General features: G+C 35.4%; 2 protein-coding genes and 1 long non-coding RNA gene across 3 annotated transcripts; all 3 read right to left on the reverse strand.

The window, feature by feature from the left end:
• Window positions 1-20,480: 20,480 nt before the first annotated feature.
• On the reverse strand, window positions 20,481-22,036 carry LOC128219368 (uncharacterized). Its single transcript, XM_052927176.1, has 2 exons — window positions 21,015-22,036; window positions 20,481-20,502 (listed from the first exon to the last, which is right to left on the reverse strand). The coding sequence occupies exons 1-2, from the start codon at window positions 22,034-22,036 to the stop codon at window positions 20,481-20,483; spliced, it is 1,044 nt and encodes a 347-aa protein (XP_052783136.1).
• A 21,576-nt stretch (window positions 22,037-43,612) lies between these two features.
• On the reverse strand, window positions 43,613-44,110 carry LOC128219727 (uncharacterized). Its single transcript, XR_008258640.1, has 3 exons — window positions 44,074-44,110; window positions 43,875-43,952; window positions 43,613-43,699 (listed from the first exon to the last, which is right to left on the reverse strand). It is a non-coding gene; the product is annotated as an uncharacterized LOC128219727 (long non-coding RNA).
• A 13,438-nt stretch (window positions 44,111-57,548) lies between these two features.
• LOC128219369 (uncharacterized) lies at window positions 57,549-59,237 on the reverse strand. The gene has a single exon (XM_052927177.1). It carries the CDS (start codon window positions 59,235-59,237, stop codon window positions 57,549-57,551), a length of 1,689 nt encoding a protein of 562 aa, XP_052783137.1.
• Between the last annotated feature and the right edge of the window lie 1,711 nt (window positions 59,238-60,948).

The raw sequence follows: 60,948 nt of genomic DNA on the forward strand, positions 1-60,948 counted from the left end.
TAACATTTAGAACTTTTCACAATAATTCTTCACTCTTCAACATTTGAAGTTTGGTTTGTTCCCATGCGTTTGTACTTGTAGTGTCTGCACAGATGAAAATTACTCAATGCTGAGTCAATGCTGATTTAACAGGTCTTTACCCATCTAGAATGTTTAGTGCTGTAAAAGAAAAAAAAGTACTTTCTAACTTATTTGTATAGATAATAATACTGCCATACATATACAAAATAAAATATAAACAGTTTAATATTTCTCAACATTATTTAAAAACAACAACAATAAGCTGATACATACATGTATATAATATAAAGAAAATTACTAAATTTATCAATAAAATTCATCATCACCACCACCATCACCACCACCACAACCACTGGATTATTGAAAACAGTGAGTTTATAAAACAACAAACACCAACTCAAATATGTTTTATATGAAATACTCACATCATCTCTATCAGATGTGGATAGACATGGATGTCAAATCTGTCTCAATGATCCAACAAAGTATTTAATGCAGGCTGGAATTCTTCATATAATAGTAATATTCAGTCCTTTTCCTGCCTGAAAGAAATTAGACTTCTGATTATCAACCAACAGAAACTACAACCGTAAAATACAAATGCACATGTATTAATTATACATTCTGCACTAATATCCGTTTTAGCCAAGAGTAAGGGTTGGTAGGCACAAATGTGTAGATGTTGTGCATATAATTGATAATGATTCACAACAGTACGGCGTTCAACGAGACCTACACCAAGCAAATGAATGTCGCTTGTGTCCAAGCTGTTGTGGCTTCCAGCCCGAAACCATGTACATCTTTTAATACAGGTTTATTTTGAAAATATGCAGTTTGTAAACAAATAATGGGTATTTTTAAGTCTAATATTTTTCTAAGATAACACAATCAAATAAAAGATTACATACTCATATCATATACATAAATGATGTACATAAGTACATTTAAAAATATGTAACATGTACATAATGCACCAGTCAATTGTAACCACGGCCCTCCAGGTCTGGGGATATGCCGGGGAAATGGGCTGTGTTTTTAACTTTCAGGTGGCCTCGCAGTGCCGGGTGAATACGGTGGTTTTGTCTTTGAGCCAGATATATCAGGGAATATGCCTTACCTAGGGGTCCTGGGGTACGGGGCATATGGCGAGGATTTGACCATCAGTTCGTCCCCGCAGGACGAGGATTTTACCCGGGGTTGGCTGGACAGAAAGTCAAAGTCCCAGCTATTCCTCGGACCTGGTGGGGCTTTGGTTACAATTGACTGGTGCATTATAAGTAGATGTAAAGTATGTAACATGTATATTTATAGTACATGTAGAAATATTAAAACGCTGTCTTAACGTTTAGCAAATAAAAATGATTTAAGAAGTCCAAAGAAATTAAAAAACAAACATTTTTGAACACATAAACTTACACAACTACTCAAGGATACTTACATGAATAGCCCTTTGATAGGAATATCCCAATTCCATGCTGATTGTTGAAATTAGTTTTTTCGACAGAAAATCTTCTCTTACGCGTATAATTCACTTATAATCCATATTTTACTGTAATGACTCAAATTGTTAGATGTATCGTAATCAACTGTCAGTGTGCACTTTTAGTGTTTACTTATTTTAAACGTATATTCATGACAAAACCGATTTATTAATCGACGATGTAGAAATTCCATTATTGACCTATGAATAGCGGGGAAATACCTTCTGGTTCTTAAAATAGCAACATCCGGATATGTGTAGTGTTCTAAAAATAAAACAAATCGGGGGCAATCGTAATACAAATTTACTAATGTCACCTTCAACACATTAAAAAATAAAGTAGGTGAACATTTAATCCAATATCGATTAAATTAAAGAAAACAGCTTACCTCATTGTTTATTAATGCAATAAACATAACAAAACAACATAAAACATAAGTATTCCCATTCACATAATTACCGGTCCACACATTTTACATTTCATTCGGAACTCCTCCGAATATTTACATTTCCGGCACATGATATTGCAGTTAACCAATCGGAAAACGTAAACGAAACGGGAACAGTTATTAAACTTATTTGTCGTTCTTCAAATATAATGTTTTGAAGATAAATTGAAGACAATCTATTCAACACAAATAGCATTTTTAACACCCATGCAATCGCCATCCAATTGCATTTTTTAATCATAATAAAATAACAGTAAAACCCAACTGTCAATCAACTTAAAAACCGCTCCTACCACTAATTAAAATAAATTCCCATTCCATAATAGGCGCGCTCTTCAGAGCGGCGCCAATAATTTAAATATATACGAGCATATGCAACTAATAACAATCTTAAATACACCATGTCAAGTCCCTGTAAGTCATATCAAATGTTTTAACTTTCAAACCCTGCAAGTTAAGTGCCTTACTGAAACATATGTATAATGATCAAAAATTGGACAAGAGCTTTTTTAGAAGTTTATTTATTCCGATTTACCAAACCTCTCCTATCTCGAGTATAAAACATTAAATGTCGAGTCATTTTGTAGAACGTTTATGTCTAGTGGCGTGATCGTAAGGAATTTCCCTATTTGTTCCATAACAGCGAGTTTATACCTGCAATATTCTTCTACAGAATATCTGACAACGTTGGTATTGACTGAATGAAGAGTTTATTGAACAAAAGCATTGTAAATATTTGTTTTGTTGCCATCTGAGTGTCAATTTGGTACCAAAGTGTATAATGCATTATATTTTTTTTTCCTATTCATATACCACGAGCATTTTGTATCACGAGCATATAAACCATTTTGATCATATCATAGCCAAATAGAGCCTCATACCATTACATTTGTTGTGTACATATAACGTTTTTTGTCATCAGTTAAAGCTAGTCAAGCAATTGTCTAGATCGTTGTCGGCAGCATCAACAGTGTGTTGGAGTACGAAACATTCAAGATATCCAAATTTAACTTGGTACACATATTACCTGAGATAATATGTAAAATAAAAAAGACCATAAATCTGGTTTTAATAATTGTTGACTTATGCCCTTTTTTGATTGAAAAACAATATACGAGTGTTTGCGTTAGCTCTGCAGTGATGATCCGTCTGAAATATTCCTGCATCCGTCATCAATATCTTGGTTTTGTGTACGCTCATTTCTTGCTGTACTTTAAGTATTACTAAGGTTTATTTTTACTTATAACAATGAGTTTATATGTTTATGTGTTCTTTATAAAGGTATAATCATGTACAAATTATGATTCATTGTTTTGTGCCATACTTGCTACATATTCCTTAGTCCTCAAGTTATGTATCATGTCTTGTTTCATATATCAAAATGTTTTGAATTCACGTTAAGTGTAATTTACCTAAGTGACTATTTAGAGTCTTTGTGATTTATAATGATAATACATAGCTTTACTTGCATCTAACCGAGAATTCCAGCATAATCCTGAAAACTATGCTGATAAACATGATGTATCAACATTACTTTGATTGAGGTGCTTAAAGTTGCTGTTTCGTTAGAATGTTAGAAAAATATACAATCATTTATGTAAATACGGGTTCCAATAACCAAGAATTCTCAGGAAAGTAATGCAATTTGCTAGAAAAAGTATAAAAGTATTAAAAATGTTAAAGCTGCACTCTCACAGATTTACCTTTTTCCAACTTTTTTTATTTTTTGTCTTGGAATTAGCAAATGTTTGCGTACATATCTGCAAACCAGAGATGAAAGACTGCTGACAAAAGATCAGATCGCAGATTCTCATATTTCCATTCCAAATTTAATGTTTTATGGCTTAAACCGTTACTTACGGTTTAAGAAATGCATAAAACATCAATTTTGAAGAGGAAATCTGGAAATCTGCGATATGATCTTTTGTCATCAGTCTTTTATCACTGGTATTAAGATATTTACGCAAAAAAACTGCTCGTTCCAAGACAAAAATTAAAAATAATTGTCAAAACGTTCAATCTGTAAGAGTGCAGCTTTAATACTATACTAGTATCTTTTTACCAATGATAAGAGTGTTCTGAAATTCCTTTGTTTGCTGCTTAATTTGAGAATGTTTATGCTTATTGAGAGCCATAGTTATTTATAACAAATTGTGTAAGATAATACATTTGTGTATATAAGTTGAAAGTTGACACTTGAAGTTTGTTACAGGTGTTAAAGTTTATTATTGTCTAGACATGTTTTGAATTTTAATGGCTTTAACATGTTGTTTTATAGAGCTCTTTCAAAGGAAACAAAACACGAAATCTATAAAAGGCATATTGATTCTGTTTAAAACCATTATGCTTCATATTTTAATATCTCACATTGTGTGAAGTAAATTGTGTAAATAGCTGTGTCGAGCAACAATTTTAATCTTCAAATGCAATACAGGCATTGCAGTTACCCTTTTTTCTACCCTTCATAATTCTTTCTTGTTAATAAGTGGTAAAATATTGAGCGTTTACACATATCATATAGTAAAACACACTTTGTATTTAAATATGTTTGTATTTCAGTATTGTTGTATGAAACCAAGGATAATGTAATTATGTTCCTTATAGATTGTTTACCATTGAACTATCTTTTCTTAAAAGGTAATTAAGGTATTGAAAAGGTATTCATAGTGTGCCCTATACCATTAAGGAAGTGAAATAAGGTTGAATTGTGGAAGAAAATATCAGACAAACAACCTTAATGATATATCATTCGATATGCCACTGAATAATGCTTACGTGCAATACTGAAAGGCAAATAAAGGCAATTGAAATATCATCAGCTTGTCAAACCCTGTAACTAAGAGCTATAAATATTTACTCCGTGTCTTGTCGATATGGAAAAAATGTTTTACCCTTTTAAAATAGAAACCATGCTTTAAAGATACACTATCAGACATAAACTGTTTTGACCTATGTTCTTGTCTAAGAATCAGCTCATTTTGGCATCAGTGCCTTCAATTTAGTCAAATACGATAACTTACATTTGGTATTTGCCCTACATTGTCAGCCAATCAGGTGCGCTAGATTTTTAAAAAGTTCAGTTTATTATTTGTGTCAGAAAAATCGTTACTTATTGCTGGAGACAACTCTTCATGAATAAGTAAATTGCTATAACTGCGCATGCGCATATATTCACGCCTACTGTTTGCATGTGCAAAGGCGCGATTTCAGCGTCAACGCTGATTTAAATGACGTCACACTATCTTGCAGTGATTGACAGGTCTTTTTGACAGGCGCATGGATTTAGTTTAAAGCTGATGCAATTTGGGAGGCGCTTACACTAAGTCGGTTAGAATTTATTAAGCTTCCCTAGGTTAATTACTCACGAAGAAAATTCTTAACAAACTCTAACCTATACATAGACCAGATCATTATTCTTAAAGCTATTAACGCTTTGAGCCATTCCAAGACAAACAATAAAAAAAGTTGTCGAAACAATCAATCTGTGAGAGTGCAGCTTTAATCGTGACCATGTGATAAATTATAATCTTTACAGATGAATTGAAACCAATTGCATTATCATTGAGATTGATTTTACTGATTTTAAAAGATGTAAATAATGTGTGGTAACCATTGGTCATATGAAGCGAAATTTTCAACAACATTTAGTCCTAATTCAAGTGTATACATACCTTATTGGTAATCAGTATACAGCAGTAGAACGCCCTGTCTTAATAATGCTCTCGTATCTGGTATAAATATGCATGTTTTATATTTAACAAAATATTTTGGTGTTGTTGTGAATGGGTTAAAATTAAAATATCATGCCATATTGTTTTGTTAATAATAAGGTTAAAATTATAAATGCACTGTATATTAGTACATTGAAAGAGAAAGAACGACATCATTATCAGTAAAATTGCTTAAATAGCCCTATCTATTTCATTGAGGAAGTAATTTGATATGCTAACAATCTGTAGTGAACTAGGCATTCATTATGTACTATTGAAAGGAATGTAAAGGGGGTTCCCCACAAAGAGATGAGCTTCTGAAAAGAGCTGATTCAATTTGAAAAAACATATATCCCATGCTATAACAAGGTGTTATATCAAAATTTCAATGTTTGAATACCTTATCAATGGATTTAAAGGCGATTTTTTTTGGTATTTGTTTGGCATGAAATAAGCTCTTTATGAAAAAGACATGAAGAAACTGATTGCTATCAAGCTATTCTTTGTCCCTTATATAATATATATATGTGTGTATGTGTGTTTTACAGCCTCTGTCAAATATATAATAAATATCCATTACACGTTGCGTTGTACGTTGAGCCTTTTACTTCTTTTAAGTGTATAGTTCCTGTTTTAATTATTTTATCAATATAAAAGTACTAGAGCTTTTTTTATAATGACTGTAGCTTTGGGTGGTACCATTTTTGTGTTCATAGAAACATAGTAACATGAATCAGTGTCCTTACGCAATATGTTTGTTTAATCACGTTTTCAGAGACATAGAAACGTGGCGGAATCTGATATAACGCATTGGTTGATTAAGAATCAAATGTTTGAATTTAAAGTTACAAAATGCACATTTGTAAAACTCTGCCTAAGGTTTAATTTGCTGATTTAAAACATTATTATCATTTAATTGTCTGCTCATGTGTTCAACAAATGTTTAGTTTTAAAAAAGATGTGTATGTACGTTTTTTTTTTTGGCAATTCAAAGTTTGTATATTGCATATGCATCTATATATCAAAGTGTTGGTTTTTGCTTAATTGAATTATTCAAAGTAAGGTTAGATTTTAAAACCAAAAGTGGCTCGTATGTCACGTTGACGTGTACAGGTGAGAAGTGGCTCATATGTTATGTTGACGTGTACAGGTGAGAAGTGGCTCATATGGTATGTTGACGTGCACAGTTGAGAAGTGGCTCATATGTTATGTTGACGTGTACACGTGAGAAGTGGTTCATATGTTATGTTGACGTGTACACGTGAGAAGTGGCTCATATGTTATGTTGACGTGTATAGGTGAGAAGTGGCTCATATGTTATGTTGACGTGTACATGTGAGAAGTGGTTCATATGTTATGTTGACGTGTACACGTGAGAAGTGGCTCATATGTTATGTTGACGTGAACAGGTGAGAAGTGGCTCATATGGTATGTTGACGTGTACAGGTCAGAAGTGGCTCATATGTTATGTTGACGTGTACACGTGAGATGTGGCTCATATGTTATGTTGACGTATACACGTTCACCAGTGCAATTAGCAGAAGATGCACAGCAAGGGATTATCACACCAAACATTCCTTAAACTATGTATTTAAGGTGCTTGAAAACTTGAAACTTGTTATATCTATAAGATGATAAATTAATGCGTTTTTTAGCCAAACATGAGTTTGCGAGGTACACAAATTAAAAATTTTATGATTGTTTTTTTAGATAAAACGGAAGCAGAATCAATGAAACTTTGCAATGTTTAAGAGATAATATTCAACGGTTGATTTTATAAAAGAATAAATATGTAACTAGCTACACTTATAATTACTTGCTTTCATCTTAACCTTGGATACCATGACAAACGGTGTTTATTATTTTGTTTCAATATTTATTCTCGGTCATAAAAATATTAGTGAAATGTGAAACTATAAATTCAGAGTGCACTGTCGTTCCAACATTTATGCGTTTCGAGACGAAGGTCTTTCAAATATAAAGGTACTAAACAATGCAATAGCAAACTGTATGGACATTTTATATACGTACATCTTTCACCTGAGAGTAAAGGTAAAGCAAAGGTTCGTGTACTGTTGCCACTCTAAAAATACCCTTGTGTAGACGTATAAGAACTATAAAACAGTGTTTTACTGCAGGACAGAGAACTTACCTAGTGATCTGATAGGCTATATAAAAGAATGCTTGTTTAAAGCAACCACTGAGTATTTACTCATATGAGACCATCGTACCCTTTCGCCCGAGAAGAACACAATCGCATTTTGGGTGATTTTTGCAATCATCGTTCATTTGCACGACATATATTTTTTTCTTTTCAAAACTATAGTCAATCTATCTTTGATCAATAAGTGTGTCAGATAGCTTGAGATATCGCATACTCTAATATCATACCTGTAACCGTTTGTCGACTTATAGCTATCTCAATGGGAATTATTTCAGCAGAGGGTGTTTGTCTTAGACCATAGGTGGAAGTATCGATCAGAGATGAGCGATAAGAAACATTGTAATCATATGTACATAATGCATATAGTGTTGTATTGAGTTTAAAAACAATAATCTTATGTAATAAACTACTTGCAAGTATTTGTTAATAGATTTCGTTTATACTTTAGGACTAATGAGCATGAAGTGAAAACGATCTCGGAGCCTTTCTTATTTTTAATATAAAAGTGTTTCTGACCGATACTGTTACCTATGTCCAATACTACGTTGTGAGGAAATCCTCCGATTTGTGGAGTCATTACAAAAAGTGTACATGTATATCTGACGGTTAATATTGTCGCGGGCATAAACTAGTGTAACTTCTTTTGTCTATTGTTGCATTTATATGCCCAGCTGTGCAATATATCAGTGTTTTAACGTCTTTATGTAGTGGCGATTAATAAGAATGAATGATTTTAATTGAACGCCAATCAATAGTTCGTATAAAGGAAGTACATTTGACACAATCACATTGATGAAACTTTCGTTTTGGAAAAATGATAAAGGAATGTTTGTGCCTATCGAAATAAATATTGCAATGCTGTTACAAAACATTACTTCATAACTTTACTAGTTCAGAGTTGTTTCATTTTAAAACAAAAGATTCAATAATGTATATAAATGATACCGTCAAATGTACCAGCTGAAAGAAGGAGTACGATAACTTTAATGAAATGCTTTTAAAGTTTTAGCACTTCATTTTGATAGGATATGATTCAATGTTGCAATTCAATTTTTATCACATGAAATACCCACGGGAGAATTTTTCCCCGACCCATGAATGGTATACACCCTAGCAGGAGGGTCAATACGCACATCAGCAAAGTTTCATCAACCATAAGCGTGCAACTTTTGTCTGATCGAAAAGGGAAACGTTGTAGAACCAATGGGAGGTGGAATGATGCGGTGGTGCTGTTTGTAATTCAGCGTGTACACCGCCATTTTACCTTTGAATCTTGGGTAATCCTGAGATAGTTTTTGACCTTTCAAGATTTCAAAACTTGACAAGTTATTCTTACTTGAGCGTTTGAATCATGTCGTTCCACAAGGTGATAATGTCTCTTAGTTAATAATCCATTATTCACATGAAATGCACTGATAATTTATTGTTGTAATCCAGTGTGATGCTTTAAATCCTTTTTCGGAAACTTCACGGTCATTTGACAGTTCGTCCGCCATCTTGAATATTTACAATGGCTGTCAGCCATCGGGTCATTGACCCGATTCTGGGTCATTTTCGGTCAGGTCAATTTGGGTCAGGTCATTTTTGACCGAGATTTTCGGGTCATTTAACCATAGGAGTATATAAGGCCGTGAATTTTCAGTCTCAGGACAGTCGAATTTGGATCATTGAACAAGCTGCTATATTATTCTTAAAAGGTTAAAATCAACCTGAATATTTAAATAGACAATAAATAAGTAAATAAAACTTACAAGTAAAAATTAACAGGCATCGATTTTATATGAGTTTGTAAAACAACTTTATACTGATAATAATATTTACTGTCTTACTTCGACGTGCTTGCCAACGTTCATATAAGCCAAACATAACATATGAGCCACTTCTCACGTGTACACGTCAACATAACACATGAACCACTTCTCACGTGTGCACGTCAACATTACATATGAGCCACTTCTCACGTGTACACACCAACATAATATATGATAATTTTTCACGTGTACACGCTTACATAACATATGAGCCACTTCTCACGTGTGCACGTCAACATAACATATGAGCCACTTCTCACCTGTAGACGTCCACATAACATACCAGCTACTTTTTACGTGTACGCGTCAGCATAACATATGAGCCACTTCTAACGTGTACGCGTCAAAATCAGAAATGATCCACTTCTCACCTGTACACGTCAACATACCATATGAGCCACTTGTCACGTTTACACGTCAACATAACATATGAGCCAATTCTCACGTGTAAACGTCAACATTACATATGAGCCACTTCTCATGTGTACATGTCAACATAACATATGAGCCACTTCTCATGTGTACATGTCAACATAACATATACGCCACTTCTCGCGTGTACACGTCAACATAACATATGAGCCACTTCTAACGTGTACACGTCAACATAACATATACGCCACTTCTCACGTGTAAACGTCAGCATAACATATGAGCCACTCCTCACGTGTACACGTCAGCATAATATATGAGCCACTCCTCACGTGTACACGTCAGCATACTATACGAGCTACTCTTCACGTGTACACGTCCATATAACATATGAGCCACTTCTCACGTGTACACGTCAACATAACATACGAGCAACATATCACGTGTACAGGTCAACATAACATATGAGCCAATTCTCACCTGTACACGTCAACAAATCATATGAGCCACTTCTCACCTGTACACGTCCACATAGCAAATGAGCCACTCGTCACGTGTACACGTCCATATATCATATGAGCCACTTCTCACGTGTACTCGTTAGCATAACATATGAGCCACTTCTCAACTGTACACGTCAACATAACATATGAGCCACTTCTCAACTGTACACGTCAACATAACATATGAGCCACTTCTCACGTGTACACGTCAACATAACATTTGAGCCACTTCTCACCTGTACACGTCCACATAACAAATGAGAAACTTCTTGCGTGTACACGTCAACATATCATTTGAGGCACGTCTCACCTGTACACGTTAACATAATATATCAGCCACTTCTCACCTGTACACGTCAACATAACATATGAGCCACTTCTCACCTGTACAAGTCCACATAACAAATGAGCTACTTCTCGCGTTTCAACTTCAACATATCATTTGAGCCACTTCTCACCTGTACACGTCAACATAACATATGAGCCACTTCTCACGTGTACATGTCCACATAACATATGAGCCACTTCTCACCTGTACACGTCAACATAACATATGAGCCACTCCTCACGTGTACACGTCAACATAACATATGAGCCACTTCTCGCGTGTACATGTCCACATAACTTATGAGCCACTTCTCACCTGTATACGTCAACATAACATATGAGCCACTTCTCACCTGTACACGTCAACATAACATATGAGCCACTTCTCACGTGTACATGTCCACATAACATATGAGCCACTTCTCACCTGTACACGTCAACATAACATATGAGCCACTCCTCACCTGTACACGTCAACATAACAAATGAGCCACTCGTCACGTGTACATGTCCACATAACATATGAGCCACATCTCACATGTACACGTCAACATAACATACGAGCCACTCCTCACATGTACACGTCAACATAACATACGAGCCACTTCTCGCGTGTACACGTCAACATAACATATGAGCCACTTCTCACGTGTACACGTCAACATAACATATGAGCCACTTCTCGCGTGTACACGCCCACATAACATTTGAGGAACATCTTACGTGTACACGTCAGCATAACATATGATACACTTCTCACGTGTATACGGCAACATAACATATGCTCCACTTCTCAAGTGTACACGTCAACATAATATATGAGCCACTTCCTTACGTATAAACGTCAACATTACATATACGCCACTTCTTACGTATACACGTCAACATAATATATAAGCCACTTCTCACGTATACACGTAAACATAACATATGAGCCACTTCTCACGTGTTAACGCAAACATAACATATGAGCCATTACTCGAGTGTAGACGCTAATATAACATTATTTATTTAAAAATCTAACCTAACCTCGAACAATCATATTAAGCAGTAACCAACACTTTAATATATAGATACATATGCAATATACAAACGTTACATTGCCAAAACATACAAATCGTTTAAAAAGTTAACATTGGTTGAACACATGAGCAGACAATTAGATGATAATAATGTCATAAATTAGAAAATTACATACATGTTTCTATGTCTCTGAGAACGTCGTTAAACAAACATAGTACGTAAGGACACAGATACATGTTTCTATGGCGCAATGAACACAAACATAACAGCACCCAAAACTATATTCATTATAATAAAAAGCTCTAGTGCTTTGATTGATGAAAGTAATTAAATCAGGAACTATACTCTTAACCGAAGTAAAAGGCTCAACGTACAGCGCAACGTGTAATGAATATGTATATACATTTGACAGAGACTGTAAAACACACGCACATACATATGTATTTTATATAATGGGCAAAGAATACCTTGTTTGAAATCTGTGTCATCATGTTTTTTTTATATAAAGAGCTTATTAATTGCCGAACAAATACCAAAACGATCACCTCTATAAATCACTGATAAGGTATTCAAACATTGAATTTTGATATAACACCTTGTTATAGCATGGGGTATAAATTGTTCAAATTAAATGAGCTCTTCTCAGAAGCTCATTTCTTTGTGGGGAACCCCCTTTACATTCCTTTCAATAGTACATAATAAATGCGTAGTTGACTACAGATTGTTAGCATATCAAATTACTTCCTCAATGAAATAGAAAGGGTAATTTAAGCAATTTTACTGATAATGATGTCGTTCTTTCTCTTTCAATGCATACAATGAATTAGTAAACATAACCTTATATTTAACAGAACAATATGGCATGATATTTGAATTTTAACCCATTCACAACAACACTAAAATTGGTTAAATATAAGACATGAATATTTATACCAGATATGAGAGCATTATTAAGAGCGTTCTATTGATGTATACTGATTACCAATGAGGTATGTATTCACTTGAATTATGACTAAATGTTGTTGAAAATTTCGCTTCATTTGACCATAATGGTTACCACACATTATTTACATCTTTTAAAATCAGTAAAATCAATCTGAAAGATAATTCTATTGGTTTCAATTCATCTGTCAAAGATTATAATTTATTACATGGTCACAATTAAAGCTGCACTCTCACAGATTGATTGTTTCGACAACTCTTTTATTGTTTGTCTTGGAATAGCTCAAAGCGTCAATAGCTTTAAGAAAAATGATTTTTTTCGGCAGTTCACCAAACAATCGAGATCTGTTCTATGTATAGGTTAAAGTTTGTTAAGTAATTTCTTCGTATATAATTAACCTAGGGAAGCTTAATAATTATAACCGACTTAGTGTAAGCCCCTCATGAATTGCATCAGCTTTAAAATTAATCCGTGCGCCAGTCAAAAAGACATGTCAATCACTGCAAGATAGTGTGACGTAATTTAAATCAGCGTTGACGCTGAAATCGCGCCTTTGCACATGAAAACAGTAGGCGTGAATATATGCGCATGCGCAGTTATAGCAATTTACTTATTCATGAAGAGTTGTCTTCAGCAATAAGTAACGATTCTTCTGACACAAATAATAAACTTAACTTTTTAAAAATCTAGCGACCCTGTTTGGCTGACAATGTAGGGCAAATACCAATGTAAGTTATCGTATTTGACTGAATTGAAGGCACTGATGCCAACATGAGCTGATTTTTAGAAAAGAAAATTGGTCAAAACAGTTTATTTGTGAGAGTGTATCTTTAAAACATGGTTTCTATTTTAAAAGGGTAAAACATTTTTTTTCCATATCGACAAGATACTGAGTAAATATTTATAGCTCTTAGATTTAGGGTTTGACAAGCTGAAGATATTTCAATTGCCTTTATTTGCCTTTCAGTATTGCACGTAAGCATTATTCAGTGACATATCGAATGACATATCATTTAGGTTTTTTGTCTGATATTTTCTTTCACAATTCAACCTTATTTCACTTCCTTAATGGTATAGGGCACACTATGAATACCTTTCCAATACCTTAATTACCTTTTAAGAAAAGATAGTTCAATGGTAAACAATGTATAAGGAACATAATTACATTATCCTTTGCTTCATACAACAATATTGAAATACAAACATATTTAAATACAAAGTGTGTTTTACTATATGATATGTGCAAACGCTCAATAATTTACCACTTATTAACAAGAAAGAATCATGAAAGGTAGAAAAAAGGGTAACTGCAATGCCTGTATTGCATTTGAAGATTAAACTTGTTGCTTGACACAGCTGTTCACAAAAGATTCAACTTTATCTATGATATACATTATACTTCACATAATGTGATATATTAAAATATGAAGCATAATGGTTTTACTCAGAATCAATATGCCATTTATAAATTTTGTGTTTTGTTTCCTTTGAAAGAGCTCTATAAAACAACATGTTAAAGCCATTAAAACATTCAAAACATGTCTAGACAATAATAAACTTTAACACCTGTAACAAACTTCAAGTGTCAACTTTCAACTTATAAACACAAATGTATTATCTTACACAATTTGTTATACATAACTATGGCTCTCAATAAGCACAAACATTCTCAAAATAAGGAGCACACAAATGAATTTCCGAACACTGTAATCATTGGTAAAAATATACTAGTATAGTATGAACACTCTTAATGCTTTTATACTTTCTCTAGCAAATTACATTACTTTCCTTAAATTTCTTGGTTATTGAAACCCGTATTTACATAAATGTTTGTATATATTTCTAACATTCTAACGATACAGCAACTTTAAGAAACTCAATCAAAGTAATGTTGATACATCATGTTTATCAACATAGTGTTTAGGAATATGCTCGAATTCTCGGTTAGATGCAAGTAAAGCTATGTATTATCATTATAAATCACAAAGACTCTAAATAGTCACTTAAGTACAGTACAATTAACGTGAATTCAAAACATTTTGATATATGGAACAAGACATGATTCATAACTTGAGAACTAAAGCATATGTAGCAAGTATGGAACAAAACAATGAATCATAATTTGTACATGATTATACCTTTATAAAGAACACATACGCATATAACATAGTTACAAGTAAAAATAAACCTTAGTAATACTTAAAGTACAGCAAGAAATGAGCGTACACAAAAACAAGATATTGATGACGGATGCAGGAATATTTCAGACGGATCAACACTGCAGAGCTAACGCAAACACTCGTATATTGTTTTTCAATCAAATAGGGGAATAACTCAACAATTATTAAAACCAGATTTATGGTCTTTGCTTTTATTTTACCTATTATCTCAGGTAATATGTGTACCAAGTTACATTTGGATATCTTGAATGTTTCGTACTCCAACACACTGTTGATGCTGCTGACAACGATCCAATGCTAGACAATTGCTTGACTAGCTTTAACTGATGACAAAAACATTCTATGTCCACAACAGATGTAATGGTATGAGGCTCTATTTGGCTATAAGATGATCAAAATGGTTTATATGCTCATCATACTAAATGCTCATGGTATATGCATAAGAAAAAGTATATACTGCTTTAAACACTTGGTACCAAATTGACACTAAGATGGCAACAAAACAAATATTTTCAATGCTTTTGTTCAACAAACTCTTCATTCAGTCAATACCAACCTTGTCAGATATTCTGTAGAGGAATATTGCAGATATAAACTCGCTGTTATGGAACAAATAGGGGAATTCCTTACGATCACGCCACTAGACATAAACGTTCTACAAGATAGGAGAGGTTTGGTAAATCAGAATAAATAAACTGCTAAACAAACTATTGTCCAATTTTTGATCATTATACATATGTTTCAGAAAGGCACTTATCTTGCAGGGTTTGAAAGTTAAAACATTTGACATGACTTACAGAGACTTGACCTGGTGTATTTAAGATTGCTAATAGTTGCATATGCTCGTATATATTTAAATTATCATTCAATTTACAAACTCTTTCTTTACAAATAACACTAGTTTGTGAATTATGCTTTATCTCTTGTAGTATCTTAAATACAAATAAAAAATATGCAGGGTCATGAGGATACAATTACATATGATTTTATGCACATTCATGATTTAATCACTGAATACCTCTGTTCTAAATTGAACAGCCCATCCGGATGATAATATTATTGTCCATCTGAAACTGTTTTTTAATGTAAAAAATCCATTTTTAAATTCGCAACTTTCAAAATAGTCAGCTACATTTCTTTGACTTTTCTATTTAAGCATTTATTCAAGTCAGATTAAATAAGACTATCTCAATGAAATATGTTTTCAATTTTCAAGACTATTTTTGCAGCAAGTAAGAACCATGTCACTACGAACTAGTTTTGTCCCTTTTGTCACTTCCACAATCAATTCATTATCACCATTGCCCGTCTCCTTTTTCATCTTCTTATTCCTTTACTTCACCTCGGCATCTTCTCTCTTGTTGACAACAGCTGTGCACTGAAACATGTGAACTATTTAAATTCTAGCTGTCTAAATTATGCAACAACTATGTATGATGTCTTACACATCATCATACAAGGTTTAAACTTAACTAGTATAAACATAAAACAAATCAACTTATATCATGTATATTTACAACTAAACGTTAATTGAGATTTAGTGGTTTCATTTTAAGCAGATGAAGCGGCATAATTAAATAGTTAAGTTGAAGTTTTCACTATTCAATGTTGACCACTTACAATGTAAACAAGGGCTGGCATTGTAAATGGAAAGTTTTCACTTTATTGGTAAACCACTTAAAAACTAAAGATTTTCAGAATGTTCTTACACAAAATATATAGTTATATACATGCGACTGTGTCATATCGACCCATTTATTCTAAAAACAGTACATTCTACCAATCTTTAACCATATTTATGCGAAAAGCTACAGAAACAAGCTCAGTAGCAAAAAGTTTTAACATACTAGTAAACCCGGTTTAATGGCACTGGGTAAACGCCAAGGACATAAAACATAAAATCACAAACAAGAAACTTGGAATTAAAGTACTTCCGTTTGGAAGAACATGATTTTTGTTTTAATATAAACAATTTTACTTTAACTCTCATCTGCAGAACCTCACAACGTGAAGCCTGAAGCGTGACAAGGACGTGTCATAAAGGTTATTGCAGACGGTCACATTAACGCTAATAACTGAAGAGGCACCTCTGTGAAATCTGTGAAGTTTTGGAAGTAGACCAGCAGATCTCCAGGCGATGTCCAAGCACACTGCCGGGGGGTAAAAGGGGTATACTGTATCATACAAATATATTCATAGACCAGTACTGCACCAATGTGATACCATAGTCAACGGTCTGGCGCAGAAGAAACAGAGGTATACCACTTATAATGGCGAGGTGTTCTCGAGATCATTCTCAACTAGAGACAAACTGGCCAATTATCACGAATTCAATCATGGATTGTGATGGATTTAACCATGCTTAACCTTAAAGCAAGCTGTAGTATTGACTAAACTTGACCTAAAATCATCAATTAACTAAAATCAATCACAACTCTAATATGCCATTGCATAGAATTGTATTTAATCATATTTCTCCATGGGACTGTGTGCGTTAGCATGTGTGTGCGTTAGCGTATATGTGCGTAAGCGTGTGCGTGCGTTAGCATGTGCGTGCGTTAGCGTGTGTGTATGTGTGTGTGTGTGTGTCTGTGTGTGTGTGTGTGTGTGTGTGTGTGTACGTGTGCGTGTCTTTGTGTGTGTTTGTTTGTGGGGTTGGGAGTTGGTGTGTGCGTGCGTACTTGCGTGATTGTGTGTGTTTGTGCGTGTGTTTGCGAGGGTGCGCGGCGCGGGCCTGTGTGAGTTCTTGTGGATTTGAGTGTGCATGAGTGTGTTGTTCTTTATTGCAGCCTATACTTCACCTCAGCGCACCTTGCATTAAAGAAAAATCACGCGGGCGCAAAACACTAGAACCCCTAGCAAGCCATGCCAGCATATTAATTCCTGTCTAGCTATGCTATGGTTATAATCAGACGATATTCACGTTAAATACTGTCAGATGAGAAGTTTTACCGCTTTTCATGACTGAATATTTTATTGAAATAAAACTTAAGTTTACAATTGACCATGCTGTTTTGATACACTAAGGATATAAGTATTTCGATTTTTTCTATCTCTGTATCTCCATTGATTATCTTTATTTATAGAATTCATTTACTATGATTAATTTCACAAAACGAACATAAGATTTATTGACAACAGTAGCTAATTGGACTTTATGTGACACTTGAAACTCTTCTAAATTCAAAATCGAAAAACCACTGACGCTTAGCACAATAATATTCAACGAACTCATCCTTAATTGATTACTCCAACACTGACCAACTTCCTCACCTTATATAAGCAATCAATCTGGTCTAAAATTCACGATTACAACCACTTCCACACGTTCAATGAAAAATCAGTTTAACATTTGTTCTCTTAAATAATGCATGAGGTAGTTTTACAACAAGCATGACGCTTATGGGAGCCATATTCCCCACGTCAAATGTCATAGGTCATTTATCAGAGGTAGCTATCGTATTCAATTAGTTTGTGCGATCTTTTGCTATATGAACTATAGAAATGTAGAGCGAGTGTATAGTTTAAATCCCGATGGTTGAAGGTGACGTAAATGTTTTGCTCCATATTGTCAAGGACAACGTTAAATAAATAGCGATCGCTATAAATAAGTAGCGTTGTAATGTATCCAAAGTTATAAAACGGAATCCACTTGCTAACGTTCCGATATGAAGGTTCATGTGTGGTTAAAAACAAAGAAAACACTCATAAACTTACAGATATCATTATCGACTAAAAAGCTTATTTATTTTAATTATTATTAAAATGCGACGTAAACACAATTAAAAACCCTAAACATGTTTGATCAAATATTTTTATCAATTAACTAAAGGGATATGTATGAAACTAAAAATCTTTGGGAAAAACAACAACACATATTCCGACAAAAACTGTAATATATGAATGCAAGCAAGATAATAAGCATAGTGTTGGGCAAATACAGACCAAACGCTATGTTCTCATGGGATCTAAACACCAAATCGACTTTATGTGAAAATGATACGCGCTAAAAAATGATTTTTTTTTACCTTTTATTCTGAATAGAAAACAGGATGTACTCGTACATAAGTTGCATGTAGACATTGTTAATGTTTACGAAGTATACAGTTTATAAACCTCTTATACAATTGTTTGAATTCGAAAATAGAAACCAAATCTATATCAAGTTTCAAGATCGTAGTGATACCAGCTTCAATTGTAGGTGCCTTAAATACGTCGATTAGATAATGCGTTTATAAAGTGCTTAAATAACATTTATAATTTTTGAGCGATTGCATTATACAAAGGTACAAAAACTGAAAGTTTAAGAAAGACTTACCGACACTTAAATGTAACATATAACAGTTATAGATATAACATATAGCAGTTGTAAATGAACATATTAATCTTATATGTATAATAGATGGAGCTCCAGATAACTAAGACGTGCAAGATTCAAACTGTTGATTAACCTTATAATGTGTTAGGGTGACATTATTATTTTTGTTAATCGATGAAGTTCCGTGCCAAAACAATACGGTGATAACAAATACACTATGGGTAATAATAATACTGGAAAAATAGTGATAGTTTTGACCATAAAAGATAACAAAGTCAGTCATGCAGCTAGTTTACACAATTACATTTGACCCATATATATACACATTGACATTAACGTTGTACAGTACTTGTTGGGTTTACACCGAGGTTTTCGACATGCAACACCCTACATTTACATACATTGATATGGTCTATGTTTTTTTATACATTTAAAACCTAACAAGTTACCCATAACATATTCAATAAGAAGCATGAGCGTATCTATTATACAAATATGCTTGAACTTTCAACCAGTACGAAACTTAGTACTTGTACCCAACAACTCGACACTAGAATTTACAAAAAAATATATGATTCCAGGTGTCCGTGTAGGATACAGGAATCGACGTTAGAGGGTGGTAACGTGGGGGGTGCAATATTTTGGTTTGCGTCCCTCTCTCAAAACCGTAATTTATTCGGTTTAAAGTGTTGGCAAGGGGATGGGGCGTTCCCCAAAGAAAATATTAACAATTACTAGTCCGAAATGGTGGGTTTGAGGTGCATGTTAGTACTGTTTTCTCCCGTATTGAAATTAAAAGTAAACTTGGACGATTGTAGCGGGTGGGGCGGCGCCGGGTGCGCTTCCTGGATCCGCTAGAGGTTACATCCAGTACGATAACTAACTACATGTACTAAATAACACGACACGTGTTTACTTTACCTCTGCTCATTAGAGATAAAGCACATTGATTTCAGATATCAAGAAAGTTAATGACCATACGATCCTTGATCGATACAGGCTAAAACAAGTCAACTTTTTTTCTTTATCAATGCAGAATATCAATATTTTATATTTATTTTAATTGGTACACTTGTAGTGTTCTTTGTCCATTCAAGATGTTCGACACAACAAGCTTTTGACCGTCCTTGGACACAGCAACTGCCCGTGGAAATTCCAAGTCAACCTTACATGAACCAATCACTCTCCCTGTAGGAGACAGCTGCACAATAGAGTCAGTATCCTCACTACACACAAACACACAGTTCCCGGGACCTACACAAAGTCCACGAGGAGATTTGATGCAATCATCTTTCACAACTGTGGTAACACAGAGCGTACCGCTAACGTCATGGAAAGATACAGAGTTGTCCAGTGCGTCACTTACAACTACGATTTGACGGTTAGGAATGTAAGTGGTGGCGCTTCCAAATTCCTCAAATTTATAGTTTTTTTGCTGGCAGTTTGGGTTCAAATTCTTTCGCTTCAGATGCTGAGACTATGCAGGCTGGATACCTGTCGTCATATGTCGATACACAGAAACGTTCGTCAGATATGTTCGATATCGAAACCATGTTGCACGAATATTTCTTAGTTTGTATTGTCTTAACTGTATTAGTTCTGCTTATTTCATAAAAGTTGATGTGCATAGCACTTGTACAAGCAATATTGTCATGATTGAAACATGCAACATCATAGCATCGTTCTGTTTCTTTCATTGCTAATATATCTAACCTGTCGCCGCAAATCAGAAGTTTCATATTGATATTGTCTACTGCAACAATCCTGCCATCAGGAAGAAAGTCAAGTCCAGAGATGGAAGGGTTCTTATCATTATCCCCATACTGCTTCATATCTGTTGACACCAACAGACGTAACTTTACGAGACGTACAAACGACCCGGCTGTTGCCTTGGTGAACGTCTTCTCCAAGTGGAGTGAACCGATGGCATCTCCGTTGTGTACGACAGAAAGCAATGACTTGTTGATTTCGAAAATGATATCCAGAACATATTGGTCGGACTCCTGTTTGGAAATCGTATTTTTGTGTTGTCTTATTTTTTTGGTAAACAGATGCATTCTACAGGAATCATCACTGTATGTAGCTAATGTTGTATCAGTATCTTTAGTAATGGCCGTTCGATTTATTTTCGCGTCAGCTATTTTCTTTGATTCAATCTTGACTGCATCACGGGTACTCTGAACAACGTTGCACTTGAAATCATCAAACAGTTTATCTATTTCATTCTTCATGATGTCAATTTGTTCGGGAATGACCTTAACCTGGCTGTGGTAATCTTGGATTCGTTTTTCATCACCTTTTTCAATATTTTCACACAATCCACGAATATTTGAAAGCGACAATTTCCCACCTGATTTGATATCTGTGACTTCAGTGCACTGCTTATGGTACATTACACCACAGAGTCCACAGCACATTTCATCGTGGTCTACACAGTATATGTTTACATCCTGCTTGTGTTTGATGCATATTTTACTTTGGCCTTCTTCCAAACCTTGTAGATCGTGTCCAACCATTATGTCATTCAAGGAGTGGTTCATTGTGCACTCCTCACACTGGTGTTGTTGGCAGGTTTTACACAGCACCACCGCATCATTCCACCTCCCGTTGGTTCTACATGGATCACAACGTTTCCCCTTCCGACCGGGAACGTTATCGTCGGCACACGTTTGATCCGAGTCTGGAGACCTTCCGCCAACTTGGTCGTGTACATTTGTTTGGAAGCCTTCAGCCATGTCTTTACAAAAAAATGTTTTTGACAAGAAACATATTTAACTTATAAACGGATGATGTGTTCATCGCAATCCCGAAAGCATTAATGTTTAACAATATCAAACTCTTAAGTAATATTTGTCCTTCTTATCACAAAGTAAAGGCATGCGCAAATCAATATTGAGTTAAGAAATTGGTTCACAGCCAGCAAACTTTTATGAAAGAGGCATGCATAACACGCTTGGTTGTCTACATTTTCGTATCACCTGTTATGCAAGCAATACATACAGACAACTTTTGCCTAAAGTGACGTTACAGTTATTATGACATTCAAAACGTAAATATGATTATGAAGACGCACAAAATCGCCCTATATGAACATTATCTCCCATATGTTATTCAACTTTTCTTGCCATTTTGAAACTTTTTTCCAATATAACTTTTACAATTATTGGTGTATTGCATATCATTTTATTACATTTGTATTACATCTTTACTCAGATCAACGTATTATAAAAGCGCGGATGATTTTTTTCCGTTATTGCAAAACAGGGATTAGTGTTGATTCGGGTTCCGGAGGAATGTTGTATTTTACTAAATATGTATAGATTGTGTCATTCATTATATACTTGATTGAGCACTCCACACACTGGTGTTGTCGACATGTGTTACACAGCACCACCGCTTCTTTCCACCTCCCATTGGTTTTACAACGTTTTCCTTTTCGATCAGGAACGTTGTCGTCGGCAAAAGTTGCACGCTTATGGTGGATAAAAATTTGCTGATGTGCATCTTGACCTTACTGCTAGGGTGTATACCATTCTAATATTGTTATAAATTATGCAGAATATAATAAAAAAAACAACTGATTTGGACGCACAACGCCGTTATTATCAGTGTATCAGGGGTCGGGGAAAATTCCCCCGTGGGTATTTCATGTGATAAAAATGCAATCATATCCTATAAAAATGCAATGCTAAAATATTTCATTAAAGCTATCGTACTCCTTTCAGCTGGTACATTTGAAGGTATCATTTATACACATTATTGAATCTTTTGTTTTAGAATGAAACAACTCTGAACTAATACAGTTTAAATGTTTTGTAACAGAATTAAGATATTTATTTCGATAGTCACAAACATTTCTTTATCATTTTTCCAAAACGAAAGTTTTATCAATGTGATTGTGTCAAATGTACTTCCTTTATACAAACTATTGGCGTTCAATTAAAGTCATTAATTCTTACTAATCGCCGCTACATAAAGACGTTCAAAAATACCCCAGGGGTAATTTGCCAACACTGATATATTTGCAAATCTGGGCAAATTATCAGCATATAAATGCAACAATAGACAAAAGAAGTTCCGATAGTTTATGCCCGCGACAATGTTAAACCGTCAGATATACATGTTCACTTTTTGTAAATCTCGGAGGATTTCCTCACAACGTAGTATTGGACATAGGTAACAGTATCGGTCAGAAACACTTCTATATTAAAAATAAGAAAGGCTCCGAGATCGTTTTCACTTCATGCTCATTAGTCCTAAAGTATAAACGAAATCTTTTAATAAATACTTGCAAGTAGTTTATTATATAAGATTATTGTTTTTATACTCAATACAATACTATATGCATTATGTACATATGATAACAATGTTTCTTTTCGCTCATCTCTGATCGATACTTCCACCTTTGGTCTAAGACAAACACACTCTGCTGAAATAATTCCCACTGAGATAGCTATTAGTCGACAAACGGTTACAGGTATGATACTAGAGTATGCGATATCTCAAGCTGTCTGACACACTTATTGATCAAAGATAGATTGACTATAGTTTTGAAAAGAAAAAAATATATGTCGTGCAAATGAACGATGATTGCAAAAATCACCCAAAATGCGATTGTGTTCTTCTCGGGCGAAAGGGTACGATGGTCTCATATGAGTAAATACTCAGTGGTTGCTTTAAACAAACATTCTTTTTACATAGCCTATCAGATCACTAGGTAAGTTCTCTGTCCTGCAGTAAAACACTGTTTTATAGTTCTTATACGTCTACGCAAGGGTATTTTTAGAGTGGCAACAGTACACGAACCTTTGCTTTACCTTTACTCCCAGGTAAAAGATGTACGTATATAAACTGTCCATACAGTTTGCTATTGCATTGTTTAGTACCTCTATTTTGGAAGAGTTTCGTCTCGAAACGCTTAAATGTTGGAACGCCAGTGCTCTCTGAAGTTATAGTTTCACATTTCACTAACTTTTTTATGATCGAGTATAAATATTGAAACAAAATAATAAACACCGTTTGTCATGGTATACAAGGTTAAGATGAAAGCAAGTAATTATAAGTGTGCCTAGTTACATATTTATTCTTTTATAAAATCCGTTGAATATTATCTCTTAAACATTGCAAAGTTTCATTGATTCTGCTTCCGTTTTATCTAAAAAAACAATCATAAAATATTTAATTCGTGTACCTCGCAAACTCATGTTAGGCTAAAAAACGCATTAATTTATCATCTTATAGATATAACAAGTTTCAAGTTTTCAAGCACCTTAAATACATAGTTTTAGGAATGTTTGGTGTGATAATCCACTGCTGTGCATCTTTTGCTAATTGCACTGGTGTAGGGGTCAATTTCCTGTATATTGGTTTACTGGCTTACGGCCATTCAGGGTCAAATATTATAATGAAACCTCCAAAACTGCACAGCAGGATACTCAGGTTGGAGATCTGATAAGAGGGATCAATGCAAGTAGATTTAGGTCAATACACAGAGGTTGTGAACTATGTCCCGATTTGGGGTGGGGGTGGGGGTGGGGGGTGGGGGTCACCTATAGAAGTCTTATACTAGGCCTTTAAGCTATACGATTATCGTAAATTAATCGTAGACCCCTCTAAACGTATCGTCAACTACATGAAAACGTCGGAATTTAGGGTTAGAGCGAAAACTCCTATACATTAAAGTAATGTAAAGGGTTTCTCTCACGCAATCGTAAGAACTTTTTTGCAGATAAGTAAGAAGTCTAAATAACAAATTTCATTTTTTTTCTGAAAAGTTATGTTTTCAAGTATTGACTAACTGTAAAGAAGCGAACACACAACATTGTCTGTCATACTTATAAGGGAAATAAAAATCCTTTAAAGAACACAGCGTGAACTCATGTCAACATGAGATATGTGCCACTTATCACCTATACAATCAACATATTAAATAAACCACTTCTCAGGTGTACATGCAAACATAACATATGAGCCACTTCTCACCTGTACACGTAAACATAACATATGAGCCACTTCTAAGTGTACACGTCAAGATAGCATATGAGCCACTTCTCACCTGTACATGTCAACATAACATATGAGCCACTTCTAAGTGTACACGTCAAGATATCATATGAGCCACTTATCACCTGTACATGTCAACATAACATATGAGCCACTTCTCACGTGTACACGTCAACATAACATATGAGCCACTTCTCACCTGTACACGTCAATATAACATATAAACCACTTCTCACCTGTACACGTCAACATAACATATGAGCCACTTCTCACGTGTACATCTCTATATAACATATGAGACACTTCTCACGTGTACACGTCAACATAACATATGAGCCACTTCTCACCTGTACACGTCAATATAACATATGAGCCACTTCTCACCTGTACACGTCAACATAACATATGAGACACTTCCCACCTGTACACGTCCACATAACGAATGAGCCACTTCTCACCTGTACACGTCAACATAACATATGAGACACTTCTCACCTGTACACGTCAAGATATCATACAAGCCAATTCTCACCTGTACACGTCAAAATAACATATAAGCCACTTCTCACGTTTACACGTCAACATGACATACGAGCAACTTCTCACGTGTACAGGTCAACATAACAAATGAGCCACTTCTCCCGTGTACACGTCAACATAACATATGAGCCATTTCTCAACTGTACACGTCAAAATAACATATGAGCCACTTCTCACGTGTACACGTTAACATAACATATCAGCGAATTATCACCTGTACACGTCAAAATAACATATAAGCCACTTCTCACGTGTACACGTCAACATGACATACGAGAAACTTTTCACGTGTACACGTCAACATAACATATGAGCCACTTCTCACCTGTACACGTCAACATAACATATGAGCCACTTCTCAACTGTACACGTCAACATAACATATGAGACACTTCTCACATGTACACGTCCATATAACAAATGAGCCACTCCTCAGGTGTACACGTCAACATAACATATGAGACACTACTCACCTGTACACGTCCACATAACATATGAGCCACTACTCACGTGTACATGTTCACATAACATATGAGCCACTACTCACGTGTACACGTCAACATATCATATGAGCAACTTCTCACGTGTACAAGTTCACAAAACATATGAGCCACTATTCACGTGTACACTTCAACATAACATATGAGCCACTACTCACGTGTACACGTCAACATAACATATGAGCCACTTCTAACCTGTACATGTTAAAATATCATATAAGCCACTTCACACCTGTACACGTCAACATAACATATGAGCCACTACCCACGTGTACACGTCAACATAACATATGAGACACTTCTCATCTGTATATGTTCACATAATATATGAGCCACTACTCACGTGTACACGTCAATATATCATATGAGCAACTTCTCACGTGTACAAGTTCACAAAACATATGAGCCACTATTCACGTGTACACGTCAACATAACATATGAGCCAACACACAGCGTGAACTCATGTCAACATGAGATATGTGCCAATTATCACCTATACAATCAACATATTAAATGAACCACTTCTCACGTGTACATGCAAACATAACATATGAGCCACTTCTCACATGTACACGTCCACATAACAAATGAGCCACTTCTCACCTGTACACGTAAACATAACATATGAGCCACTTCTCAGTGTACATGTCAAGATATCATATGAGCCACTTCTCACCTGTACACGTCAACATAACATATGATCCACTTCTAACCTGTACATGTCAAAATATCATATAAGCCACTTCACACCTGTACACGTCAACATAACATATGAGCCAATACTCACGTGTACACGTCAACATTACATATGAGCCACTTTTCACGTGTACACATCTACATAACATATGAGCCACTTCTCACGTGTACACGTCAACATAACATATGAGCCACTTCTCACCTCTAGACGTCAACATAACATATGAGCCACTTCTCATGTGTACACGTCAACATAACATATAAGCCACTTCTCACCAGTACACGTCCACATAATAAATGAGCCACTCGTCACGTGTACACGTCAATATATCATATGAGCCACTTCTCATAATATATGAGTCACTTCTCACGTGAACACGTCAGCATAACATATGTGCCACTTCTCAACTGTACACGTCAACATAACATATGAGCAATTTCTCACGTGTACACGTCAACATAACATATGAGCCACTTCTCACCTGTACACGTCCACATAAAAAATGAGCTACTTCTTGCTTGTACACGTCAACATAACATATGAGCCACTTCTCACGTGTACACGTCAACATATCATTTGAGCCACTTCTCACGTGTACACGTCCGCATAACAAATGAGCTACTTCTCGCGTGTCAACGTCAACATATCATTTGAGCCACTTCTCACTTGTACACGTCAACATAACATTTGAGCCACTTCTCACGTGTACACGTCCACATAATATATGAGCCACATCTCACGTGTACACGACAACATAACAAATGAGCTACTTCTCGCGTGTCAACGTCAACATATCATTTGAGCCACTTCTCACTTGTACACGTCAACATAACATTTGAGCCACTTCTCACGTGTACACGTCCACATAATATATGAGCCACTTCCCACGTGTACACGTCCACATAACAAATGAGCCACTTCTCGCGTGTCAACGTCAACATATCATTTGAGCCACTTCTCACCTGTAGACGTCAACATAACATATGAGCCACTTCTCACGTGTACACGTCCACATAATATATGAGCCACATCTCACGTGTACACGTCAACATATCATTTGAGCCACTTCTCAGGTGTACACGTCCAAATAACAAATGAGCTACTTCTCGCGTGTCAACGTCAACATATCATTTGAGCCACTTCTCACGTGTACACTTAAACATAACATTTGAGCCACTTCTCACGTGTACACGTCCACATCACAAATGAACTACTTCTCGCGTGTCAACGTCAACATATCATTTGAGCCACTTCTCACTTGTACACGTCAACATAACATAAGAGCCACTTCTCACGTGTACACGTCCAAATAATATATGAGCCACATCTCACGTGTACACGTCCACATAACATATGAGCCACTTCTCATGTGTACACGTCAACATATCATATGAGCAACTTCTCACGTGTACACGTCCAAATAACATATGAGCTTCTTCTCACCTGTACACATCAACATATCATATGAGCCAATTCTCATGTGTACACGTCAACATAACATATGAGCAAAAACGCAACTGTACACGTCCACATAACATATGAGCCACTTCTCACCTGTTCACGTCAACATAACATATGAGCCACTTCTCACCTGTACACGTCAACATAACATATGAGCCACTTCTCACGTGTACACGTCAACATAACATATGAGCCACTCCTCACCTGTACACGTCAGCATAACATATGAGACACTTCTCACGTGTACACGTCAACATAACATATGAGCCACTTCTCACGTGTACACATCAACATAACATATGAGCCACTTCTCACCTGTTCACGTCCACATAACAAATGAGCCACTCCTCAGGTGTACACGTCAACATCACATATGAACCACATCTCACGTGTACACGTCAACATAACATATGAGCCACTTCTCACGTGTACACGTCCACATAACATATGAGCCACCTCTCACGTGTAAACGTGTACACGTCAACATAACATACGAGTCACTTCCCACGAGTACACGTCAACATAACATATGAGCCACTTCTCACGTGTACATTTCAACATCACATATGAGCCACTTCTCACGTGTACAGATCCACATAACAAATGAGCAACATATCACGTGTACACGTCAACATAACATATGAGCTACCTCTCACGTGTACACGTCAACATAACATATGAGCCACTTCTCACGTGTACACGTCCACATAACATATGAGCCACTTATCTCGTGTGCACGTCAACATAACATAAGAGCAACTTCTCATCTGTACACGTAAACATAATATATGATAATTTCTCACGTGTACACGCAAACATAAAATAAAACCACCTCCTCACGTGTATACGTCAACATAACATATATGCCACTTCTCACCTGTACACGTCAAAATAACATATGAGCCACTTTTCACGTGTACACGACAGCATAACATATGAGCCACTTCTCACGAGTACACGTCAACATAACATATAAGCAACTTCTCATGTGTACACGTCAACATTACATATGAGCCACTTTTCACGTGTACACATCTACATAACATATGAGCCACTTCTCACGTGTACACGTCAACATAACACATGAGCCACTTCTCACGTGTGCACGTCAACATTACATATGAGCCACTTCTCACGTGTACACGCCAACATAATATATGATAATTTTTCACGTGTACACGCCAATATAAGATATAAACCACTTCTCACGTGTGCACGTCAACATAACATATGAGCCACTTCTCACCTGTAGACGTCCACATAACATACCAGCTACTTTTTACGTGTACTCGTCAGCATAGCATATGAGCCACTTCTCATGTGTACATGTCAACATAACATATACGCCACTTCTCACCTGTACACGTCCACATAACATATGAGCCACTCCTCACGTGTACACGTCAACATACCATATGAGCCACTTGTCACGTTTACACGTCAACATAACATATGAGCCAATTCTCACGTGTAAACGTCAACATTACATATGAGCCACTTCTCATGTGTACATGTCAATATAGCATATGAGCCACTTCTCATGTGTACATGTCAACATAACATATACGCCACTTCTCGCGTGTACACGTCAACATAACATATGAGCCACTTCTAACGTGTACACGTCAACATAACATATACGCCACTTCTCACGTGTAAACGTCAGCATAACATATGAGCCACTCCTCACGTGTTCACGTCAGCATAACATATGAGCCACTCCTCACGTGTACACGTCAGCATACTATACGAGCTACTCTTCACGTGTACACGTCCATATAACATATCAGCCACTTCTCACGTGTACACGTCAACATAACATACGAGCCACTCCTCACGTGTACACGTCAACATAACATATGAGCCAATTCTCACGTGTACACGTCAACAAATCATATGAGCCACTTCTCACCTGTACACGTCCACATAACAAATGAGCCATTCGTCACGTGTACACGTCCATATATCATATGAGCCACTTCTCACGTGTACTCGTAAGCATAACATATGAGCCACTTCTCAACTGTACACGTCAACATAACATATGAGCCACTTCTCACGTGTACACGTCAACATAACATTTGAGCCACTTCTCACGTGTACACGTCCACATAACAAATGAGATACTTCTTGCGTGTACACGTCAACATATCATTTGAGGCACTTCTCACCTGTACACGTCAACATAATATATCAACCACTTCTCACCTGTACACGTCAACATAACATATGAGCCACTTCTCACCTGTACAAGTCCACATAACAAATGAGCTACTTCTCGCGTTTCAACTTCAACATATCATTTGAGCCACTTCTCACCTGTACACGTCAACATAACATATGAGCCACTTCTCACGTGTACATGTTCACATAACATATGAGCCACTTCTCACCTGTACACGTCAACATTACATATGAGCCACTCCTCACGTGTACACGTCAACATAACATATGAGCCACTTCTCGCGTGTACATGTCCACATAACATATGAGCCACTTCTCACCTGTACACGTCAACATAACATATGAGCCACTTCTCACGTGTACATGTCAACATAACATATGAGCCACCTCTCACCTGTACACGTCAACATAACATATGAGCCACTCCTCACGTGTACACGTCAACATAACATATGAGCCACTTCTCGCGTGTACATGTCCACATAACATATGAGCCACTTCTCACCTGTACACGTCAACATAACATATGAGCCACTTCTCACCTGTACACGTCAACATAACATATGAGCCACTTCTCACGTGTACATGTCCACATAACATATGAGCCACTTCTCACCTGTACACGTCAACATAACATATGAGCCACTCCTCACCTGTACACGTCAACATAACAAATGAGCCACTCGTCACGTGTACATGTCCACATAACATATGAGCCACATCTCACGTTTACACGTCAACATAACATACGAGCCACTCCTCACGTGTACACGTCAACATAACATATGAGCCACTTCTCGCGTGTACACGTCAACATAACATATGAGCCACTTCTCACGTGTACACGTCAACATATCATATGAGCCACTTCTCACATGTTCACGTCCACATTACAAATGAGCCACTTCTCACGTGTACACGTCAACATATCATATGAGCCACTTCTCACGTGTACACGTCAACATAACATATGAGCCACTTCTCACGTGTACACGTCAACATAACATACGAGCCACTCCTCACGTGTACACGTCAACATAACATATGAGCAACTTCTCACGTGTACACGTCAACATATCATATGAGCCACTTCTCACCTGTTCACGTCCACATTACAAATGAGCCACTTCTCACGTGTACACGTCAACATATCATATGAGCCACTTCTCACGTGTACACGTCAACATAACATATGAGCCACTTCTCACGTGTACACGTCAACATAACATACGAGCCACTCCTCACGTGTACACGTCAACATAACATATGAGCCACTTCTCGCGTGTACACGCCCACATAACATATGAGGAACATCTTACGTGTACACGTCAGCATAACATATGAGAGACTTCTCACGTGTATACGTCAACATAACATATGCTCCACTTCTCAAGCGTACACGTCAACATAATATATGAGCCACTTCCTTACGTATAAACGTCAACATTACATATACGCCACTTCTTACGTATACACGTCAACATAATATATAAGCCACTTCTCACGTATACACGTAAACATAAGATATGAGCCACTTCTCACGTGTTAACGCAAACATAACATATGAGCCATTACTCGAGTGTAGACGCTAATATAACATTATTTATTTAAAAATCTAACCTAACCTCGAACAATCATATTAAGCAGTAACCAACACTTTAATATATAGATACATATGCAATATACAAACGTTACATTGCCAAAACATACACATCGTTTAAAAAGTTAACATTGGTTGAACACATGAGCAGACAATTAGATGATAATAATGTCATAAATTAGAAAATTACATACATGTTTCTATGTCTCTGAGAACGTCATTAAACAAACATAGTACGTAAGGACACAGATACATGTTTCTATGGCGCAATGAACACAAACATAACAGCACCCAAAACTATATTCATTATAATAAAAAGCTCTAGTGCTTTGATTGATGAAAGTAATTAAATCAGGAACTATACTCTTAACCGAAGTAAAAGGCTCAACGTACAGCGCAACGTGTAATGAATATGTATATACATTTGACAGAGACAGTAAAACACACGCACATACATATGTATTTTATATAATGGGCAAAGAATAGCTTGTTTGAAATCTGCGTCATCATGTTTTTTTATATAAAGAGCTTATTAATTGCCGAACAAATACCAAAAACGATCACCTCTATAAATCACTGATAAGGTATTCAAACATTGAATTTTGATATAACACCTTGTTATAGCATGGGGTATAAATTGTTCAAATTAAATGAGCTCTTATCAGAGGCTCATCTCTTTGTGGGGAACCCCCCTTACATTCCTTTCAATAGTACATAATGAATGCGTAGTTAACTACAGATTGTTAGCATATCAAATTACTTCCTCAATGAAATAGATAGGGTAATTTAAGCAATTTTACTGATAATGATGTCGTTCTTTCTCTTTCAATGTATACACTGCATTTATAATTTTAACCTTATTATTAACAAAACAATATGGCATTATATTTTAATTTTAACCCATTAACAACAACACTAAAATTGGTTAAATATAAGACATGCATATTTATACCAGATATGAGAGCATTATTAAGATATGGCGTTCAACTGATGTATACTGATTATCAATGAGGTAGGTACACACTTGAATTATGACTAGATGTTGTTGAAAATTCCGCTATATATGACCATTGGTTACCACACATTATTTACATGTTTTAAAATCAGTCAAATCAATCTGAAAGATAATTCTATTGGTTTCAATTCATCTGTCAAAGACTATAATTTATTACATGGTCACAATTAAAGCTGCACTCTCACAGATTGATTGTTTTGACAACTTTTTTATTGTTTGTCTTGGAATGGCACAAAGCGTTAATAGCTTTAAGAAAAATGATTTTGTTCGGCAGTTCACCAAAAAATCGAGATCTGTTCTATGTATAGGTTAAAGTTTGTTAAGTAATTTCTTTGTGAATAATTAACCTAGGGAAGCTTAATAAATTCTAACCGACTTAGTGTAAGCGCCTCCCAAATTGCATCAGCTTTAAACTGAATCCGCGCGCCTGTCAAAAAGACCTGTCAATCACTGCAAGATAGTGTGACGTAATTTAAATCAGCGTTGACGCTGAAATCGCGCCTTTGCACATGAAAACAGTAGGCGTGAATATATGCGCATGCGCAGTTATAGCAATTTACTTATTCATGAAGAGTTGCCTTCAGCAAAAAGTAACGATTCTTCTGACACAAATAATAAACTCAACTTTTTAAAAATCTAGCGACCCTGTTTGGCTGACAATGTAGGGCAAATACCAATGTAAGTTATCGTATTTGACTAAATTGAAGGCACTGATGTCAAAATGAGCTGATTTTTAGAAAAGAAAATAGGTCAAAACAGTTTATTTGTGATAGTGTATCTATAAAACATGGTTTCTATTTTAAAAGGGTAAAACATTTTTTCCATATCGACAAGACACTGAGTAAATATTTATAGCTCTTAGATACAGGGTTTGACAAGCTGATGATATTTCAATTGCCTTTATTTGCCTTTCAGTATTGCACGTAAGCATTATTCAGTGGCATATCGAATGACATATCATTGTGGTTGTTAGTCTGATATTTTCTTCCACAATTCAACCTTTTTTCACTTCCTTAATGGTATAGGGCACAATATGAATACCTTTTCAATACCTTAATTACCTTTTAAGAAAAGATAGTTCAATGGTAAACAATCTATAAGGAACATAATTACATTATCCTTGGTTTCATACAACAATAATGAAATACAAACATATTTAAATACAAAGTGTGTTTTACTAAATGATATGTGCAAACGCTAAATAATTTACCACTTATTAACAAGAAAAAATCATGAAAGGTAGAAAAAAAGGGTTACTGCAATGCCTGTATTGCATTCGAAGATTAAAATTGTTGCTCGACACAGCTGTTCACAAAAGATTCAACTTTATCTATGATATACATTATACTTCACATAATGTGAGATATTAAAATGAAGCATAATGGTTTTAAACAGAATCAATATGCCTTTTATAAATTTTGTGTTTTGTTTCCTTTGAAAGAGCTCTATAAAACAACATGTTAAAGCCATTAAAACATTCAAAACAAGTCTAGACAATAATAAACTTTAACACCTGTAACAAACTTCAAGTGTCAACTTTCAACTTATAAACACAAATGTATTATCTTACTCAATTTGTTATACATAACTATGGCTCTCAATAAGCATAAACATTCTCAAATTAAGCAGCACACAAATGAATTTCAGAACACTCTAATCATTGGTAAAAATATACTAGTATAGCATTAACACTCTTAATACTTTTATACTTTTTCTAGCAAATTACATTACTTTCCTGAAATTTCTTGGTTATTGAAACCCGTATTTACATAAATGGTTGTATATTTTTCTAACATTCTAACGAAACAGCAACTTTAAGCACCTCAATCAAAGTAATGTTGATACATCATGTGTATCAACATAGTTTTCAGGATTATGCTGGAATCCTCGTTTAGATGCAAGTAAAGCTATGCATTATCAATATAAATCACAATGACTCTAAATAGGCACTTAGGTAAATTACACTTAACGTGAATTCAAAACATTTTGATATATGAAACAAGACATGATACATAACTTGAGGACTAAGGAATATGTAGCAAGTATGGCACAAAACAATGAATCATAATTTGTACATGATTATACCTTTATAAAGAACACATAAACATATAAACTCATTGTTATAAGTAAAAATAAACCTTAGTAATACTTAAAGTACAGCAAGAAATGAGCGTACACAAAACCAAGATATTGATGACGGATGCAGGAATATTTCAGACGGATCATCACTGCAGAGCTAACGCAAACACTCGTATATTGTTTTTCAATCAAAAAAGGGCATAAGTCAACAATTATTAAAACCAGATTTATGGTCTTTTTTATTTTACATATTATCTCAGGTAATATGTGTACCAAGTTAAATTTGGATATCTTGAATGTTTCGTACTCCAACACACTGTTGATGCTGCCGACAACGATCTAGACAATTGCTTGACTAACTTTAACTGATGACAAAAAACGTTATATGTACACAACAAATGTAATGGTATGAGGCTCTATTTGGCTATGATATGATCAAAATGGTTTATATGCTCGTCATACAAAATGCTCGTGGTATATGAATAGGAAAAAATATATAATGCATTATACACTTTGGTACCAAATTGACACTCAGATGGCAACAAAACAAATATTTACAATGCTTTTGTTCAATAAACTCTTCATTCAGTCAATACCAACGTTGTCAGATATTCTGTAGAAGAATATTACAGGTATAAACTCGCTGTTATTGAACAAATAGGGAAATTCCTTACGATCACGCCACATAAACGTTCTACAAAATGACTCGACATTTAATGTTTTATACTCGAGATAGGAGAGGTTTGGTAAATCGGAATAAATAAACTCCTAAAAAAGCTCTTGTCCAATTTTTGATCATTATACATATGTTTCAGTAAGGCACTTAACTTGCAGGGTTTGAAAGTTAAAACATTTGGCATGACTTACAGGGACTTGACCTGGTGTATTTAAGATTGTTATTAGTTGCATATGCTCGTATATATTTAAATTATCATTCAATTTACAAACTCTTTACAAATAACACTAGTTATGAATTATGCTTTATCTCTTGTAGTATCTTAAATACAAATAAAAAATTGACTATGCAGGGTCATAAGGATACAATTACATATGATTTTATGCACATTAATGATTTAATCACTGAATACCTCTGTTATGAATTGAACAGCCCATCTGGATAATATTTTTTATTATTTTGTCCATCTGAAACTGTTTTTTAATGTAAAAAATCCATTTTTATATTCGCAACTTTCAAAATAGTCAGCTACATTTCTTTGACTATTGTATTTAAGCATTTATTCAAGTCAGATTAAATAAGACTATCTCAATGAAATATGTTTTCAATTTTCAAGACTATTGTTGCAGCAAGTAAGAACTATGTCACTACGAACTAGTTTTGTCCCTTTTGTCACTTCCATATGTAATCAATTCATTATCACCATTGCCCGTGTCCTTTTTCATCTTCTTATTCATTTACTTCACCTCGGCATCTTCTCTTTTGTTGACAACAGCTGTGCACTGAAACATGTGAACTATTTTAATTCTAGCTGTCCAAATTATGCAACAACTATGTATGATGTCTTATCCTCCAGCAACACTTACACATCAGCATACAAGATATTAACTTAACTAATATTAACATAAAACAAATCAATATATATAATCTACTTATATTATGTATATTTACAACTAACTACGTTAATTGATATTTAGTGGTTTCATTTTGAGTAGGTGAATGGGCATAAATAAATAGTTAAGTGGAAGTTTGCACTATTCAATGTTGACCACTTACAATGTAAACAGGGGCTGGCCTTGTAAATGGAAAGTTTTCACTTTATTGGTAGCCAACTTAAAAACTACAGATTGTCAGTATGTTCTTACACAAAATATATGGTTATTTACATGCGACTATGTCACATCGACACACACATTTATTCTAAAAAAAGTACATTCTACCAATCTTTAACCATATTTATGCGAAAAGCTACAGAAACAAGCTCAGTAGCAAAAGGTTAAAACAAAAACCCGGTTTGATGGCACTGGGTAATCGCCAAAGACATAAAACATAAAAACACAAACAAGAAACATGGAATTACTTAAAGCATAATACTAGTATATTTTGAACACGTTATAGTTCTCACTGTTAACTCAAACACAGAGTTAACGCCAAAACATTCTTTGATAGTTTGCTTATTATAGAACATTTATTTTATGAAAAAAATACAAAGTTAGTCTAAACTTCAATGAAACGAAAATGTATATAATATAGTGTTAGTTTAGAGGTTGTGTCAATGTCAAAGGGAAGGGTATACATCAGTATACAGCAGGGTATACCCCCAGTAAATTTACATGTTACTGGCCGTTCGGCGGTCTCTAACAATCCCTGATAAGCACTCCTAGTTTTTTTTATATGGTATATATATACTGTGTTGTTTGTGGAGTGTTTTGCTGTTGTTTCATGCCTCTTGTTTGTGATTGTTTGTTTTTGTGTTCTTGTCTCTGGCATTTCCCCTGTGCCATTTAACGGGGTAAATGTTAAAACTTACGACTACTGCGCTTGTTCCTGTAGTGTTTTTATATAAATATTGGAAACAAACAAAAACACACCAGGAATACAAATACAAGTGCAAATTATGTCTACCAGGAATAAAAAAGGTTTAAGTATGAAAACTGCAACTACCAATTTATTGTAAAATAGCTATATATATCAAAATTTTAATAATAAATTGTTCAGAATATAAATCAAATGAAACAAAAATCTACAATCATCTACGTACACATTCCTGAAAATAATATAATATTGATTCTATTTTGTATCAATTTAAAATTCGCATTTCTAAGACCGTTTCTCAAACTCAGATTCATAATGGACTCTCTATCGGTTTGCCATCAACCATGTCCAGTATCATTAACACCTAGGATAAGTTCATATCGTGATATAGGACAACACAGCATACACACAAAACCCCATGGTTCTTATATTACAGGTTACTTACTTGAACCTCTTCACATGACATTTTTCATAGTCGGGATAGCTGGCTTGATAACTGTTGTAATAAATCAAATTAGTTGTTTACATTCGGGTTAAGTGAATTTGAATATTGCAGAATGATTATAACTGGATGTAATTTCAATGACGTTGAGGTCATGCACAGCTTCAATCAAATTGAGAAACTTTACAGCCTGAAGAGTTACTGTGTTTCGTTTGATACTGATGAGGGGCTTCATCAATATGCAATGGATGGTGTTATTATGACCAGGATATAGGATAAGGATAAGTACTGTCTTCCGGAAGAATATGAAGAAATTTTAATATGAACACTTCTAATGGAACTCTCATTCATGCAAAACCTCTCAGGATGTAGCCTTAAGCGCGTCAAGGACGAGTCATAAAGGTTATTGCTCAAGGTCAGATCAACGCATATAACTTAGGAGGCACCCCTGTAAATTATGTGAATTGCTTGATGTAAACCAGCGGGTATCATAAGCGATCTGTCTTGGGGTAACAGAGGTATATTGTATGATACAAATTTATGCATAGACCAGCCCTTCACTAATGTGATAACCAAGTTAACGGTCTGGCGCAGAAACAGAGGTATACAAATCATAATGATGAGGTGTTCCCGAAAATAAATTAATTCTGAAATAGAGAAAACAGGCCAATTATCACGAATTCAACCATGAATTTTAATGGGTTTAACCATGCTTAACCTTTAAGCAAACTGTATTATTTGCAAAGCTTTACTTAAAACAACTTGTTCACAAATACAAACAATTACAAATTCAATATGCCATTACGTAGAATTGTATCACACAATTTCTCACCTTGGTAGGTCTCACAGAAGGATGTTGCTGATATCTTCCTCCAGCAAAGTCGGACTTAAGTCACCTTCAAACGATATCACATTGGGGTCTTGTCTGGTCCAACAATGGATATAAAAAATAATGGTATAAATGCCCAACATTTAATTAGCTGGATATGAAAAGCAAAGGTATAAATGCCGCACTCTCCATTCGTACACATCTCAATGTGTAAATGTACTGCAGTATCTCCACACAATCACTAAAGGCATAGGCATGCACAACTTTTCCAAGCTCAAATCGCTACAGTAATAACTTCAGGATAAAATAGGAGTAGAAAAATGGTGGGAATTGATTTTATGATGATTTGGCCCTAAGTGCGACCTGCCCTTGGATGGGACTTATTTTGTATGATGTTTTAGCCCTTTGCGTGATATAAGGAAAATAATTTATTATGTTATGGTATATGCCAGGTATAAGTAACAAATAAACAATAAAACACATTTTTGTACAACAATGTTGCCCTTGCCGGTGTAAGGGAAACAACTTCTGCATTACCCGACGTATAATACAGTGAAGAGTTCATAGTAAACATCTGTGATAGTCAGAATGATTTAACAGTGGTTCGCTGTGTTAGCAGAGTAGTGACGTCAATGATCGCGTTTAAACATGAGCGAATGTTAAAACATAAATGTGTACTGCTCATAATGATGAGTTCAATGTTGTACAATTCCGACGATTTGCTTTTAAAGGTGGGGATTATATAAAGACACGTTTTCACCTAAAAATGATCATTGACACATGAGAACGATAATAATTTAAAGGGAAAACCCCCGCTACTTACGCGGGTGCGCAGAAAAATTATCGTGTTCTTACTACCAAATATCCTGGAGTTTTTAATGTTACTAATTTTAATACCAAGCAATGGACCAGGACGCCTATTCGCTTCAGAAACCGACATAGAAGGGAAATAAATCATACACTGGGTATTGGCTTAGTTTGTTTGGTCCCCTGTCAGGTCTAAGTAGAATTAAGCGGATAACCAGATAGTTGAAGCTTTGACCTTGAACGTTTGAGCAGACGAGCTTCGGTTTTAACAAAACAAACTCGCGTTTAATTTGCTCCCCTCGTGATAAATAAAGTAACGATGAAAGGGACTTCACCCATATTTTGGATGTCTGATGACTTCGGATATATTAGTATGCAAAAAGTATGTTTGAACAAATATTACTAACTTTCCTTGTTCGGCCTTTAAAGAATGTATATTTCTTTTTTCCGCTTTAAATGAGAACGCAATAATGTTGTCATTCATGTAGCATACAGTCAATTTAGTTTTATTAATTTGTAATCAGCAATCAATATCCATTTTAACAATATCAATTTAGGGTTAGCAGTCATCAATTTGTAATAATAAGGTCTAAAATGATAAAAGGGCTAGTTTACTTATTTTTTATATATAATGATAATTTGTGACGGTTTTCCTCCCGTAGTGAGTCAAGGTTACTCAACTGTTGAAAGTAAATGGAAAGCAAAATAATGCAGTTAATTACGCCGTCTCATTAATCGATTGATATGCATAGTATAAAAAACACATTACAATTAGAAAATACAACTATTATGCATAGCCGTAGTATTGATGATTATGTTTGAGTAACAGGCTTGTTCGTTAACTAGTATTCCAATCGTCAATGAGTTATGTACTCCAGGTTATGTTGTAATGGGTGAGAATACTGGTTGATATTAATAAATCATCTCAAAACTATTAAAAGTATAAATCGCAGTCGTATTATTTACACTTCAAACTATTTGTATAGGTGTTGTCAATTAAAAAGGTAGTTTTAGGTTGTTATTAACATTTAAACGCTACCGATACTAGAATATATACGAAGTCTTGATGCATTCTGGACACATATTTACGATATATTTCTATAATATATAATCATTTCCAATCATACTAAGCCAAAAGAGAACTGCATTAAATTTACTGGTAATAATTATGTGCCAATAACGCACCACCCGCAGTGCTTCGCATCTGTAATGAGTGTCATCCCGATATTCACATTATAGCCCGTTTTACCTAGCCACGTAACGAGTGCGTTGCCGCTATATGAATTGTGCTCGGCTAACTCTAATGTACGCTACTGTAACGGGTGCCTTGTCGGTAGCCGTTTTGTATCCCGGCTTTTTCGCTGTACGACTTTTTTACAGCCGCTTTTCACACTGTATGCCGGTTCACTCCAGTATACGCAAGGGTAACAAACGCCTTCCAGCTATTCGTATTGTAACCCTGCTAACTCAAAAATACGCCGCTGTAAATTCTGCCTTGTAGCTATTCGCAACGAAGCCTTGCTTACTCCTGGGTATACCGCCGTTAAAAGTAGCTTGCCGTTATTTGCATTGTAGCCCGATTTAATCCAGTGTATGCCACTGTAACAAGTAGTTTTCCGCTATTCGCATTGTAGTCAGACTCACTAAGGTGTTTGTAAACCCATGTTTCATTCCATAATATTTTAATACAGATTTTAAAGCGGGACACCGCTAGATCCGCCTCTGAAATATTTTAATATTGATCTTGTGATTAAAGGTATGATCACATTCCTTACGTTTTACATTTATTTGAATGTATCATACACACATTACCGTATTTTGCATCATTTGTTGATCGAAAAAACAAAAACACTTTTTAAATTTCCTGAAGGTATCTTCATGTTCTTTCAAATGAAAAGTGAGTGATTATAAAACGTTTACGCTAATTTAGCTATCGTTTTTGCTTTTCCAAACCCAAACCGGGTCATGAATGTCTAAAACGTTCGTTTCCACTGCTATTGACCCATATCCTTTCCGCTACCATAGCCGCCTAATGCAGACCCTAAATTCGAGTGTCTCCATTACCTCTATCATACACCGGTGAACTACCGCAGCAGTGTAAACCGTACTTAAAATTGCGCCTCCTGGTTACCGCTATCGTACAGCGTCGGAATACCGCTAACTTTTGTAATCTTGTACATGTTTTGCTAAATGCAGAGTCTAAAATCTCACGATCAAGATGCGTTATCAATAAAGTTTAACGGTTATCAATTTTAAAATAGTACACTTGTCCTGTAGAATAAAATAAATTAATAACGCACATAATATAGTATATAAAATTACATATTAAAACACCCCAATTAAATCAATCTTGCATTTCATGAATTTGTGACGTAAATATTATTCTTAATAAGGCAATGTTCTAGTACAAATATACATTTTTCATTTTACTCAAACTTTTTACAGACATGTGCATGCTATATAATGTACTTTATCGGTTTTAATATTTAACGGCTTTTAAAATATAAACTTATTAAAAAATATGACATATTAGCATAATTACGCTTAGGTACTCTTCGCAAAAATGCATAATTCTCATTAATACACTACGGATATGTTGAGTATTGAAAAAGTGTTACAATAACCGTAGACGTATATTGTAGTAATTAAATTGTTTAACATCCTCAGAAGGTAAACGCACATGCAATACAGCGCAATGGTAGTCCTGTGAAATGTAGATTGTGGTTTTTATCGTCTTCGGCAATACTCGCACTATTAGTTTCTAATTCATTTTTATAAAAGTACTTTAGGCGAGTTTTGTAGATATTTCAAACGGTTATAAAAATAGGGATATTATTAAATACAATAATACACTATGGTAATCCCAGAACATTCATTTCATCTTTAAATATTTCAAAAGTGCCGGAGCTGTATGTTGTCTTTATCAATCTTGAAATTAAACCAAGTGTTCGCGCATAAATACACTATGGCAGTTCTGCCGTTTGTTGTAACTCAATGTCAGTGTTTGTTTTGTTCTTCATAAATACGTTACGGTTAATATTGAATATTTCAAAAACAGCATTTGTGTTTAACGGTAGTAGAAGGAAGGGTTTCCAAAATAACAAAGGAACATTGCTTTAGAAGTTGTGAAAAGCAACGTTGCAGGACGTTTATTATTTTCATAAATTTATGCATTAGTATACTACAGTATCCGAACATAATTGAAGTAATCCACATAAACACTCTCTGGAATGCTATGTATGACAGAAATAAGTGTGCACAAATACGCTGTGGTAACCGTGCATTATTCTAAAGCAGTCATCACAAACTCACTCTAGTTTTTAGGCACATCCCATGTAATGTACAAATCGAAAAAATACAATTAAACAAATCAAACTAATGATTGCAGAAGTTTTATTGTTTTATATTTTATTATTTATAAATAGAACGGTGTCTATTCTAATACTATGAAACATCAAGGAACTAAGATAAAGATCCATTATCAAGGTATTTACATCATAAGGTCATAGCGAAACATATGGATGATGATCATCTATAAAATTATTGATTGTTAAGTAGTAAAGATCCTCTATATTAACAAAGAATACATGTACGTAATAAAAAACAGGCAAAGCAAATACCAATACATAAAACAAAGTATCTGACTATAACTATTCTCTTGTAAAAATGTCACATGATAAGGCACGGTAAACAACACCAGTCGGCAACACAGTCTAGTGGAGTTTCTGATGCGATGCAGTAACTTCGGTCTGTAAAACAAAAACACATGAATGGATGAATATTGAATATAAGGACACATTGTAAGCGACAATTGCAGTATTTATGCGTGTTTTTTGAGATGTTTTCAGTTGAAGCGTAACATGTTTAATACCATTACAGTGTTTAAAAATATTATGTGTCCGTTGATTTTTTTATTGTAGATACCTTCTTTGTAAGAAGATTACTTTCTCCTCTTGGTGGCGGCTAATTTTCGTGGAGACCTCCGCAATGGTGTATCAGTAACTAAAACATAAATTACATATATGATTAATATAATATATATTTCGGCAAAGTTAGTTGACACTTGATCAATATCTTCTTACTATTATTCCATCAATACATTATTGCAAATTTATTTTAATACCTGAGTGATCTAAACGGCGCTTTCTTGAACTTGGGTCTGAAATGTAAATGTGTGTCATTTAAATCAAATAATTAAATGTATGCATTTTGATTAACTTTAGATACAGTCATACCTTTCATTTTTTTAATTTAAAAACAGCAATATAGTGTTTAACTATAAAACGCCATTAAACAAATACAAACATTATTGTCAATGTTTAACATACATACCCCTTGATCCTGGAGTCGTTTTTTCTTTCTTCGGTGTTTCTGGAGCCGAAGTCTGGGTGGACTTGTCCTCCATTCGGCCTTTTTTAGAGGCAATATCATGATACGGAAGAAAACATTCCCTAAAAAGAAAATAATTATTATACAAGTTTTATAATAAGGCATCAAACAATTTCATTTAAGTTTTATTATATTTTATGCAACTTAAATTATTATTCTAATTATATGTTACCTGTGCAAGCTGACTCTGCACTGCACACAGCCAAATGATGAAGTTCTAGTCCGTTGCCCGCCTGTAGTTTTTTGTTTCGTTATGCTGCAGTAACGACATGCTCTGGTTCGACCTGGGATAGTGGTAAGCTCGTGTGAGACAGCAAACTCCCTGTCAAGTACACCAATGGCGCTTGTTTGTTTGGATTTTCTTATGCGTGAGCTATACCCGCCGATTAGTTGTTCCGCAACCTAAAATAGATACAAAATATAAACATTTAACAACTTTTTTCATTTTAAATATGGTATTGATGCTTCATTTTGGTATTACTTGTAATTATTTTATTTTATTTAATACGATTATGGTTATGTTTTTCATTCTGAAGCAGGTTTGCGTCTACTGTAAAAGAAGGTATTACCATTCTCTGAAACCGTTTATGGGTAGCCCGTGGATTGACTGCCTTGTACATGATGAAACTATTGACCAGCGAGATGTCCACGGCAAACCATAAGAAATAGGTCCACCAACGAACGCTTGACCTTTGCACACTGTAATTGCTTCTGAGGTGGTCATGTCTGTCCACGCCACCCATGTATTTATTAAACTCAACAATAGCTGGCGGACATGAGTACTCTGATTTTTCCCACTTTCCCTTCTGTATTAACCTTTTTCCTCAAAACTGTGTCCTGCCTGCTATTTGTAATCGGATTGAAACATGTACTCAGGTTGAATACATGTTTAGAGTCTTTCCATACCGTGGCCACAAGCTTTCCATCCTTGGTCTGTCGTGTCATATGATCCCCTCTGCTAAGCATCCTCACTTTGTCATCTTTTTTGTGGACTGATTTAGTGATCTTCAAATCTTGAGGCCAATGTTTCCTACCGGTGTTAAAGGAGCCACACAAATGTGTCGATTTGTCAAGCAAAGAGAGGGCGAGGGGAACTGATGTGTAAAACTTGTCTACAAATACAACATGGTTTCGTCCTGTGACGTTTTCCGTTAAATTCTCTACAACTCTTTGTGTTAAGCCTACTTCTTTCTTTCAACGTAGGTACACCTGGAAATTCCAGAGATATCCCGAGACGGCATCAGCACAGACAAAAATTTTGAATCCTCTTTTAGCTGGCTTGTTTGGAGCACCAACGATGCTCGAATGTTGACCGTGACATTTAATCATTGCCTCATCAACAGATATGTTTTGATGCATGTTGTATTTAGTCATGCTGTTTTCTCTCACAGCTTCCATAAGTGGAGACACTTTGAACAAAGGATCTCTTTCAAGTTTTTTCTTAGCAACATCATGGTCTTTCAATCTAGTTGGGTCTTGCGTTGGATCGTTTATGTGAAAGTACCTCTGTATTGTGAGAAACTTCTGTCGTGACATAGTTGATGCAATTCGTTCATTCCTCATAGAGGGATTTGTTGACCAATAATCCAGAACTTGTGGCAGCTTGTTTATACCCATAAGTATCCTAATGCCGAAATATGCTTTAATGTCTTCTTCTGTGATGACTTTGTATTTTGCATCTGACCAATAAGGATCGTTCTTCAGTTTTCGCTGTCTATCCCTATAAATTGGAACATAGTCGTTTGTTGATTTTGTTAGCAAGGGAAACAGCTCTTTTGGAAATATTTCAAAGAAATATTATAATGGATCCAGAGAAGACGAATAGTCTTCTGTAGCACCAGAAGGAGGGCCAGTGAACTCTACATTTCCATGGTGTTTCAAAAGTTTTGTCCATTTTAGTGGCACTCCCTGCTCCTCATCAATATCTGTATCACTGCAATCGGAGCTCGACGAATCAGAAAAAGGTATGATGTTTTGAAATTCAATATCACTTTCATATTCATCTGTCAATATGTCGACGTCACTTTCTTGTTCACATTTTGGCATCTTATCTGGGGTTTTTTGTTTCTTCTTTGTACGTTTAAGGGTGCTCACTGACCTCGACATGTCTTTTCTTGCTTTTGATATTTTTTCTTTTTCTCTTTCAATCAGAACTTGAATCGGTAGCTCGTCAGAGGTAGTGCATGAATCATTTTTTGTCTTCTGTACGGTCACTCGTAAAAGTCTCATTAGGCGCAACATTCTGGCGATTTGATAATTTTGCCAATGGAATCTCATCACATGAGGAAAACATGTCGTCAATGTCTGTACATTTCGGTTCCTGAATGTCTTCATTCGCAGTAGTTGTCTGTAGGTTATAGTAGGTTTCCTTGTCACCTGTACAACTGTCTGGTAATTGATTTTTGGTTTGTATATTTGCAATCTTAGTTGTTTCCATTTCGACATCACAGCGATCTGATAATTGAGTCGCGGTTTCTTCATCTTTAATTGCTGTGGTTTCCATGTTAATTGTACATTCATCTGGTGGACGTTTGGTTGGTAAATCAACATTCATTATGGTGGCCATGATTGAAGTGGTTTTCATATCGATGTTGCAAACATCTGGTAATGTGGTTCTATTATGATCATCTTCCGTTACAGATAATTCAATGTGAACGTCCTGGCGATCTGGTAATGTAGTCCCAGGTGAATTATCTTCCATTGCAGTAGTTTCAACGTCAACTTTGCAACAGTTTGGTGGTATATCTTCAAGTGCAGAGGTTACCTTGTCAGCTGCAAAACTATCTGGTAATTGATATGTGGTTTGCATATTTATTTTTGCAGTTGTTTCCATGTCAACATTACAGCCGTCTGATAAATGAGGTTCGATTACTTTATCTATTGTGGTTTCCATGTCAACAGTGCAACCATCTGGTAATGGATTTTCAGTCGCTTTGGTGTCAATGTTAACATTATGGTGATCTGATAATAGATATCTTGTTGTTGTTTTTCAATTTCATTGGTGTCAATATCCAATGTGCAGCAACCTGATAATGAACTTCTTGGTTGTGTATCTTCTGTTTCAGATGATTTGCAGCGATCTGATAAAGTAGTTGCGGGCGGTTCATCTTCCGTCGCAACGGTTTCCTTGTCAACTTCACACCGATCTTGAAATGGCTTTTCGGTTGGTTTATTCACTGTTGTGGCGGGTTTCATGTCATCTGCAGTACGGTCTGTTATTTCAAATTCATGACGATTTTGTAACGGAATTTCAGTTTGTTTGTTTTGCTTTGCATTTGTTGTTCCATCAGTTGGTTCGCCTTCAATAGCTCCTGTTAACATCGAAAGGTCTATTTGAGATAACAAAAGGTCATCATCGCTGTCGAAATATTCCACACAGTTACGTTTACTGATAAGTGGAACAAAATTATTAGGCTCGAAAATCGTTCCACTTCTGTTATCAAGACTTCCGTCCCTACTCCACATTATATATACGGGTCTCCTGGCAGTAGAAAGATCATGTGCATTGATTGGTCTTATCTCACAGTGATACAATGGTCGGATGGCCTTATTAACATCAGGATAAATCGACCATATTTTTCTTTTTAGAACAGAAGACAGGGCCCAAAAGTGCAAAAGCGCTGACCATGATTTTGTATCACATGTTTCAATCGCTACTGTTTTAATAGCGTTTGGCAGGTCATTGTTGTCGCTAAAATACTTAGCACCTTTATCGGTCAAGCAGATAGTCTCATAACTTCTTCTTGCCAGGCTGGTATCAGGGTGTAATAATGCCAGGTCAATACATTCGTGGGTCGAGTATTCTTTCGCGTGAAGATACAATTCTATGGCAACAGCCACTCTCAAATAGTTAGCGTACGACTCATCTCCTGAATTACATTAATTAAATAGTTATATATATTTATTTAAGAAAATTAAAGCAAAACTTGTGTATCTCGATAGCTTAGTTAGATTACGACAATTACATGTGCACGATTGATCAAAGTTAATTGTGTCTATAATGTGTTACAAGCTTGCTTATTAATGTCTTACCTAGCCAAAACATGCATATGCATTAATACTTGCTAGAATGCAATAAATTGCTTATACACGTGAATGCGCCAATTAAAATGAACTTTAGTGTTATGTAGCGTCTGTAGACATGTTACAAATAAATGATATATTGTCAAAGATGTATGAAAAATATACTTTTCATATGTTTTATTTTTATATATATATATACACATATATATAATTGTTTCCTTTAAACACAGAGCTTAATGAGTCTTGTTTGTTTTCAATACCGTTTTTTTTTAAACAAAAACAATAAAAAGGCTAAATTTAGTACACATTTAAACAACATAAATTTCTACAAGGATATGTGCAAATATTAAAAGCCCCGATGTACATATTTCTTCAAAATTACAGTCTTTAAAATTATCATTTTAAATTATAATTGAATAATGTTCAGATCATACCTCGAATGCTAATAGAGGCGCTGTTAAAGAAGCAGTTTCCATCTCCAGTAGACTTTGCCGGGAATACATCTTGAAATGGAACATCAGTTGGCAGAAGACAAGATGCCAAATCATCTTCTTCAAGTATGGCCTGCTTAGCAACCTTTTCGTCTTCGAAGATGTGACGTTTTATTTCCCCAAAATATCTTTGGAGGACCTCTTCATTGTTTTTTTGCATTGCTGATTTTACATCAGCAAGCGACGGGCCCGTCCTAGAATAGAATCATTTCTTTGAATTTTATTTAAAACTTAAAGTGTTAATATATGGCACTTAAATCAAATATTCGGTACTAACTATACACTGTGTACTACATTTAAAAATAAAATGTTTTTATAAGTTTTGAATTGAGCTTATTTCTTAAAATGGATATGGCGGATTCCTATTTAAAAAAAGAAGATGTTTTTTTACTATTATGAGTAATATATTGTATTATTATTATCATGTGAATGTTTATAGATAATTAAAAAAGGATAACGAATGTGTTGTTGCATAAACTACCACAACTAGTTTGAAGTCAAAATAAACGTTGATATGTATAATTTAACCCGGTAAGATATACATGAAATGAAGTATCACCTTTAGATCATGATTACGAATAAAAATAGTTATAGATGTTGCAAGGCGCTCAGCTGTACGTGCGTTAAAAATAACATTTGTAAATTATAGTTTGTTATTTGAATTTTAAAGAATTAGAAACATCATTAACTTACCCATCGTCCATCGCAATCCAACAAATTATGTGCGTTTAATGAAACATCGCGTAAATTATTCGAGGAATGCACATCCCAAATTGTCCGCTGACAATTAAGGGTGATAAGCTTGATATATTTGCAAGATAATTATTTAATTAACGTGAATTCGGAATTGTATTGTGGGAAAGTACTGACCAGTTGCGACTCCTGGAGAATGTTAGAGATAAAACACTAGCTAACATTTCAACAGTTTTAGGGTGCGTAATTAGCGTTCAATGACATTCAAGCGCAATTTAATTCGCCTAAGTATTGTATCCAGAGCAGTGTAATGCTGGTTAGTTATGTTTAAACCGAAAATACCGCAGCGTAGTTTTGCTTATTTCTAGAATTTAGAGCGTTACTAAAGTGCACTTATGTACATTAAAATCTTAAAAAGTCGACTTTATCGAACTAAACAAACAGGTCCGTAAAGCATAACTATATTTCACAATTATACTACAGCGCAGTTTTGCTCATTTTTTTCGAATTCGATAGTGATACCATAGCGCATTTTTGATTCATATGAAAAGCATAACCATAATGTGATATCAAAGCAGGTTTACAAAAGCCACAGCCGAATAATGTTAAATTATGATTTTTAGAGAAATACCGTTGCTTAGTTTTGCATGGTTCTTAAATTTTAAAGAAATACCGTAGTGTAGTTACTGTTTCTAAGACCAAGTACCATAGCGTACTAATGCTGTTTTTAAAATTCACAATCCTTCTTATTTTAATGAAAAACGTACCACAAATTTGTGGAAAATGTGCATTTTGCGGCTGTGGAACTGGATGTACCTATTTTTTCGGTACGTTTCAGTCGCCTACAGTATTCCTACAGTAAAACAGTAGCGGTAACCAGCACCCTTGAACAATTGGTCTGCATTAGGCGGCTACGGTAGCGCGTCGATGTACGGTAGCGGTATTCGAAAGGATATAACATAAATATTGAGACATACATACTAACAATATCTGTCATGTGTTTCCGTTCCGGATAGAAAAATCCGACCCGAGGGCACCTGCGTTGCCAGGTAACGAGGCTTGCCGAGTTACCGGCAACGCAGCGTGCCCGAGGGTCGGATTTTTCTATCCGAAACGGACACACATGATAAAAAATTTCTAGCATACATTAAATAACATATTTTGTGAAGAAAATATATAAAAAGGCGCATTTTTGTACATATCACCAAAAAGCGCGTGCGATGATGTTTACTGACGTCATGACGCGCAGTAATTTGTATTCACTGCATACGTCAAAAAGTTCCTTCGACATTACCTCTTTTAAGGGTTATTTTGTTTTGTTTTTTAAAGTTTGATTTTGTAAAGTTAATGTTAGTGGAACTCATCTATTTAAATTTCATAATTATGATTACATAACGTGTATTATAAAATAAATTGAAATTATTACGTCACAGCGCGTGACTCATCTGGCATGGGGGGGGGGGGTGCCAGATGGAGTTTTCCAGCACGGCTGAATTCACCGGAAATGCCTATCCGGTGTGCTAGAAATTATGATCATCACGTGCGTGCAAGTGGACGCACCACGGGGTTCTGAGATAAAAGCATGATGGCGACGACAGCTTTAGTGAATCGATATTTCGGAGCAGTCAAAGTAGTGAAGATACATGATAACAAACTTCCTTATACATGTTTACGAGAATAACACTCATGTTTACCTGTCTGTCTGTCATAATATATAATAAAACGCTTATAAAGTCTTAGTTGTGAGTTAATTATGCATTCTAATTTTCAAATAAGATTTACCACAATTAAAACAAATGTTTTAATATACCAAAAAGGATGAATACCATGGTTCGTATTAAGGTTTCCAAGCTAATTTTAAAGAATTACCATTTTTACTTTTACGTCACGGTGCAGGAAACACGGTATTTCTACCTTAAGAGACGATAAACGAATACAGTAAATGTTTTATCACTCACCAATCATTTAATATTTGTGCGTGTTCAGCTACAATATTGTTATCAGTAATGAATATTTACCATCTATGCATTATTTAGTCATTAGAAAAAGGTTTATCACATGCAATTCATGTTTGTTATAAATGTGTATGTGTATGAAATACACCCAATATTGAACTGAAATCCTTCCTCCTACGACATGTAGTCGTTCGCTCGATGATGTGATGGCCCGTTGGTGCACATCCAAGTATCACAATTACATACAAAACTTTTAATCACATTGCAAACATGTTTAAACAGACTAATAATAATAACAAATACCGTTTTAATTTCAAAAGTTCCTCATAGATTTATAGTCAAATAAACAACCAACGAATTTATGTTTTGCCAACTACATGAACAGAGTTGTCAAGTGTATACACTGCATGTTTACCAACAAGATTGACATGAAATTAATACACATGGAGCATGAGACCATCGAAATAGAATGATTTATAATCTAATAGTACCACATGCACGAAGGATCTATGATGATTATTCTAATTCTATATATAATTATATTGTCTAAAAAAGGACGACATTCATGTGCAACATACAACGGCTGTTTGAAATCATTTTGATAGATTGATTATATTATATTTAGTATATGTGATAGCATTTTGTTCTTTCTGTGCGTAGATAATACTGCCATGCGATTACAATCATACAGTCAACGAACGCATTTAATTAAATCTTCAATTCCCTGACATGCTACGCTTAATCGGTGCGTTTGATGAAATGACATGCATTTCACCGTTTAAATCATAGAGGATTTTCCTCATGTATCTATTTATACGTATTATATGTTTCCGTTTCCACAATATAAATCGTTACGGTGTATCACTTAAGACTGTACGAGGCTACTTATATATATACCATGGCTTGTATCGCAACTATCAGTTAAGTGACGTCAGTGGCGCATACATGATAAACCTTTCCCTTGTGGTATTTATCATTAGGTAACGAAACGAGAGTTCAAATTCAATTCGTTTTGGATCAAGTTTTACCTTTAATTTTAACACTTGATACAATTTGTTTTATATAATCCAGATTGCCTCTTCTTTTTGAATACGGCGAATGATAAAGCACATATATTTACCGTGTATGGTGCGTATATGTTAAAGTCGACAAGGTCACCTTTATTTAAGTTATAGAAATAAATATTGGTTTAATAGGTATGATGAAACACACGGGTCGATGGTTTTATTCTGAAATATTATAATTTTAAAAGTCATCTGGGAGTATATATTCTATGACGATGGGTTGAATGATTACTTTTAGAGTACGTATTCTAAACATTGACTAGTATGCAAAGGAAGTTAGATAAATTATTTAGACAGCCATTTAATAATTATACTATTGTATATATTAGTCATTCTAACATTCAAACAGTTATTTCAAAACAACGTTACGGCCATCTTACACTAAAGCAAACAATTATCCTATATTCTAATGTAATTCCTCAAAATTCGTCGTGCACTTTGATATAAACACTTCATTAAAATAATGTGAACTTAAAGAATCAAGACGTAATGCACGTTCAGTGCAACATTTAATAATTTAATAGAATATAAGAGCATAACTTATAGACGAGGTAAGGGTTTTATCTGTCTAAAAATGCATATAATATGATACAATTATCGACTAGTGAGCCTTTGAATATCAGATCTTATTCACTAGTCAACAATTTATTTTTAAGATGCCAACTCCTTTACAGCCTCGTGTTTTATTCCATTTATATACATATATAATGGTGTGCGATTGCTTTATCTTATATTATTACATGCATCTATTATTGACATTAATGATCTAAAGAAATAATCTAAGCTCATTCCGTTGACAAGAACATTTAGTTAATAAAAGAAAACAATAACTGCTTACTTGTAAACCAATAAGAATATGAAAAGAAAACCGGGAAAATACCATTGAATTTATCAATTTAATAACATTCTATATTTCGATCAGGAAAATGAGAAACCGCAGTGAATATGATATAGTGTCGCTTCATCGACGGCTGTCTGTCTATTCATGGGACATATAATAAGTATCTGTTCGTAAACTTCAATGGTAACAAGCGGAAATGTTAGTTTTTATAATAAATTTGGCGCGGAAAATAAAAAAAAATCCACACAACTCATTGTCTCCAATGCAACGTTAAAAGTACGAAAAAGTAAACATGCGCATAAGTATGTAATACGTATATTTGCTTTATTTTGCAACTTTAATGACTGAGAAAATAGTTTCAGTACTTAAGTTTTACTTACCAAATAACAATAGGGCAGATTTCTTTCGCTCGTGTGCTGCGCTCATGAGTAATATGCTTATTATATGAAGCGTAGACGAAAGACCGTATCAAACAGGAAGAACCTGACAAAATATACACTTAAGATGTTAATGATTATATAATATAACATTTTACAATAGAGTAGCACAGCTCGTTACAGCGGTTGTAAAATACAAATAACGTCACATAGACATCTTGAAAATGTCGGCGGGTTTCACCGTCTCTTTTTTCGTAATTAAGTACCATTTTCTAAACCATTTCCGAAACACCCCGATAAACTATTAAATGGCCGAATGCATGGTACTCATAGATGTACATGTATATACATATATAGGAATGTATGATCGCGTGGCTTGGTGTAATTACACAATTTATGTGTAAGTATTCTAGAGGGTGCTTTACCCTTTGAAGTAACGTCTAATGTAAATTAATCTAAAATAATCACATTATAAGGATGACCCAAATCCTAGTGAAAACTGTAGAGTCGACAGTGTCCCACTATTCGTAGTTAAGCCTCCTTCGTACGCCACTGTAACGAGTGCCTTCCCGGTAATCCTATTGAAGCCCCGCTGTCTCCGGCGTACGCCACTGTAAAGAGTGCCTACAAGCTATTCCTATTGTAGCCGCGCTTTCTCCGGCGTTCGCCCTGTCCGTTATTAGTCGGCGCCCTTCTGGGCGCCGACTATATTTGATGTTACTTAAGAAATATTCCAACTTAGGGACTTATAGTTCATAAATTGCAGAACAATGCTTTCAATAGTTTCCACATTGCATGATAAAATATGAAGTTTAGTTTGTTTTATAAAACTTTAATTGATAATGAAACCTTAAAACATAACAGCCCTGCTTATCATTTTGAAAATTTTGATTTTAATACCAACTCAATCATAACAACTCCGCCATCTCCGAGAAAGGCCGAGGTGTTCTGTTTGATATCAAATAGATAAAGGTTACACGGTACTATTAAAATATCATTTATGTTTGTAAACCTCCTAAGCAGTAATCTCCCTTGGTGACAGCAAAAATGCCGAGTTTTGAAAAATTAATCTTGAGCTTAATTGTTTGTTTTGAAAATGACATTCGAAGAAATGAACTCCAGATAATTCCCCTTTGATGTATAGTGATTTATCCCCGTTCTATACACTCATATCATGAGTGAAATGTGTTACAAAAACTTATACAAAATATAAACCAAGGAATTAACATAACATGCCGGTACAAATAAAAGGTGAATTTCATGCTATTGAAATCTATGTATTAGACCATTGACTCTATTTCATCCGAAGAAACGTATGTATATTTTAAAAATACGCCTCCGACACTAGGGAACATTCGTTGTAAGAACAAGAGAAACGAAAAGTATACACAATATGACTGTGGTAGCAAAAAGATTTATTTTTTATTTATTAAAAAAATCTAATATTCGAATACCGATTTTGACATTTGAATACCAAACGTTCGATCGACTATTCGAATATTCGTTTGCATCCCTAATATATTTGTTATAATTTTGTTTTAACCGGAGGATTAGCTTGGGGAAAAAAAGAATATCTTTAATTCCGGGCTTAAACTATTGTAACAATATTATTAACCATAATGTCCTTCGAGCATATGTACACCCAACATAAAACACAATATTATCATTGAAATAGTAACCATTTTTGGTTATCTGCATGCACGTTTTTCATTGCGCCGACTTGATGCTATGCATCAACTTTTTTCTTGTTCATATTGTAGCCCCGCTAACTCCGACATGGCGTAGGCCACTGTAACGAGTGCCTTCCCGGTACTCGCATTGTAGCCCCACCGACTCCGGCGTACGCCGCTGTAACGAGTGCCTTCCCGGTATTCGCATTTAAGCCCCGCCGACTCCGGCGTACGCCACTGTAACGAGTGCCTTCCCGGTACTCGCATTGTAGCCCCGCCGACTCCGGCGTACGCCGCTGTAACTAGTGCCTTCCCGGTACTCGCATTGTAGCCCCGCCGACTCCGGCGTACGCCGCTGTAACTAGTGCCTTCCCGGTATTCGCATTGTAGCCCCGCCGACTCCGGCGTACGCCACTGTAACTAGTGCCTTCCCGGTACTCGCATTGTAGCCCCGCCGACTCCGGCGTACGCCACTGTAACGAGTGCCTTCCCGGTACTCGCATTGTAGCCCCGCCGACTCCGGCGTACGCCGCTGTAACTAGTGCCTTCCCGGTATTCGCATTTTAGACCCGCTGACTAAGGCGTACGCCGCTGTAACGATGCCTTTCCGGTATTCGCATTGTAGCCCCGCCGACTAAGGCGTACGCCACTGTAACGAATGCCTCCCTGTTATTAGCATTGCTGTTCATCAAATTGTTGTCCGAATGTTTTTCACCATGTAATCAATAAAAAAAACACTAAGGTATTTTTGGGGGGTGGGTTAGTCCGCCCAATACTCCTATGGATCAGTATGTGGTTGTTAAGCCCTAAGGAAATACAAATAGTCCCACTTTTAATTTGGGATCAATATAATGTTCATAAAAATAACCGATTAAAGTCACACTTATATCTGTACCGACGTTGCAAAGGGTAAATATTCAGTCATGCATCGGTGGTTATTGCAAACTACTGTCATAATAAGGCATGACTCATATTCATACTTGATCCAAAATAAATGAACATTTTTTGGTTCATTAACATCGGGTAGAAATGTGGCCTCAATTGAATTATTTCAATGTATTTTGACCTGAAGTGTTGACCTATTAAACTATTTTAAACCAGACCAAGCCAATAACCGAACGACTTAGAATGTCGTGAACACATACCATTATTTCCAAATGTCGTAATCACGATTAATAATCAAATATTACTGAAGTGGACGTGTAACATGATTATTTTACCACTCATACAATAATCGAGTATAATCAAATGTTGTACGGTTATAAAAACACCACTTTATGTTGTTAATTTATTAGAAGGTAAAGCTATATATGTATGAGCAAAACATAATGTACATGTGGAAAAATACCTTCGAAATTGTAGATATTAAGGAATAATAAAAAAAACTTAATTTAAAGCTGCACGCTCACAGATTGCAAGTTTTGACATTTATTTTAGTTTTTGTATATGAACTAGCTAATACATGCAACAATGCATGTAAACCAGTCATATAAGACCGTTAGTAAGGGTTTTAGCCATAAATCATTACTTTTTGAACGGAAATATGAAAATCTGCGATCTGATCTTTTGTCAGCAGTCTCTTATCACTGATTTGCAGATACATACGTAAATATTTGCTCATTCAAATACGAAACAAAAATTGTAAAACGGTTAATATGTGATATGGCAGCTTTAAGATGCTTCATAAATATTAATATAATTACGGAATGTAATTGTAATAAATTTATATCGAACTATAGATACAATAGTGTAATGATAATAACGATTATAAGATATCCAATGTCTACTCCACGAATAGCACACACAAAGCTATTCAACCATTTATCACGAACATATTAAGTACAGTCAATGGGTTTGGACTACCAACACCAACAGTTATTATAACAATTTAACAAGATAAACAGTCAACATGAAAAGGAAGCATGTATTAAAGCAACACATTCATTCACGTAGTTAGATATTTGCCATTAAACAACAAGATATACTTCTCATGTGTAATAAATGTGTCTGGGATACTATATACGATATACAGCTCAGAATAAGGAATTCAATTATTTCACTTCGTTGAATAAGAATATCACTGTACTGGGTAGTTTTATTGCAATTCATAAATCTGAAGTTTTCTGTTCCCATCGACAATGCTCGACACCACAAGCTTTGTACCGTCCTTGGACACAGCCACACGATAGGGCATGCTCATTTCCACTTTACAAGATCCAATCAATCTTCCAGTGGGAGACAATTGCACGATAGAGTTAGTGTCCTTACTACACACAAACACGCAGTCCCCGGGACCTACACAGACACCACGAGGTCCCTTGATGCTGGCGTGTCTTACGACTGTGGTAATAACGGTGTTGCCACTTACGTCGTGAAAGTTAACAGAATTATCGGAAAAGTCGCCAAGAACCACAATTTGACGGTTTTGAATGTATGTAGTGTTGGCTTCATTAAATTTCAACTGTTTAACTGGAAGATGGGGCTCAAACTCCTTCTCCCCTAAAGTACCGGAAACCATGCCCACAGGGTACTTGTGTCCGAACGTGGTGACACAAAACCAATCTCCCGGCATGGTGGATATAGATTCGTAATATCGATCGCAGTGAAAAGCCGGTAATTCGATGATCGTGTCATCTGCGTTTATATTAAAATTCAAGATCTTACAGGAATTACTGGTGGTAATAGCAACATTTTTATCACTAGTTGTGACAATGTCTTGTGGTGTTGAAGCAAGGAGATGTGAAGCCAGATTGTTTAGCTGCTGATCAATCACTATAAGGCTGAGGTTAGGATTATCGACAGCTACAATTCTGCCGTCTGGAAGGAAGTCTAGACCGGAGATGAAAGGTTGTCTATCACCATTTTCACTCTGCTTCAAATTCCTAGACGCCAACAAACGTAACATAAAAGGACGTACAAACGACCCGGATGTTGCCTTGGTGAACGTTTTCTCGATGTGGAGTGAACCGATGTCATGTCCGCTTTGTATGAAAGAAAGCAGTGTCTTGTTGAATTCGAAAATGAAATCCAGAACATGTTTATCGGACTCTTGTTTTGAAATCGCATTTTTGTGTTGTCTTATCTTTTTGGTAAACAAATGAATTCTATTGAAATCGTCAATGTTTGTAGCTAATGTTGTATCAGTATCTTTAGTAATTGCCGTTCGAACTATTTTCTCTTCATCTATTTTCTTTGATTCAGTCTTGACTGCATCACGGGTACTATGAACAACGTTGCACTTGAAATCATCAAACAGTTTATCTATCTCATTTTTCATGATATCGATTTGTTCGGGAATGTCTTTCACCTGGCTGCGGTAAGCTTGGATTCGTTTTTCATCACCTTTGTCAATATATTCACATCTGCCATGTAAATTTGCAAGCGATATTTTCATACCTGATTTGATATCAGTGACTTCAGTGCATTGCTTATGGTACATTACACCACAGAGTCCACAGCACATTTCATCGTGATCTACACAGTATATGTTTAAATCCTGCTTGTGTTTGGTGCATATTTTCCTTTGGTCATCTTCCTCCAAACCTTGTAGATCGTGTCCAACCATGATGTCATTCAAGGAGTGGTTCATTGAGCACTCCTCACACTGGTGTTGTTGGCAGGTTTTACACAACACCACCGCATAATTCCACCTACCGTTGGTTCTACAGGGATCACAACGTTTCCCCTTCCGACCGGGAACGTTGTCGTCGGCACATGTTTGATACGCGTCTGGAGACCTTCCGCCGACTTGATCGTGTACAGTTGTTTGGAAGCCTTCAGCCATATCTTCACCATAAAGTGTGTTTGACAAGAAACATATTTAACGTATATATGGATGATGTGTACATCGCAATCCCGAACGCAATAATGATTAACAATATCAAATTCTTAAGTAATATTTGTCCTTCTTATCACAAATAAAAGGTTTTACGATACTAGTATGCGCAAATCAATATTGAGATAAGAAATTGGTTCACAGCCAGCAAACTTTTATTAAAGAGGCATGCATAACATGCTTGGTTGTCTTCATTTTCGTATCACCTGTTATGCAAGCAATACAAACTGACAAGTTTTGCCTAAAGTGACGTTACAGTAATTATGACATTCAAAACGTTTTTTCATTCAAGTAGCACAACATCAACCAATATGAACAAAATCTCCAATATGCTATTCAACTTTTCTTGTCATTTTAAAACTTGTTTAAAATATAATTTGTACCATTATTGGTGTATTGTATATAATTTTATTACATTTATTATATCTATACTCTGAAACAACATATTTTAATAGCGTGGATATTTTTCCGTCATTGCATAACATGGTATTAGTGTTAGGTTGGGGTTATTCAAAAATTAAGGATCGTGTCATTCAATAAATGCTTGATTAAGCACTCCTGGCACTGGTATTGTCGGCAGGTTTTACACAGCATCACCGCCGTTGGTTCTACAGGGATCACAATGTGTCCCCTTCCAACCGGGAACGTTGTCCTCGACACATGCTGACTTGATCGTTTGGAAGCCATTGTTTCAAATTAACGCCGACGCATATTAAAGAAGAACAAAACCGTTGAAAATTGATACCGGAACTGGATCTCAAAGTCTTGTGATATTTCTATTATATCGATTCTTCTTGATGTAGACTTTGCAAGAAGAAAAAAGTGAACACGATTACGGTGGATGAAACTTTGCTGACGTGACCTTACTGTTAGGGTGTGTACCATTCTAATATTGGTTCAATTTATGCAGAATACATGCAATTTGGTAGCTAAACGACGTGCAGACATTGTCAGTTTATCAGTGGATGGGGCAATCCCCCTATGGGTATTTAATGTCATATGAACGCAAACATTGATTAAAATGTTATCAAAATGAAGTACTAATTTAACACATTTTATCGAAAGCTATCGCACTCGTATTTCGAGATATGCTGATAACATAGTTTTGGACATCTGACTATCAAGCTATCTGACGCACACATTGATAATAGTGATAGATGTTCTATATATTTGATAATGTATCTGTCATGTGAATGGGCGATGATTGCAAAATTACCGGAATGTGAAGATGTTCTTCTCGAGTGAAAGGGTACAATGGCACTATTTGAGTAAATGCTAATTGAGTTCAACAATCATTATATTTTAATAGCCTATCAGGTGGCTAGGTAAGTTCTCTGTCCTTCGATGTATTTGCCTTAAAACTTTGTTCGTACGTAGTTCTGTACGTCTATACAAAGGTTTATTAGAGTGGCAAGAGAACACACACTTTTGCTTAACTTCAACTCTTAGGTAAAAATGAAGATATCGACATCTGGATACGTTTTCATATTCACATTACGTATACACTGCTAATGCAGTTTGTAATAGTTCAGTAACTTTATTTTGGAAGACTTTCGTCTCGAAACGCTCAAAAGATTGCAACGCCACACTGCATTGCATTTAAAGTGGCCCAGATCATTCCCGTTTTTATAGCCGAGTGTTAATATAACATAATATTTAC

This window comes from Mya arenaria, chromosome 15, assembly GCF_026914265.1.
Source record: "Mya arenaria isolate MELC-2E11 chromosome 15, ASM2691426v1".
Lineage (NCBI taxonomy): Eukaryota > Metazoa > Mollusca > Bivalvia > Myida > Myidae > Mya > Mya arenaria.

Excerpts from the sequence above, each read along its gene's own strand:
- LOC128219368 (XM_052927176.1), bottom strand. The coding sequence starts at position 22,036 with ATGGCTGAAGGCTTCCAAACAAATGTACACGACCAAGTTGGCGGAAGG. Across the intron at positions 20,503-21,014 it reads CTTCTGATTTGCGGCGACAG|CTGTCTCCTACAGGGAGAGT; the intron begins GTTAGATATATT and ends TCTATTGTGCAG.
- LOC128219369 (XM_052927177.1), bottom strand. The coding sequence starts at position 59,237 with ATGGCTGAAGGCTTCCAAACAACTGTACACGATCAAGTCGGCGGAAGG.